The sequence below is a fragment of the Setaria viridis genome, chromosome 7 (genome assembly GCF_005286985.2).
Source record: "Setaria viridis chromosome 7, Setaria_viridis_v4.0, whole genome shotgun sequence".
NCBI classification, from domain to species: domain Eukaryota; kingdom Viridiplantae; phylum Streptophyta; class Magnoliopsida; order Poales; family Poaceae; genus Setaria; species Setaria viridis.
In genome coordinates this window covers 26,754,780-26,822,958 of record NC_048269.2, presented here as the reverse complement: position 1 = coordinate 26,822,958, position 68,179 = coordinate 26,754,780, and the positions used below count along the sequence as shown (strand labels likewise).

The 68,179-nt window shown below is 46.7% G+C and overlaps 7 protein-coding genes and 1 long non-coding RNA gene across 11 annotated transcripts in view; 4 read left to right on the top strand and 4 right to left on the bottom strand.

Moving 5' to 3' along the window:
* Positions 1-2,332, top strand: part of LOC117865518 (uncharacterized) — a 2,809-nt gene extending 477 nt beyond the window's left edge. The window contains exons 1-2 of the long non-coding RNA XR_004642547.2: positions 1-1,663; positions 1,810-2,332. The exon at positions 1-1,663 is cut by the window's left edge and continues 477 nt beyond it. This is a non-coding gene — a long non-coding RNA (uncharacterized lncRNA). The remainder of the gene's footprint in view (positions 1,664-1,809) is intronic.
* A 10,167-nt stretch (positions 2,333-12,499) lies between these two features.
* On the top strand, positions 12,500-18,356 carry LOC117862589 (homeobox-leucine zipper protein ROC4). Of its 2 annotated transcripts, XM_034746086.2 has the most exons (9): positions 12,500-13,052; positions 13,175-13,422; positions 13,512-13,629; positions 13,734-14,432; positions 14,516-14,617; positions 14,715-14,924; positions 16,440-16,617; positions 16,714-17,084; positions 17,519-18,356. In XM_034746086.2, exons 1-9 carry the CDS (start codon positions 12,951-12,953, stop codon positions 17,870-17,872), a joined length of 2,382 nt encoding a protein of 793 aa, XP_034601977.1. In that variant the 5' UTR covers positions 12,500-12,950; the 3' UTR covers positions 17,873-18,356. The 2 variants fall into 2 exon arrangements, with proteins under 2 accessions (XP_034601977.1, XP_072150928.1); XM_072294827.1 differs by lacking the exon at positions 12,500-13,052 and having other exon boundaries at positions 13,059-13,422.
* A 746-nt stretch (positions 18,357-19,102) lies between these two features.
* Positions 19,103-22,559, bottom strand: LOC117862588 (replication factor C subunit 4). Its single transcript, XM_034746084.2, has 7 exons — positions 22,309-22,559; positions 22,118-22,224; positions 21,921-22,022; positions 21,396-21,591; positions 19,823-19,951; positions 19,556-19,750; positions 19,103-19,413 (listed from the first exon to the last, which is right to left on the bottom strand). The coding sequence occupies exons 1-7, from the start codon at positions 22,477-22,479 to the stop codon at positions 19,303-19,305; spliced, it is 1,011 nt and encodes a 336-aa protein (XP_034601975.1). The 5' UTR covers positions 22,480-22,559; the 3' UTR covers positions 19,103-19,302.
* Positions 22,560-23,578: 1,019 nt separating this feature from the next.
* LOC117865777 (E3 ubiquitin-protein ligase At1g63170) lies at positions 23,579-27,311 on the top strand. The gene is made up of 5 exons (XM_034750016.2): positions 23,579-24,195; positions 25,768-25,887; positions 25,982-26,114; positions 26,223-26,387; positions 26,879-27,311. The coding sequence occupies exons 1-5, from the start codon at positions 23,651-23,653 to the stop codon at positions 27,053-27,055; spliced, it is 1,140 nt and encodes a 379-aa protein (XP_034605907.1). The 5' UTR covers positions 23,579-23,650; the 3' UTR covers positions 27,056-27,311.
* Positions 27,312-29,317: 2,006 nt separating this feature from the next.
* Positions 29,318-44,417, top strand: LOC117862612 (protein unc-13 homolog). 3 transcript variants are annotated; one of them, XM_034746113.2, is made up of 29 exons: positions 29,318-29,608; positions 29,734-29,798; positions 30,578-30,848; positions 31,054-31,117; positions 31,238-31,385; positions 32,012-32,179; positions 32,253-32,351; positions 32,499-32,705; positions 32,848-32,949; positions 33,374-33,601; positions 34,381-34,467; positions 35,130-35,216; positions 35,298-35,483; positions 35,573-35,722; positions 36,287-36,379; positions 37,359-37,430; positions 38,300-38,417; positions 38,931-39,103; positions 39,925-39,991; positions 40,973-41,131; positions 41,671-41,777; positions 41,876-41,953; positions 42,040-42,135; positions 42,296-42,391; positions 42,481-42,664; positions 42,914-43,130; positions 43,286-43,379; positions 43,483-43,851; positions 43,944-44,417. In XM_034746113.2, the coding sequence occupies exons 1-26, from the start codon at positions 29,449-29,451 to the stop codon at positions 43,063-43,065; spliced, it is 3,417 nt and encodes a 1,138-aa protein (XP_034602004.1). In that variant the 5' UTR covers positions 29,318-29,448; the 3' UTR covers positions 43,066-43,130; positions 43,286-43,379; positions 43,483-43,851; positions 43,944-44,417. The 3 variants fall into 3 exon arrangements, with proteins under 3 accessions (XP_034602004.1, XP_034602003.1, XP_034602005.1); XM_034746112.2 differs by having other exon boundaries at positions 43,470-43,851; XM_034746114.1 differs by lacking the exons at positions 29,318-29,608; positions 29,734-29,798 and adding an exon at positions 30,027-30,044 and having other exon boundaries at positions 43,470-43,851.
* Positions 44,418-44,497: 80 nt separating this feature from the next.
* Positions 44,498-46,071, bottom strand: LOC117862614 (heat stress transcription factor B-2a). The gene is made up of 2 exons (XM_034746115.2): positions 45,607-46,071; positions 44,498-45,511 (listed from the first exon to the last, which is right to left on the bottom strand). The coding sequence occupies exons 1-2, from the start codon at positions 45,811-45,813 to the stop codon at positions 44,798-44,800; spliced, it is 921 nt and encodes a 306-aa protein (XP_034602006.1). The 5' UTR covers positions 45,814-46,071; the 3' UTR covers positions 44,498-44,797.
* Positions 46,072-46,268: 197 nt separating this feature from the next.
* LOC117862615 (uncharacterized) lies at positions 46,269-47,408 on the bottom strand. The gene has a single exon (XM_034746116.2). The coding sequence runs from the start codon at positions 47,146-47,148 to the stop codon at positions 46,516-46,518; it is 633 nt and encodes a 210-aa protein (XP_034602007.1). The 5' UTR covers positions 47,149-47,408; the 3' UTR covers positions 46,269-46,515.
* A 15,469-nt stretch (positions 47,409-62,877) lies between these two features.
* On the bottom strand, positions 62,878-66,749 carry LOC117865003 (uncharacterized WD repeat-containing protein C3H5.08c). The gene is made up of 8 exons (XM_034749070.2): positions 66,523-66,749; positions 64,970-66,021; positions 64,779-64,869; positions 64,524-64,681; positions 64,376-64,427; positions 64,185-64,264; positions 63,977-64,070; positions 62,878-63,885 (listed from the first exon to the last, which is right to left on the bottom strand). Exons 2-8 carry the CDS (start codon positions 65,993-65,995, stop codon positions 63,299-63,301), a joined length of 2,088 nt encoding a protein of 695 aa, XP_034604961.1. The 5' UTR covers positions 65,996-66,021; positions 66,523-66,749; the 3' UTR covers positions 62,878-63,298.
* Positions 66,750-68,179: the final 1,430 nt, after the last annotated feature.

Sequence of the window (68,179 nt, the reverse complement as noted above, 5' to 3'; positions counted from 1 at the left end):
AATCGCCATGGATTAGAGGTGGAATTTTTGTCACTGTGGGGTCTTGTACAGATTGAGGGGATCGTGAAGCAGCTCCCAATGGCTAGCGAGCATGAGAAGATATCAGCGGTCAAATCGCTGCTACCAACGATTTCACCTACTCGCTGCGAACCATCGGAAGGTTTGCATAGACCACTGTGGTTCATGCTTCCGGTGTTGACGGGGTCAGATTTGTTGAGTTCTCTGTCGCTTTGATGTTAGCAGGGTGGGTTGATTGGCCTTGCAGCAGTTACTGTCGGACACGCGCAAAGAGATGGCCTGTCAAGAGGAGGAGGAAGGTATATTTACCAATGGATCATAATCATGCGGTGGATATCAGTCACCTGGAATTAATCATTTTCTCCAGGGTTCTGATATATAACACCTCCCAAATATAAGCAGGTGTGTTTGTTTCATGGAGCATCAGTATGTAGTAGAGAAGAGTTCTTCATCTAAAATTGCTATATTCTGTAAGTGGTAAGTGGTAATTGAGGGCTTGGATTGGATATAAGTGGTAGTTGTCAGAGTCTAGATACCAGAGCTTCTTGAGAGTGCATGGGTACAGATGTTGTGTATAGTGCTTGAGGACAGGTTTTACATGACATGTATTTTTCTAAATACCAGTTCACCTGCCGTTTCACTAACGCAAGGAAATCACACAAGCATTCCGGTTTTCTAAGTTTAAGCTGCCCAGTGACCATGAGTTTAAAAACAAAGGAGGGGACTTTCCTCTGTTTTAACTCCTTCATTAGCGAATGATAGATCTGCAGTTGAGATGCAAATCTGATTCTAAGGTAGAGGGGGCAAGTTATATTTGTTTATTATTTTTGTTATCTATGGTTGAGATGCAAACCTGATTCTAAGGTAAGGGGGTAAGATATATTTGTTTACTGTTTTTGTTTATATGATAGTAGAATGCATGTTTTTGTCCAATGTTTAGTTGGTCGGTGTGTATCTTGTATCAAAGTAATATCAATTTTTATGCCCGTAGCAACACACGGTCATGTACCAGTACTACTTAAAAAAAAGTAAAATTGGGATTTTTTTCCGTATGTCGCCCTCCGCTCCGCTTCGTGGCCCTCCGTCCCCTCCCGTGTCCTCTCCTCACTCACCCGTCCTTTCGCCTCGCGTGACCTGCTCTGCCTCCTTCCGCGCTCCGCTCCGTCCGATCCCGCAAATTCCTCCGAGCTGTCCCTAAGCCTCGCGTGCCCTGCGCCGCCGCCCTGCGCTCTTCTCTTCTCCATGCTCTCCCTGCGTCGCCGCCATCGCTCTCCTCTCCTCGCTCGCTCGGCGCCGCTGGCCTCCGAGCCGTCCTTCTGCCTCGCGCGTCCTGCGCCGCCACCCTACGCTCTCCTTCTCTCCCCACTCTCCTTGCGCCGCCGCTGCCGTGCGCTCTCCTCGCTTGCCCAGCGCCGCCGCCGCTCTCCTCCTCTCCTCGCTCGCCCGGCGCTGCCGCCCTCCGAGCCGTCCCTCCGCCTCGCACGCCCTGCTCCTCTCCCCGCGCCGCCGCCCTCCTCGTCCCCGTGGATTCGTTGCCCTTCTCTTTTCGTTCTTCCTGTGCCGTATCCTCACTGTTTCTTGGTTTCCTGAGCAGATCATCCGCAAGGGATTTTACCAGACCAAGAATGTGGAGCACAAGGGCCAGGTATCATATACTCCTCTTCCTCCCTTTCCCCCTCATCCATCTTTTGATTTGGTTTGCCATGTCGATGCTGATGCGCCATTGCGTCTCGTTGATTGGATGCGATTCGATCGGTACTCACAGTGCCGCACATTGCTCAACTGTGGCAGGTGGATTTGGTGACGGACAAGGCCTGCGAGGACCTCATCTTCAACCACCTCAACTGGCGGCGGCACACAGGCTCGGGGTCGACGTTGCGTGGGTGCGTGGTGACCGCGCCCGCAGCACGCGTTCCCCCGGCAGCGGTCGTGGCTCTAAGCCTCGTCTACGGCGTGGAATGACGAGGGCGGAAGGGTGGGTAGTGGGCAGCTCACCGGCGAATATAGACTCCATGAGAGATGGCACCGATGCGTCACTATAGGCACGGACGATGCCCAAGATGCACCGCCCAAGGTACTTAGCTGTGCACTCGCTTCGGTTGTGAAGAACGGCAAATATAAGGTTGCACAATCTTTGAAATCCTCCATTGTCCTATTCTAATTAGCCTCGACCATACACGTCACATGCATCGTTGCTTGCACATGACATTATACCTTAGGATCTTATCAGAGTAAACTACATTGAAAGGCCTATGTAACCTCACTGTGTAGTCAGCCACGAAAAATTTGAGCTCCTCAAGACTGTTGAACTTCATTCCCTTCCTAATCACTGGATTCTCACTATAAGGTATCCCTTCCGAATTCACCGTAGGAGTTTCACATACGTCTTTGTGGATCATGCTTATGTCCTTTCCATTGGGAACAGATGGGAGTTGGACATGACATTCCTTCAACAACTGCAACTCATTAGGGGTGTAATCAAAATATTCGTCCACATGACCTATGTCCTCTACATCATGCACGGTTGTATTGTTGACTTGGGGCCCGTCCTCCTGAGATTGTGTCTCCTCTCAGATTCAAGCCCATCCTCCTCGGATTGTGACTCCTCCTCCTCCTCACATTCAGGCCCATCTCCGACTACTACATTTTTATGTGCGTTGGCCTGAACATCTTCTACCCCATCCTCCTCCTCAAAGTCATCATCTTCGGAACCTAGAGATATGTCATCATCATCTATGTTTGCTTCTTCCCGCTCAAAAGTATCGTTGGGAAAATCATCATTCGCAATGGCCATGCCAAAATCAAATTGGCTTTCACCTAAACCGTGCTATGAAATTGTTGATTCTTGGGTACCATTCTCAACCACTAACCGTACTTCATCTCTCAAGGCAACATTTGCATTAGGTCTAGGACAAAAATCAACTACCACCTCCAAACATACAACATTTGCTTGCTCAACTACCTCCTTATATTACTTCCTGTTAGACTCGGATGCCAAGTTTATAAGAACATAATGAGATCTAGCTTTCCCACAATCAAAACGACCTTTCAATGTCATCTCATCCACTCGACATCCATAATTTCTCATTGCACGGTCAACTAAATCTTTAAAACTTGGATGAGCATCGAACAATTCCACTACCTCATTCATATTCTCAAACTCCCCATTCTCTTTCACAATCCCACCATGAAACATACGAACTAAACGACCCATCTACAAAATACAAAAACTTTACCATACTAAGTATAGCAAATATATTACGAACAATAACAAAATAAAATACATCAATTCGACATATTACACAAATAAACCTACCAATACCATGTAAACTACACAAATGCATCAATAACTACATAAATCGAAGCATGCAATAAGTTCTACATGTCAATATCGCGGGCAGAGAGTATACTGCGTATGAACTAAGCATCCATTAGTACGTAACAACATTGCATTTCATCAAAAATTTGAAACTACAACCTAAACCTAGGTCACCTAAACATCCTCCGATCTACCAAATGGAACAGTAAAACAAGAGAAAAAGTGGGGGGAATACCTTAGAGCAAAGAGGCAGCTCGGGTCAGGGTTGGAGGAGGAAGAGAGGAGGAGGAGGAAGGGTGACGCGCGCCTTTAACTTGGGCACTGCCCCGCCACGCGGTCTGGCGTAGCAAGGCTGCCACGCCAACTCATGTGGCGCGGCTTGCTTTGCCGTGTCAGCGTGGCAGCGCTGTCGCACCACTGCATGTGGCGCGGCAAAGGCTAACTGTCGTGCTACGGGGCACGGCGCGACCCTTTTGATCGCGCCGTGTAGTCGCGCCATGCAAATAAAGTTTGGGAGGGATTTTTTTTAAAAATATCTTTAAAAAGATTAAAAAAAATCACGTGTACGTAAACCACTCTAGCAGGCTCTAGTTGTCTTTGACAGTCCAAGTGCTTCTTTTTTTTTTCTGAAAGTGCTTGTGATCGTTCACGATCTCAGCCAACCGGGCCGTGCAGACTTTGTGCGCACAAACGACACCGGAAACCTTTATCCGGGCTTTTTGGGGTGGCAGCATCTCAGTCCAATCAAAGCGTTTCGCTGTCCATGCGTTTCTTTGTGTTTTCTTCCGCTCCGCTGCCTGTAGAATTTTTAGACCTGCGCTTTCCCACGGTTCGTCAATGCAAAGGTCGCCAGTGTTCTTGAAGAGGCTCCACCACCAGTTCTGGTGAAGCCATACCAAAAGACACAACCAAAACAGCTTTAGTGAAATCCGCTCTCCGAAGCGTTTCGATGGGGGAGAAGTAAAAAAAAAATGGCTCTCCATGGCTTCATCATCGACCGCATGGGCATGTGACCCTTTTGCCCACCGTGACCCATGGCGGAGGAGAGCAGAGAGTAGGCGCGGGGCAGAGCAATGACGTGGTGGAGCTCCATGGCTGGCGACGGAGGGAGGCGGCGTTGGGGCGCGCAGCTGAGGGAGGCGGCGCTAGGGCATGGGACAGAGAGAGGTAGCGCTGGGGGGCGGCGCGCTAGTGGCGCTGGGAGCGGATGGCGGCGTTGGGCCGGCAGGCTGGTGGCGCTAGGGGCGGGACCGCGGGAGGCGCTAGGGCTGGCGGGGGTGGAGAAGAGCGCTAGGAGATAACGCTGTGAGCGGGTAAGGATCGAGAGGATGGCAGCGCTAGAAAGAAAAATAAGAGACGAAGGAAAGAGAAAAAAAAAGAAGGGAGAAAAAAAGGAAAAATTAGAAGAAAAGGTAATGAAGGGCATTCTAGACATTTTATATTTTTTATCCATTTGAAACATTATAGAGAAGTTATTTTGCCAAATATTTTTCTCACTAGACAAGCTGGAGTAAAAAAAAATGCTCCACCAGAGAAACTACAACTAGAGTCATTTCAGCCGCAGCCACAACCTGTCAAACGAGAGCCTGAACCCTTTCTTGATCAAGGAGCACTTGTCCCTATCGCGTTGAACTGGCCACGTCGCATCCTTGGACTCGCTGAGCACACACCACAGTCCCGTGTACACATTGGATCTGGATCGACTATTGGGTCGTTGGACGGTCGCAGAGAGGGACTTTTTTGGACCTGAGAAAATCAACGCAACGCACATCCGAAGAGCTCATCTAGATCGCGCGCGCTCCTGTCGAAAGCAGCAAGCCAAGCAAGCACCTCGGCGTCGCAGCTTGCGAGCATCCGGAAACTGACGAGATGGGCTTGCTGTGCTGGCTCTTCGTACGTGGACTCATGTACATGACCGGACAATGACATGGGTCCAGCTTGATGTAGGTCCCAACTATAGCGCAAGTCAAACAAGAAATTCATCGGCTACCAGAAGCACCAGCGCTCATGTACTTCTAGTTCGTGGCTGTTGCCATTTTGGTGCTCTTTTTCTTGAGGAAAATGACATGAATTCAAGCATAGAATTGCATTTCTGTCAGTAACACTATTGAAATAGCTACGTCCATGTTTTTTTATAACCTCAGTCCAATTGATTTCTATGTCCATGTCAAGGAGGATTTACGTAGGATTCTGTTTTTATAGGGAAACAAATTAAAATCCCATGCCCATTTTGGAAGATAGAAATACTCCGTACATCCTACTCCGTATGCAATTGGCATGGACGTTCAAGAATTCTGAATCGAGGTCTAGAGGGAAGTAGGAAAGTTACGAACCTAACCCCGTAAAAAGTGGCTTGTCTACCCAGTTCTTCTAACCAGTCCGAAAAGCCAGATTGGATAAAGATATCGCCCCCAATGTTTCGCTAGAAAGGGAAAAAATAAGGAGGTGCAGAGCGACGTATATTCATTGGAAAAGAGATTAATGTGAAAACATACATTAGCAATCTCAAAGGAATAGATAATAACTATGCTGGATCTTGTGCCAGGATTCGTTGAAGTGTGGAGGAAAACTTTACTGCAAATTAAAACAACTTTTGACAAATCGCTATAATCCAACAGTTGGGAAGCAGGGGCTCGGTTGGTTAGCTCGTTTGGATTTACCGGTTGGAGACAGAACTGTCAGATTTCTAGCCCGGCAGTCCATCTAGGGGTACCAAATGGTTGATTTGTAGGTAGGGTGGATCGTAAGACCATGAACGTGATGGTAATATAAGGCACAAGATACGGAGATTTATATAGGTTCGGACCGCTAGTGTAGCGTAATACCATACGTCCTATTTGGAGGATTGTATTGCGCCCTGCACTCGGTGGTTGGTTGTTGTGTTGAGGGATGGATTGGTACGTCCTAGGAGTAACCCCACCTCCCCTTATATACTCCGAGGGGTGGGTTACATGGCAAGTTCCCTAGTCGGTTACTATAGATGAGATCTAGTCGGATTACAACACGTGGGGAGCTCTAGCTAGACTCTATCTTCTACCTTCTTCATCGAGTTGGACCGGTCCATTAGTGGTCGGTTGGACCCTCCATGAGGTAACTGTCAAGAACTTACTATTTCCCCAATCTTTTTTATTTCTACAGTGGCTAACAATCGTAATGTATTTAATCCGCTTGCTGAAAAACTATGGGAAATGAGTTTGTTAGGGATCATAGTTGGCAATTTTTGAAACAGTAGGAAAAGATGAAAAACCATACTACAAATCCTGTTGGTCACTTAGAAAAAATAGTAACGGTGCAAATGTAGGACTCGCTCAAATATAGGGCCCTTTGGTAAAAAACCAGGAAGAAGCTACAAAATGACTTACACTAAAGAGAAGGAGAAAAAAAAAGTGGCTTTCCCAACTTCTCCTCCCTCTCCAAGCATTACATGAACATAAAATTACTCATATTGCCACTAAGAAGCCGTTTTACCACACGCTTTTCAAAACGGTTTCAGTTCCACTAGAGAAGACACTTCATTGGAGTAGTTAAAGTCGGAAACGTTTTGGTAGGAGCCAAGCTCTACCCGTTTGGGCCAGCAGAAAAAGATGCAAATTCTTGTAGTGGTCGGAGCGAACATGCCCTATCAGGGGATTGATTGCTCATTTACTATCCCTCTTAAACTTATTTTTATTTTCCCAGTCAGGGCACGTACAAATGGTGTCTTTTTGCCGTCTCGAAGCCGGAATGCCCTTGTCTCAGCCGAGAGACGGGCGCACCATCGCCTCACGAAGGGACGACGGGGGCTCATGCTCCCAAGCCATATCGCCCGCTCCAGCACTGTTGTACGCCGCACAGTCAAAGACGAAGGCGAGGCTCGATCCCCTACGGCGCTTCCCCTCCGCGCGGGAACATGGTGCTTCCCTTTCCCTTCGCGCCAATTTCCCCCATAAAACCGCTTCCCCTCCGGCTCCCCAATTCGTTCCCAACTGAGTTCAATTGAAGATGAGTCGAGGTGTAGATGCGGTGGCGACCCGTGATTTGCTAGAGGCAGAGGCACGGCGGAAGCGGAAGGCCGCCGCGTTGCGGGAGTGGAAGGGGATGGCGTCGGCAAAGTAGCAAAAGGGGGTGGCGTCGGCGCCACTACAGAAGGGGGCGGTGGCGGCGCTGCGAAAGGAGAAGGGGGGCGGCGGTGGCTGTCGTGGTGGAGCAAGAAGGCGCCCCCAACCTCACCGTCGCCCCAACCTCACTGGCGACAGTAGCAGAAGGTACTGTCTTCTTTCAATCCCCATCGTCCTTAAGTGATCCCAACCTCACCGGCGCCCCAACCTCCATCGCCTTGCCAAATGGAGCTTCTGGAACCAAGGAATTGGTGGCAGTCCGATTACTCATCCATGGATGCGTCCTCAAGCTTTGGATCCATCAACATGGTAACAAATCAATCTCAATTCTCTTGTTTCTCCCACTTTTCCCCTTTGGTCATCTAGTAGTATTTTCCGGGTGATGATTTCCACCAATTAGCTAGAAGCTGCCCCTCTGTTTTGAAAGAGCTGATGTCCAAAGTCAAATGTTGCTGCTCGTGTGCCCATTGATTTCAAAGAAGCAAGATAAGGCGACATCAGGTTTCAGCGGCTAAGCTATCTACTAAGCAAGAATTAGGATTTAGAACAACTATGACAACGTTGTGGATGTCTAGTTACTTGCAAACCTCCTTGTCGACATGGAAAACTATGGAAACTGTCTTCTGTCATACGACATGTTTTTTTTTTCTGATTTTCAGTCCATGCAGCTGCATACTGTTTCAGATATGGCATGATTGGAGCTATTGTCATATCTTTTGACTATGACAGACCTTTATTACTTGCCATGGCTGATACATAATACAAAATAATTTATTATAATACAAAATATTTATAAATTATGGTGGCTGCACTTAGAAGTTATTATTAAGTAGATATTTGGGCTTTCACATTTTGATACATCTAAATGTGATATCAGTAATTTATTCCTTTATCCAATTGTACTATTTTCTGCAGGGATCATGATGTAACACCACCTGGTGGCTTCACAAACTTTATCAAGAATCATCCTTAGATGTCTCAAATGGGACCTTCTCATTTTGTCCCATTCAAGCCGCCACGGCCTTTGGACACTTCGTCATCACAAGAAGAAACAACAACCCCCTGTTAATCTCTGGTTAATGATAAGTGTATTAATGTCGATAGTAGGGATGAACTTGTTAGGACTGAGAAGCGAATTCTGTGAACACAAGAAGATGTTAGGCTGGTGAGTTGCTTAATTCAGTTGCTTTGTTTTTCAATTGCATTGTAATTCAATTACAATAATATAATACTTTCTATACGATTGTAAATGAGCTCTTGGTTGCTTAATTCGACGGACTCATCCCAAGGAGCTGATAGGAAGAATGAACAGTATTAGCTTGTTGTTATTGATATGTACAACCAGATTACTCCCAGCAATAGAAAAAGAAATCTTAAGCAAGCCAAGGATAGGTGGCACATGATTAATAGATAGACTGACCTTTTCCACAATGCTTGGATAAAGGCTCAAAGAGTTTTCACCAGTGGATACAATGATCAAATGTGGATTGATAAGGCACATCAATTCTATAATGGAAGACAATGAACCTGGGCCTTTTGTTTTAATGGACGTGTGGTATGCTATCAAAAATGAGATAAAGTGGGTAGCATACAACGATGGGCTAAAGGCAGCACGTAAAAGAAAGGGTTCAGACAAGAAAGTGGCAGGTAAAGATTCAGATGTTGAGGAGAATGTAGAATGCCCTAGGCTAATTGGGCAAAAATAAACTAAAAAGGCCGCCAAGGAAAATAAAACCAAGTCCAAACTTTGTGACAGTGATATTGAGGAACTCCATACACCGGGAAGAACCAATCTGAAGATTATGCAAACTGGGTTAAGGTATTGGAAATACAGCAAAAGTTATCATTTGACAAGCTTGAAGCAGCAAAGCTTGCTCATCTTACAGCAAAAGAGCAAAAGGAGGCAGCAAAAGACCAAAAGGAAGCAAAAAGGTATGAAGCTGAAGCTAGGATGTTTGAGACCTATAACCCTCTTCTCTCGCAAGATGTAGGACGACTAATGTTAGATGAAGAAAAGGCTGATCATGTAGCAATAGTGAAGTATTTGAAGAAGAAATTATTTGCTGAATTTAATTAAGGTTTGCTTTAATGTATCTGAAATTATTTTCTATAGCATCTAACAGCTTACTTTCTCAGTTGCTTGACAGTTTATGATGTATCTTACAGGTGTTGAGTCACGTTGAAGATGTTCTGATCAAGAAGGCTGTTGGATGTTTGAGACTCATCTGATCACAATTTTTCTTCCTATCTAGCATATATTATCCTATATAGAAACTATTATCCTTTCTTCAGTTAGAGTAAGCCTGTGTGCTCCTATTTTCTGAATGTGAACTTGATCCTATCTTCAGTTTGAGTAAGCTTGTGTGCTCCTATTTTCTGAATGTGAACTTGATCCTATCTTCAGTTTGAGTAAGCCTGTGTGCAGTGTGAATTTGATCCTATATTCAGCTACCTGTATGGACTACATAGCTACCTGTATGGAGTACTTTCAAGCTTACTGAATGTTCTGTTACGGTTCTGAAAATAGCTTACTGAATGTGCTATTTTTCTGAATCTGTTATCTTTGTGAAATGTGCTGCTATTTTTCAGGCCTGTCATTGTGCATCTCAGTCCTAACCGGTTATTTGTTGCTCTGTTAGGCCACAGTTTAATCTCTGAGATAGCTGGACTGAACCGGTTATTTCTGAAGCATCAAAGTATTTGTTTGTTGAGCAACGTGTGTATCTATTGATACAAATTCTATTGCCTGTGCTTATTTGGATTTACCTTGCATTCTCTCAAAAAAACCACAAAACAGCGTATAAAGATCATGTTTGTATTTGATCACCTTGATTTATAAGTCTATACAAGAATTAATTAGTATACAGATAGCCTAACAAACAATCTGTTATATAACTTGTCCGTATTGCTGTCTCTGACTGTCTCTGATGATGATACGGTCGCTAGTAGACGGCAACCGTAACTGTTGAACGACCCCTCAGCTCCCAAAAAAACCGTCGGAGCCGTAGACAAGGATGCACTGCAATGAGCACTTGGTGGACTGGACTCCTCATTTGGCCGTGTCACCGTGTGATGTGACTGGATGACCGATGAGAACATGCGCCTATGAGTAGGACACTGGAGGGCGATCCATCAGCAGCATGCAGCCCTCTGCGACAGGAATGTGTGATGATAGCGGGGCAGAAAATCTATTGAGCCTGCCTAGCGACGGGTGGTGGTGATCCACTGATCCGTTGCCCGTTGGTCCTGGGCCGTCGTAAGGCATTTAGTTCCTTTGCTTATTTTTAGCATATGTAATGTTTAGACACTAATTAGAAGTATTAAATGTAGACTATTTATAAAACCTATTACATAGATGGAAGTTAAACGGTGAGACGAATCTATTAAGCCTAATTACTCCATCATTAGCACATGATTACTGTAGCAGCACATTGTCAAATTATGGACTAATTAGGCTTAATCGATTCATCTCGCCGTTTAACTTCCATCTGTGTAATGTGTTTTGTAAATAGTCTATGTTTAATACTCCTAATTAGTATCTAAACATTCGATGTGACAGGTGCTAAAAATAAGCAAACTGGACCAAACACCCCCTTAGAGACTGTTTGGCTCCCACCCGCTGCTGATCAGTACCTGTTACATCGAATGTTTGGATACTAATTAGAAGTATTAAGCATATGTTAATTACAAAAATAATTACACAGATAGAGTCTAATTCGCTAATTCGCGAGACGAATCTATTAAACCTAATTATTCCATAATTTGATAATACGGTGCTACAGTAACCATTTGTTAATGATTCGTCTCGCGAATTAGCTCAAGAATTCTACAATTAGTTTTATAATTAGTTTATATTTAGTTCTTCTAATTAACATCCAATGCGACACTGCTAAAGTTTAGCACTGGTTCAAACACCCCTTAGCTTACTGTTACCGCTGTTCTCGACGTCGACGACCCCTTAGCTTACGGTTACCGCTGTTCTCGACGTCGACGACACGGCGAAAAGTAAAATATACGCAGAATGGGAAATGCCGAAATGGTGTGCAGAGGGGCGATTTTATCATTTTTATGGCGCCAACTGCACGTGAGGCCGTGATCGTGAGGCAGGCTGAAGAGTGAAGAGGGCGGGCAGGACCGCAGGAGACAGACAGCTGCTGCTTCCTGCCTCGCTTGTGCATGAACAAAAACTCTAGGCAACAGTAGCACCCACCACCCAGGCAAGCAGGACCAGCACGGCCATGCCGGCCTGTCCTCGCAGTTGGGCGCTCCCCATTCCGCACGCGTCACCACGGGATGTCACCAGCCCAGCCCCGTCACTCAGCTAGTCAGCTCATCGCCCCTCCCCACCGCTACGGCGCCACCGCACGCCGCACGCCTCGGCTACTACTACCCCCGCCCAGCACCGCATTTATGATGTGCAGGTCACGTCCCCGCTCTCCCGGTGCCTACACACCGAACCGAGTCCCATCCGTCGGATCTCATCCACACGGCCCACGCCGCTCTTCCTTCCCCGCAGGCACGTGACCCCACGCCCGCCCTCGCCTCGCTCGCACCGTCAGGCCGCCGCACAGGCACAGCAGCTAGCCAGCCACGGAGCCACCCATGCGGCCATGCCCAACCCAAACCAACCACACTGCCGCCCCCTTTCCGGTTTGACCCCGCCGTGTCCCCTCCGCGCAGAAACAAACAAGGAGCCGAGCCGCGCGGCGAGCGAGAAAGCACGGCAGAAAGCCTGGGGGGTCGGAGACGCGGCGGATACGCAACAGGCCGCCGCGCCCAGAGCACGGACCACGAAGCCGCAGCCCGCCAGGCCGGCCGGGACCGCCGGATCGGCGGGCCGATCGCGTCCGCCGCGCGTAACCCGTGCCGGGCCAGCCCCCAGCCGCCCCCGGCAGGACCCGTGCCAAACGCGAGTGCCATGCAAGCGCAAGCCAACAAAACCCCCCGCCCCTTTGACCGGCGCGTCCCCCGCCCGTGCGCGTCCACACCACACCCACCCCGCTACCCTACACATTCCTTCCCCAGGAATGGACAGTTCGCGTGCTTGGCTGTTTGCTTGCTTCGACAGTTTGACTCCCTTTGCACACCTGGCAGCTTAAGCTGCAGACCCGTCAGTCACATCGTCGCCGCTTGAACCCTTTTTCCACGCGGTGTTGCTCGGGGTTTTGAACTTTGATCCGTCATTAGTGTTCCCATACCAGGCGAGGTTTAGTGAGTGAGAGTGAGGGAGACAGGAGGAGAGGAGAGAGAAGGAACTGGAAGTCTTTTGCCGGCCCAGTGCTGCGACCTGTGCGCGATGTGTGTGCGGGGAGACTAGAGGGGCGGATCCAGGCACGGCAAGGTAGACCTTTTCGGGAGTAGAAAAGGGGAAGGCTGCCAGGGACCGAGGGAAGCACTGCTCCTGCTGCTGCTCCTCCTGACCTTCCTGCTTCTCGCCTGGCTCCCGCTTCTCCTCCCGTGCCCCGACGCCAGAGGGGAAGGAAGGAAAGGGCGACGACGAGGTGGAGCTGGAGGGCATGAGCTTCGGCGATCTCCTCGGCGGTGCCGGGGACGCGGCCGGCGCGCCGTACCCCCCGTACGGCGTCTTCGCGTCGTCGCCGGCCCTCCCCCTCGCCGTGGTACGTACTACTCCTACATGCGCGCCGGCCTGCGCGGCGTCCGCTTCGCGTTCTTTTTATGCTCGCGCGGTGTGGGATTCCGTCGAGTGATTCGGGAATGCGCGCGTGTTTCGTGGTTGCAGGCCGACGCCGGGCGCCGCCGCGGCGGGAGCGGCGAGCGGGCGGGTTCGGTGGCCCACGGCGGCGGGAACGCGAAGGACGCGCCGGAGGCGGACGACGGCAGCCGGTCGCCAATCGGCGACCACATCGACGTCGTCTTGGTTTGCGGCGGCGGCGAGGACGACGACGAGGACGGCGAGGCCGCGAACCCGCGCAAGCGCAAGAAGCGGTACCACCGCCACACGCCGCAGCAGATCCACCAACTCGAAGCGTGAGCGCCCCCGACCGCCCCGATTCGTCGCATTCTTTTCCGCTTGCGTTGCGTGCGCCTGTGCTAATGCGTGGATGGTTGTGCCGCAGGGTGTTCAAGGAGTGCCCCCACCCGGACGAGAAGCAGCGCGCCGAGCTGAGCAAGCGCCTGGGCCTGGAGCCACGGCAGGTCAAGTTCTGGTTCCAGAACCGCCGCACGCAGATGAAGGTAAGTGGCCGGCCAAACCCCAGCTCTCTTGTGGGCACGCGCGTTGCTTCGCGCCGTTTTGTGTTGACACGGCTTTCGCTTTTGCATGGCGCTGGACTTGGAAGAACCAAATGGAGAGGCACGAGAACGCGCTGCTGAAGCAGGAGAATGACAAGCTGCGCGCCGAGAACCTGTCCATCCGGGGGGCCATGAGGGACACGGTGTGCGGTGGCTGTGGCGGCCCAGCTTTGCTCGGGGACATGTCACTGGAGGAGCACCACCTGCGCCTCGAGAACGCGAGGCTCAGGGACGAGCTCACCCGAGTCTGCGCCCTCACGGCCAAGTTCATCGGCAAGCCCATTTCTACCATGGCGCTGGCGCCCGTGCAGCAGCTTCATCCCATGCCAGGCTCGTCACTGGACCTTGCAGTCACTTGTGTTGGGTCTGTGCCACCAAGCACAATGCCTGTCTCGACGATCTCCGAGCTTGCTGGCAGCGTGTCCAGCCAAATGGGCACGGTGATCACGCCCATGGTGACCGCACCATCAGCGATGACTAGTATTGACAAGTCCATGTTCGTTCAGCTTGCGATGAGGGCCATGGATGAGCTTGTCAAGATGGCGCAGATGAATGAGCCCCTGTGGGTTCCAAGTGTTTCCTCACCTGGCTCACCGACCATGGAGACGCTGAACTGGAAAGAGTACTCGAAGACATTCTCGCCATGCGTTGGGCTGAAGCCTATTGGGTTTGTGTCTGAGGCCTCAAGGGAGTCTGGCATTGTCGCCATTGACAGCGCTGCTCTTGTGGAGTTCTTCATGGATGAGGTTCTGTTCATGCCACAATGCTCCTTCGTTTTGTTATTGCGTGTATATTTGAACTCACATGGTTCCTTGAATTGTTGCCACAGGTACGGTGGTCCGACATGTTCTCTTGCATTGTTGCCAAGGCATCGACTATTGAGGAAATCTCAGCTGGGGCTGTGGGAAGCAGAGATGGTGCATTGCTGCTTGTGAGTGTTGAATGGTCTCTAGTTTGGATTGTTCATAACATCCTGTTCCTGTGGTTAAGCATAACATCTGCACGTTTTCTGTGCCATTTTTCTACAGATGCAGGCAGAGCTACAAGTGCTTTCACCTCTTGTCCCTAGAAGGGAGGTGACATTTCTTAGGTTCTGCAATCAGCTTGCTGAGGGTGTGTGGGCTGTAGTGGATGTTTCCATTGATGGACTGGAGAGGGATCAGTGCCTAGTTACAAACATGAATTGCCGCAGGCTGCCTTCAGGTTGTGTGGTGCAAGAGATCCCCAATGGCTGCAAGGTACATCATAGCAATTCTTTACCTCTTCTTGTTCTTTGAAGACTTCAGGCAGCTTTACGTTTAGTTATCTATCAAATCCTTGCAATGTCGTCATGCTTATCATCGATTCTGGAAGTTCCTAATTTCCAATGTCATGGCCCAGTATATCAATATGACTTTGGCACTTCTCCAAATAACCAGTAGTTGCTGAAATTTTCTACTCTGCTCATGATAATCATAAGGATCATCATTGAATCCAATTCTCCATGTCCACCACGACACTATTGAACAGAATACTTAGTGTTGTTTGGTAGTGTTCCAAGTGTTATTTGTTAGTTTATTGCGCGCTGATAGTCATGCGATATAGTGTTCGCAAGTCATGGGTAGGCTCATGTCCCCAATAAATTAATCGTTGTTAGGAGCGCACCACCCAATATTAATGGATTGGTCAGCGGGGAAGGGTTTAAAGAATTGATTTCAGATTAATTAACTGATTTTCTAGATCTAGCACTTCTACCCAAGCATGCTACCTTGCTTTTGTTTAGTCAGGAGCTCCATCCAAGGGGATCAGATACTTCTACTCCTGGGATTGGGGCCCTTGGGTAACTTATTGTCTGCAGTTTAATCCATGCTTCTCCTCGTAGAAATTTTGACCAGTTATTTTATTGTTTAACCCAATGAAGAAAAGTCATTTCCTCAGGTTTCACATCTGAGCTTTGTCTAATCTGGAATCTGAAATACACATCTTTCCGTAGATGAGTGGTTGTTTTTCAATTGTTTTAACTTGGAACGAGGAGAATTCCATCAAATTCATTACTGATAAAAATGCCATTTCATAGAAGCATTTTTGTTCCATCAAATTCTCGTGATCTCAAATCACATCATATCAACATGAACTGATAAGCTTATAACGGGTGGTAGTTGCATGTTTTCAGGGTTTCATGAAGAATATACTTTTGCATTACTTTTTTTTCGATAAAGGATATTCCCTGCTTTTATAAAGCATATAGAGGTACTTTTGCATTGCATTTGGCCATTATTTCAGCATATTGTTAGGAGTTGATAATTAAAATATCCTGATCAGAATGATGTCAGAGCTTGTGACCAGACCACATGCAGAAAGATCGGCTGTTCCTTATCAAATTTGAGATGCCTGTCACCCTATGCAAGATATCATGTTTCCTTATGTTCTTATTTCATTTGTGTTGTTTTGGATTCAGCTTTTCTTCTTTTCATAATTCTTCTCTTGTTGAAATGTGAGTAATGTGTTTCCTTTAGAACACCGTGTCAATGTATACTCCTGTGATTTATTACAATGTAAGCATCAGTAGAAGTTGGGGCCATGGGGCCCGAAAATAGTTTAGCATTTCAAGGTAGCCATTATAGTCAAACACATCCATGGGGTCCCTTTCATGTTGTAAACCCTGGCCAACATCATACTTGTAGCCTACTGTAAGTCAAAAGTCAAAACATGGTTTATTGGGCTCTGTCAAAACATGGTTTATTGTGCTAACAGAAGTTGCATTTATACTGTAGGTCACATGGGTTGAGCATACAGAATACCATGAGGCATCCGTGCACCAGCTCTACCAGCCTCTTCTGTGCTCTGGCCTCGCCTTTGGTGCAGGGCGGTGGCTTGCAACACTGCAACGCCAGTGCGAGTGCTTGGCTATCCTGATGTCATCAGTTGCAGTGCCAGAGCATGACTCATCAGGTCTAGAAAATTTCACAACACATAAGATCTGTATAGGATTCCTTGCTTGTGCTGCATCCTAGAAATGAAATGGTAAACCTTTCACTCTTTCCGCAGCGGTTCCGCTGGAAGGGAAACGGAGCTTGTTGAAGTTGGCACATAGGATGATGGAGAACTTCGGTGCAGGGGTGAGTGGATCATCTGCAGAATGGAGCAAACTGGATGGCTTAACAGGCAGCATGCGGAAAGATGTTCGTGTCATGGTACGAAATAGTGTGGATGAACCTGGTGTGCCACCAGGTGTGGTGCTCAGTGCCGCCACAGCAGTCTGGATGCCTGTGACACCTGAGCGGCTCTTCAACTTCCTTCGCAACGAGGGGCTGCGTGCTGAATGGGACATCCTCAGTAACGGCGGCCCTATGCAGCAGATTGTACGCATTGCCAAGGGGCAACTGGATGGCAACTCTGTAACTCTACTGAGAGCTGATGTGAGTATATCCTGTGGCACATACTTCCTGATCGCACTTTCAATGTTTGTCATGCTTGTTCGTTAGTTCTTCAATAACAGAATGTGTAGACATGTCCTTGAAAAAAGAAGAAGAAAAAGAACCGAGTGTGTAGATATGGCCATATGTAGTAGTGCTAAATGCTGAAGATGATGAAACTTAAACTTAGGCTCTGAAGCAATGATCTTAACTAGCCATCTCTAAGTAATATCACTAGGAGGATTAACATATATATACTTGTTTCCAAATAAATAGTGCAATTCACCTGCACTTATGCAAGATAATCTTCATTGATTTTATCAGTTTGTATGTGAGTTGTGGATAACCTCAAAGTACAGTAGAATTTTATCTGATCTTCCTGTTTCTATCAATGTTATAATTGTTTTTAACCATAATGGCTTGCATTATGTTTACAGCATACAAACGCGCACCTGAACAGCATCTTGATTCTTCAAGAGACGTGCACCGACAAATCTGGTGCGATGGTTGTCTATGCCCCAGTGGACTTCCCGGCAATGCAGCTTGTGATGGGTGGAGGGGACTCGACTAATGTGGCACTCTTGCCATCAGGTTTCGCCATTCTGCCTGGCAGGTCTTGCACTGGTGGAGTTGGGCACAAGACAAGCGGAGCGCTGCTCACCGTTGCATTCCAGATCCTTGTCAACAGCCAGCCGACCGCAAAGCTCACCATGGAGTCAGTAGACACTGTTTACAGCCTCATCTCCTGTACCATCGAGAAGATCAAGGCAGCGCTTCACTGCGAGGTCTGAACTTGGGAGCAGGAGACTTTTGGCCTGGAGGGAGCATCTGGTGACCAGCCTGAGTCAAGAACGAACCGCGCGAAACATCATTGACCTTTGCTAGGTGGTACGGATCGACGGGGCGATCCGCAGCACAGAGCAATGGTGGTGGTTCGGGTATTGACTCGGCCTCTCCCTGCCGCTGTTCTCAGTGGTGGCAGTGGAAGCATTTTGCGTTTTGGAAACTTCAGTAGGACAGTATCAGAGTTGGTTCTAGGGAGTCTGGAGTCATCTATGTTTTTTGTTGGCTGGCTCAGGGTTTTTGGTATCAAGTTGGTTTTTGTTACGGTAGATGTCAGAGCCCCCGCTTTATGTTTCTGCTAGTTATAGTCTGATAGTCGCGAGCTCAGTCAATGTCTGACAAATGCAGCATTGTATGGTTGAGACTCGGATCACTATTTATATGGAAATAGTAGTTAAAGAAACAGTGGTTTATGGACGTGTTTGAAACAAATTTCCTGTTTTGATGATGGAAATCGATACATTTTGGGACCGTGTCTCAGGTTCGATACATTTTGGAACCGTAGTGTCTCAGGTTTGCAAGTCTCGACGACTTTACGCCAAAGAGATCGTTATGGCCTTATGGGACAGCACACAGCAGTATAGCTCTCAAGGCGATGGGCATGAGAGAAATCTATGCCACCCTGACTTCGAAAAGAAGCCAACGTGATATGATATGGTTATAGCTCTAAGTAGATCTTGTAGAACCAAACACGAATAGAGATTGGAGATGCAGACTTGCAGAGCTTGGCCCATTCACCATACTCGTTGGCATTGAGCCCACGAGCTACTGCCTTGAGTATGATGGTCCTGTCAAGCGCACCGACTCCTAGCGACTGAACTTGCATATAGACTGTCATAGGACCTTCATCTGGACCACAAACAAAATCATCCTACATTGTGTAGGTCTTGAAGGACAGGAATGTTATGCGGTTTACTAGTATATAACATGTAATTCTGCACATTTGGTTTCGAAAAACCAGTTGGGGGAAAAAACAGGTTTGACAAACTATACGATCCGCTAGCAATTGTAGTTCCCTCCATAATGCTGCCTTTCATGGCCTGCCTACTTGAGTACTAGCATCACAGCAGAGCCCATGAGATCGTAAAAACACCCGAAAGGGGTTCCAAGACAGGGCAATGCAGTTTCAAACGCAGCTGGCGTTTGGAACAACATCAAACAATCTGTACGAATAAGGATGGTTACCACACCTCAGCTCGATGTGTCACACTGGATAGACACGATAGTTGTTTACTTCATAAGGTACTATCTTACAGACTGAGATACATGACGGCTGTAGTCACTAAGACATCCATGCCAGTAGTGTTAACTGAAATAACTAAGTTCCTGTGTCAGCACAGCTCGACATAAGCTATTATCATCTGGAAACATGACGAGTTCAGGGTGCTTTTGCAGTTTCCCTCACCAGAGCAAACTTGGCCAGAAGGCCAGAAAGCTGAAGGAATGACCCAACACCATCGCAGATTCTCATGTGTGCAAATCCTGTTTCCTGTTCAAATAAAAAGAATATGTTTTTTCAACAGAGGAGAAATCAACTGCATCTTTGTAAGACCCAATCCTGTAACACAGCAGGAGATAGATCCATTCTACCGGTTTCCTTTAAGAAAAAAGTTACAAGGTTGTGAATTCACCTTCAGCATTTCCAGCTTCAGATATTCAGCCATGTCATAGTTCTTGACAACACGGAAGAGAGTAGTAATAATGTCAGTAGGAGAGTATCCCAAATCATAAAGTTGCTTCAGTGCAGAGCAGGCCTCATCAAACTTTCCATCAAGCACATTTTTCACCATGTTCTTGACATGCAAGGGATGTGGTTGGTCGCATACCTGGGATCAGTACAGTGTTATATCAACCGAAGTTATATTGAACATGCAGAACAGGATAAGTTGAATACCAACCTTGAACACATTTTCTTGATTAACAAAGCGGAACCCACTAAATGTAGCTTGCAGGTTGTTCAGAGCTTGTCTCATGTCACCATCAGCAGTAAATATGATAGCTTCAAGCCCATCTGGCACATAAGGAACCTGATTGTACAATAAATAGAAGTAAATGAAATTAAGTCCGGAGCCTGGACCTGGACTGATGGTTCAGGATAATTCACAGAAAGAAACACGTGAACAGTAGGGACAAACCCCAGCTTCACTGTCTAAGTTATGAATTCAGGCAAAGAGAGCATCAACTAAACAACTCCAGTGTCTCCATGATCAACTGAGTTTGAACAAGAAATTACAAACTATTTAACTTGCATACATTAAGTAAACCTATATATTTGTCTATCAGTCATTCAATCTAGCAGGCCAATGTGTTGATTTTACTCTGATGGAATAGCTGAGCATATCCAGTCTTGTTTTGTTTTTGAGTTTTGACCATCCAGTTACAGGACCATTTGTTGGTTTGCAGTCTCATATGATCACAAACCACACTCTGTATGCTATGTTACAGACACTTTAACTGAAGGAGGTTGACATCTATGATCTTTATAGTGTGAAATCTAATAAAGGAGGGTAGTTGTGCTTATTTTGAAGCTTCGATACATCTGATGTCACAATATACATATCATGGATCAGATCTTTCCCCCCTTCTAATTATTGCAAAGAAAGCATGCATTTCTATCTGGCACAGGCACACACTCAAGTATCAAACAACATATGTCCTACATAATTTATTTGAAATGATATTAGGATTCAGCAAAATTTTCAGATCAAATATCATATCAGAAGCAATGCTTTACAAGATCAACAAAGACTGTTGAGTTACACATAGGCACTAAAGTTTGTTGGTACTGGAACCATCAATTCAGAATTTTCCAAGAACAAGAAGAAAACGATACACTGATGCAGTACCCTTTTAGCACACACATGGATAGCTTCATGTGATGTTGGAAATGAAATTCGAAAACTGCTGCTATTTACTATCAGTTCTGTAACTTGACACTGAACTGTGAAATGACTTCTTAAAGCATTTTTAACAATATCAACTACAATTCTTATTAATATAGGATAGGGCATGGGCATATCTTCACAGTTGCACAAATGAAGCATAAACATATGTAGGACAAAATCAAGTGGCTCTCTTAAGCTGCAACAAGTGATAAAGCTATATTAAAGTTCACATAAATACCACGACCAGGGACAGTAAAGTATCTCTCAAAAGTCAAAACTATAAGTATGATGGTCTAGCTAATGCAACTAAGGCCATAACATTCATTGGTAGGCCCTTACAGCTCAAGACTTACCGTATATGTTCTCTTTTACTTTCATTTAGAACACTAGGACCATCTACATTCCACATGTTCGATCAATACATTTTCTAATGGTTAGTACTTTCGATGATACATTTACTAATATCATCTTTGTGACAAACCAAAATACTTTGTGTATTAGTGGTGGTGGCCAATGTTTACAAGGTTGATCCCATGAGTTCTCAGTATGAAACCTATTTTGGACCGAAGTAGCACCCAAACATTACCTTCTCAGCTGCCACAACAATCATTAGGCGGCCAAGGATCTCCTGGTCAGAGAGCCTCGAGAACCTGACAATAGCACAGCGGCTTTGAATGGGTTCAATTATCTTAGATGAGGTGTTGCATGCAAGTGCAAATCTAGTGGTGTTGGAATAGATCTCCATTGTTCGCCGCAGAGCTTGCTGTGCTCCTGATGTCATGCTGCACACAGCAAGAGTGAGGTTAAATGCATACTAAAATACTCAAAGAAAGAGATGCGCATTCACATATTTGAGCAAATATAGCTTCAAAACTTTCAAACTTCTATTTGAACTCTACGTAATAATGAAGTGCAAATGAGTCGCCACAGGGTTTGCCCATTTCCTAACTGTAGCAACTAAGAAAAAAAATTCTAGCACAAGAATAGCCAAACAGCAACTGATGGTGAAATAAGACAAAAGCTTCCAACTAAACATTCTCTTTTTTCAGTGACTACCCCCATAAGGCCATAGCATGCGGAATGACTAGAACCACTCAATGGATGGCATTACCTGTCAGCCTCATCCAAGATCACGATCTTGTGCCGCCCAGGCTGCAGAGTGACCTTCTTCTGTGCAAACATCTTGATCTTGTTCCGAACCACATCCAGCCCCCTGCAAAAGCATGAATCGGCCATCAAGCATCCGATCCACACCACCCAAGGCGGCCCCGAATTGCAAAAACCAAATCACGTCACGGTGGCAGCAACCTGTCGTCTGAGGCGTTGAGCTCGAGCACGGCCTCGCGGTAGCTGGGCCCGAGCAGCTCGTGGGCCAAAGCCAGGATGCTCGTCGTCTTCCCAGTCCCCGGAGGCCCCTGCGCGAAAGGAAAGGGGAAAAGGGGTAAGCTACGCCGTTCACTGCTGCGCGCGGGCAAGGTGTTCGAGGAAATGTCGCTTACCGAGAGGATGAGGTTTGGCATGTTGCCGTCGCGGGCGATGACCTCTAGGCGGGCGACGGCGTCGGAGTTGCCGACGACGTCCGCCACGCGGGTGGGGCGGTACTTCTCCACCCATGGGATGTCGTAGGTGTCGGCGGGGGCGGGAGCGGCGGCGGAAGAGGAGGCGGCCATGGCGCGCGGGTCGGGTGGGCTGCGCTTGTGCGGCGGGAGGGGAAAACCGCGCGATTGTGGAGGGAAAATCGGGGAATTGGCGAGTGCCTGCGGCGCGAGGGTTTTGTTTCCCTTCCTGGGTCATCCGGTGACAGGTGGACGGCTGAGATGAAGCAAATACGGACGCGCGGTGTACACTGTACACCCAGGCACCCAGCGAAAATACACGGTCAAATTCAAGAACAAAGTCAACCCTGGTTGCGTGGACGAAACTATTTAGGAAAACTGTTTTTTTTCTTTTCGTATTTTCTCAAATACAAATTCATTTCACAATATATGAAAACAATCTTATAAAGCAAAAAAATGCTATACATAGAACAATTTCCTTTTGCCCCAAGATGACAATATTTTGTCAACTTTCCAACCCTTTGTTTCTTAAAAATTGGAATGGCTTAAATACTCCTCTACGGCTCTACCCACAAAGTATAGATATCTAAACTCATTTCATAAGGGATATATGGCATTGTTTCACTTCTAATCTTTTATAAGAACAATATACTCCACGCATGGTTGAGAAAAATCTTTGTCCTGGAAAAAAAATAGGGGGAGGGGGGTTGACGTGGTTACATGCACTTACTTCATCACAATTTTTTTAAAAACAAGCCTCCTAGATTGTTTACATTCCCTGAGCAATTAAAATAACAAATTGCATGATGATGAAGGTCAAGAAGGTAAGGTCACCAAAAAATGTGAGAATGGTGACGATCATGATAAATTGAATGCTAGAACAACAATCTTTCTGAAATAGAGGTAAAAGATCTTATTAAGTTATTTATACAATATGTACACAACATATTCTCACAATCTGCATTTGTAAATATTTTGTACTACACTGGTATCCCGATATAGCAAAATCAACGAATAAGACCACAAAATGATCTCACTTGGGTCTCCTCTCGCCGTCTCACTCAGTTACCAGCGGCTGACCTCACCAGTTTGCAGCTGGTCCAACCCACATCGGCCACGGGCCCACGATCACATTGGAAAAAACGAATAGAAAAAGGAAAAAGGGGGGGAAAAAAGAAAATAGAGAAAAGACTCCAGAGTCCCCAAATCCGTCCCCATTCCATTCCCCTGGAAGACGAGGCCACTTCCTTCCTCCTGAATCCTGATCTCCCACGGGTTCCCCTCGATGGCGACGCCCCGCTCTCCGAGCCCCCGCGCCGACGCGCCCCTCGACTCGGCGCCGCTGCTGGGCGGCGCCACCGGCGGCGGGAGCCGGCGCCGAGGCGGCGCGCTCCGGCGGCCTTCCCTCCGCGGCGCGGCGCGGCTGCTGCGCCGCGGCGGGCGGCGGGCGATGCGTGAGCCGTCGGTGCTGGTGCGGGAGGCCGCGGCGGAGCACCTCGAGGAGCGGCAGGCGGACTGGGCCTACTCCCGCCCCGTCGTGGCGCTCGACCTGCTCTGGAACCTCGCCTTCATCACCGTCGCCGCGGTCGTCCTCGTGCTCAGCCGCGACGAGGACTCGCCCATGCCGCTCCGGACCTGGGTCGCCGGCTACGCCCTGCAGTGCGTCGTCCACATGGTCTGCGTCGCCATCGAGTACCGGATGCGCCACGGCCAGCGCGGTGGGGGGCCAGCGCCCGCCGATGAGGAAAGGGGTAGCGATGGATCGTCCTCGTCCAGCGATGAGGATGACAGGGAGCTTGATCACCGTGGTCGCCGCACCGATTACGCCAGGTAATTCGATGGATCTGCTAGGAAGAGACTTATATTGCTGCTTATGCACAGTACGTGTACAGTAATCTCGATGTAGCGTGTTATTGTCGTTCCAAGTCCAACCTATCTATTAAGTGGACCAGCACTTGTGTGTGGTAGTGTAGTTTAGTGGAAATGTTCAGTGTGCTTATCTTATTTTTTGTTTGGTTTGTGGAATGGAATGAGTTGATCCCTCACCACCTCACCCCTCACGAACTAATAAATAGTATAACCATGAAGAATGGGGTCATCCCACTAAATTTTATAGGATCAACTCATGATGGACAATCTCATCTAGGATGAGGTGATTCCTCAAACCAAACACACCATTAGTTACAGATTAGTTTTGTTGAAGTTAGTATACTGGAGAATTGCGAGCGAGCTTGGTTGTCAGCCACTATGCGCAACACACAACCTGCGGCGGCGTCAAAAAACTGTGGCGCAGAAATCCTACACCATAGGTGTGGCAGAAAAACTGCAGCAGAACACTTATGGCCGCTTAACTTGTTGCGACGTGGCGACCAACCAAACATAGGCTTAAATTTGGTCTGGCGTGCCACGTGTTCAGAGTTGCGTGTGGTGGCCGGCAACGAAACATCCTCTACATTAAAGATCAGTCTTATGTGTCTAGAATTTTCACCCTGGTTCTCTCTTTTAGTTTGGGTTTTATCACAGTTTGAACCAGGTGTTTCTCATTGGTCTGATGCTATGATTAGAAGGCCTTTATACTGGTGCACTATATCTCGATAACATCAATACTATATCAAGTAGAGATTTTGAAATGGTAATGAGTAGCTAAAGAGTCAAGGCAAGGTTACTGGGTCCTAAAGAGGCCCAAAATCCATTTACAGTTTAAAAAATGGATATTTATATTTCTCTCCTGAATGGCTAAATTAAGTCTAAAAAAGCAAGCACTCAACAATGTTTCCTTGTTACATATCAATGCTGTGTTGCAGTGTTCCATAGACTTTTGAAGCCTAATCTATTTGGTAATGGCTTTTAAGTTTAATATGGTCAAGAAATCGTACTGAATGGACTAAGGAGCTGCGTTTTTGGATTTCTATTCTGAAATAAACCATAGAATTTGATATTCAGTTAAGAGATACATTGTTTCATATATGATTTCTGTTCTGAGAGACCAAGTAAACAGTGACAGTGGCCCCATATGCTTGATGTATGAATCACATTTTTTCAGTCATGTGGAGTTGATTGATCCTTTTTTATTTTGTTTTATGGCATGTAAAGTCAACATACTTTGGGATCACTCCTTTAACCCAGGCCATCAAAATAATAAAAGTTTCTCTAGTTATGATTTGTGAATATATTCAAGAAGGCATGCTTCTCATGCTTGCGTATATTAATATAAGCCATCTTCTCATGACTAAGGTCTTTTGTTGACATGCTATGAATTTTGCTTGTATTAACACACACCATCACGAGAAGCATGCTTTCTTGACCTCTTAGAACAGAAATCATAGCGGTTGTAGTTGCAGACATGTAATAATTCCAGTATTTCTTTAACCTGATGATATTATTATTGGTTTAATCTGGCAGTATTGCAAAGCACTTGGAGTCTGCTAATACGATGTTCTCCTTCATATGGTGGATAATTGGATTTTACTGGATATCTGCTGGAGGTGAAGAGGTTATCCGGGATGCACCTCAACTTTACTGGTATCTACGTTTCTTAATTTAACAACAACGTTTTGACAGCATTTTCATCTCATTTTTGTAAGTAAAACATGTTTCTGTATGACTTACTTTGCAGGCTTTGCATAGTCTTTCTGGCATTTGATGTGTTCTTTGTTGTATTCTGCGTTGCTCTGGCTTGTATCATTGGTATTGCTGTTTGTTGTTGCCTCCCTTGCATCATCGCAATTCTCTATGCAGTGTCTGATCAGGTATGGCTTTTCAATTGTCATGAAATATAAGATATAACATGTTAATCAGTTAATGTTGACATGGAATTCTTGCTTAGATGACCATTTACATCATCTCACTGAATATAGGAAGGGGCATCTGAAGATGATATTCGTCAAATCCCAAGATACAAATTTCGGCGGACTGATGAGCCTGAAAAGCAAGATGTTGACCCCATGGGGCCTTTTGGTGGAATAATGACAGAGTGCGGCACTAATCAACCTATTGAGAAAGTGCTTGCAGCTGAAGATGCAGTAAGTTCTAATGCTTGGATTTTTTTTGGATATCATTACATAACCTTAGCCCTTAATAATGCTTGAGTTGCTAATTGAACATCTTTTGAAGTTTGAACTATAGCTTTTACAAGCTCAAGTTATATTTTTCTTTCATAATGACTGATGTGTTGTCTATTGAGTAAGATGGTGCAGAATGACTATGTGCTTGCCTTTAATTAATTTACATGTCTTCATTGAACATTCATGCATCACAAAGATTCCAAGTATCTACCATTTATTTGTTGTGCTGATACATGTTTTCTAAAATGCCATCTTAACATATAGGACTGATGTTCCACCATATCTATTTATGCAATCCCATTAAATTGATTTTGTTTTGAATGAACTATGTATTGCTATAGTGCTGCCAACCAATGTTAGAGCCGAAAGAAGCACAAATCATTTTGTGTGTTATGTATTAGGCACATAATTGTTGTTTTATGAAACCTTTTCTCACTTGATCTGTGCAGGAGTGTTGTATCTGCCTTTCAGCATATGACGACGGTGCAGAGCTGCGCGAACTCCCTTGTGGGCACCATTTCCACTGCACCTGCATTGATAAGTGGCTGCACATCAATGCAACATGCCCCCTGTGCAAGTACAACATTCGGAAAAGCAGCAGCAGCAGTGGAAGTGAAGAAGTATGAATGCCCGCCTCTTGACAATGCCGATCCGTTTCGAGTTCGTGCCTGAGCCGTTGCTAATGTGACTCCAGGTTGTGACCGGTGTAAATTTTTGTATCCAAAATGTGCTGATAGAGTCAATTATGTATTAAAGTTACCCAAAGTGCTGTCCATATGTCGCATAAGTTAATAAATAGTTGGGTGTGCATCTGTATTTACAGTCGGGAATATATGATTAGTTGGACCGGAACTTGTATTATGAGTGATTGAGGCTTTTTCCTGCTTGCTTGTGTCAGGTAATGCTGGTAATATTTCTTGCATGGTTTGTGCTGATAAAGTCCCACCTTGGCCATTGTTTACAGGAAGAACATAGCTGATGAAAGAAACATGGCCGATGGGGGAGACGGAGGAATCAGTTGGAAATGTAGTTTTTTCTTTTCTTTTCATGATTGATGGTACCCACTTTTGACGTTAACCATTGTGCAAATGAAATTAGCTGAAGGCCACTGCTCATGGTCCCACCTATAATAACCGGTTGCCTGCTGCCGAACTGAAGCATTTAACCGAGCGAGGCGTCGTCGGTGGATCTCAGTATCTCACAGAAGGGTAACAAACTGCATTTTCACTACAGTGAAGATTTTACTTTCCCATCTTTCCGAGGACAGGCAGCAGTTTGATTGGTCGGTTTTTGAACAAAGGCCGTAAGGTTTTTGAAACTCGAGCCGGAATGTAGCCGTATTGGAATCTGACGTGCAAGGACCACGGTGGTCGGCGACCAACCCGCTTGCCAGAGACGATTCAAATCGCCCTCTCCGCAGTCGCTAGAGCACGTGGGTGTGTTTGATGGAGGGATGGAACTGGATAGGATCATTCCATATTTGGGTGTGTTTGGATGGAGGGACGGAACCGGATAGGATTGTCCCATTTTTACATATATTTGGTTGGAGGTTAGGTGAGACGAGTATGGTATCAAAGTGAAATATTCCTTAAAAAGGGATGGAACGGTCCCTCCAAATCGGTCGGACCGATCCGTCTCCACGGACGCTGTTTCTCTCCATCCCCCTCAAGTGCTCCTCCCACCGCTCGTCTTGCCGTCCCCCTCTGCCGCGGGTCTCTGCCACCCCTCACCGGCACCGGCGAGTGGGGCAGGGCGAGGCGGACGGTCGGGCAGCATGAGGCGGCCGACCGGGGTTGCCGAGGCGGGTGGCGCAGGGAGATCTAGCCGTCGCAACCGGGGGAGCATGGGAGCACGACAAGCGGCGGCGGCGGCCGGCCAAGGACGTGGGCGGCGGCATTGCTGCGCGGGCTAGGGGCACGGCGGCGGGCGTGCGAGGCGAGCGTAGGGGCAACGGGCAACGGCGCTAGGCGGCGGCGGTGGGGCGGCTTGGCGCGTAGAGGTCGGCTGTGGCGGGCACGGTACGACTCGGCCAAGAGGTGGTGGCCGACGGCGCAGACAGACGAGGGCGAGCAAGAGCTCGGGAGGAGGCCGGCCATGGTTGAAGGGATCACCTGAGGCTGATAATGGATCCGCGGCTAACGGAATACAAACACAGTTTATTTTACTTGTCCTCATCCCTCCAACCACACAACAAAATTGGGACGCCCACACCCTCCAACCAAACACCATCCTAAAAAAGGATGAACCTATCCCATCCGACTTGTCCCTCCATCCAAACACACCCTTGAAGTCGTGAACGCTGCTTCTGCTCAGTGCTCACACGCCAAATCTCGATGCGAATACTCCGGCCCCGTTTTCTTCTGCTGACTTATTTTTAGTACCCGTCACATCGAATGTTTAGATACTAATTAGGAGTATTAAACGTAGACTATTTACAAAACCCATTACATAAGTGGAATCTAAACAGCGAGACGAATCTATTAAGCCTAATTAGTTCATGATTTGACAATGTGTTGCTACAGTAAACATTTGCTAATGATGGATTAATTAGGCTTAATAGATTCATCTCGCCGTTTAGATTCCACTTATGTAATGGGTTTTCTAAATAATCTACGTTTAATACTCCTAATTAGTATCTAAACATTCGATATGACACGTGATAAAAATAAGTCAGCGGAAGAAAACGCCCCCTCCGTCAAAGGGACAGGAGAATTTGAGCGCTGCCGCAGGAAAGGAAAGAATATCGAGAGGAGAACATCGGATCGTGCCGGGTAGGCATCTAGCTAATCAGTGCCCAGTTTTACTGCGTCGCGGGCCCCCGGCGCGGCCGCGCTGCTGCTTCCCGTCTCTCCGTGCTCACGCGTGCGGCCTTGTTCAGCGCACCAAAACCCTGTCCCTCTGCTGATTTCCGCGCACCCCCGCACTCGCAGTCACAGTCGCAGGGCCAGTCTCCTCCCCGTCTCCGCCTCCCCGAGCCGATCCCTTCCTTCCCCCAAACCCTCGGCCTCGGCGGGCACCCATGGACGCGGCGTCGATGCTGGAGGTGTACCGCCGCGACCGGCGCAGGCTGCTCGGCTTCCTCCTCTCCGCCGGCGGCGGGGGCGGCCGCGCGCTCGACCTCTCCCGCGTCGACCTCGACGCCGTCAGCGCCGACTACGCACTCGAGTGCGTTGCCGCCGGTAAGGCTGGCAGAAACCCGTCCGGCCCTCCGTGCCCGCGGACGTGCCCTGGCCGCGATTGTTTTGATCGCTGGGGCGCTATGGGGTGTTGAGTCATCTGATGGTTCGAGTTTTGATCAATCCAGGCGCGCAGTTTGATGCTTCGGAGGCCACGAGGAGGTACTTCGACGAGAGGAGGTACCCGATCATGGTATGCGTGACCTGATCGCTCGAATTTTCCTGTCCATTTCAGCTCGAACTGATCTTCCTCGTTGCTTGTTGGATTATTGCTTTTGGGCCCGGAATGAGTAGTTTTCTATGAAGACAAGCGTTTGGGAGCGGTGGGGAGGACGGGGGCTAAACATTGTTGGATGTTTTGGGGTTTTCCCTAAAGTTCAAATTCTGAAATTTGGTAAAATTGCTGCAATAGGGACATAAGGCATCTTGACTGAGAATGGTATTTCACTTGCACAGAAGTTAAGAAATCATTACAATAAGAGCTGCACAGCGCTTGTCTTAATATGCCAAAATGCATGAGTCATTCCTCAACTGTAAGGAGCATGCTTCCCTAGCATTTTTTTTTAAATTCTGAGATTATTAGTCTGATCCTAAAAACTAACAAGATTATTGCCAGATTTCAGCATTGCAATGTACTAAGGTTGTCACACTGTCAGTCAATTTTTATGTATTCATATCTTATCTCTACCTACTCAATGCTTGACAGCTTGAGTCTCCTCAATCTTATTGTTTCTCAATTCCTTTTGTTCTTTTGACTTTAAAAATCTACTGTTACAGTGAAGACCATGAATTCGATTGAGTGTTCCGTCCCTCCTTCCTATTTACACGGGCATAATTTGGCATAAGGAGCTTTGTCAAGTGCTCTATTGTTACATGTATTTTATGCGGAGCATTATCATAAGTATAGGGATTTTATCCGAACACAATCAAAATTTTCCATTCTGTAATTGTTGTTAATTTTGCATTCAACAGATTGGGTCGCCATCAGGGAACTCTTATTTTCTTCTTTCAAGGCCAGAACCATCTGATTCCCCTCCAAAGGAAGCAGCACCTAGCATTGGCTCCCAGGCACCTCAACAGGAGAACTCAAGTCCAGTAGGGCAACCAAGAGATTTTTTCAGAGATGCTATTAATACCTCAGGAATAGGCTATGGCACGAGAGATGATAATTTGGCAGATATTTCTCCTCAGCAAGTAAAGGAAGTGGATATTCTTTCTCTAGGTTTGCCTAGGTTAAGCACAGGTAGAAAGTTGTACATGCTTCATTTGTACTGTTCTCTTATTCTTCTTTGGATATGGCTACCCAGAACTATAGATATATGAATATAGGATAACATATAGATTGCTTTCATGTTTTCTATTCTGTTTTAAGAAGACCAAGTGTGTAGGGATAACATAATTTGTTTTATAGACCTGATTCATCTTTTCCTTTTTTTTAACTCCTCAAGAACTGTCTGATGATGATATGAGAGAAACAGCTTATGAGGTGCTTCTCGCTTCTCTATTTGTCAGGTAATTTCAACAAAACATGTGTCTGCCTGGATGTTTGCATTTACTACATGGTGCGTCTTCGTATTTCTAATATACATTTACAATTCTAACTCGGCTTCCTTAATAATACATTACTAACAGCGGAAAAGTACACTTCTCTGAAGAGAAAAGGGAAAAGAAGAACAAATTCTTGAAGGGTCTAAGGACAAAGACAGAAGTATCAAATTCAACACCTCAGGTGGAAGATGGCTATGCCCACATTCTTGATTTGATCCGAGTACAAATGGAGGCAAGGTCTTATTCACAAACTGTTCACTTTCCTTAGTTTAGCAAAAAAAAAAGGGGCTATTCGCTCTCTGCTTGTCTAAAAATAGATGGCGATGGTAGCATAACTTAACAAGATACTGCCAAATTCTTTGCTGTAATATGCCATATTCCCTTTATTTAACAAAATATTACACCAACTGATTGGAAAAAAGTACATCCTCCTAGAAGCGCCTAGGCGCTAGGCGGAGCCTGACTGCCTGCATAGAGCATAGCAGCTAGCGTTTTTTGAAACATTTTGCTTGATGTTAGTGTTTTTAGTTCCCTTTCATTTCATTTTTGCCATTGCTGAGTACCAGTGTGCATTATGATCCTAGGAAGCAAAGTTCTTACAGAGAAGCTTTTCTACTTGAATTTTGGTCAGCCCTTTGAAAGATATCATTTTTTTTGCAGTCCTCGAGACTAAGTCTAGATTTTACATACTGTTCATAGGACAAATGATTCTCTATTATACAAGATTAGAAGTTTTTTTTTTGCCTCTGTTTTATTCGTTGATCATTTCGAATTTACTTGCTGAGTAATATATCTTCATTACAAGGCTCGGAAATAGTGTAGTGACTAGTGAGGACTCATTAGTCAAAATTGTTCCAGATTTCAGAATCTATGGATGCATTGACTAAACGAGCTTTAAGGCATATTAATTTGAAGATGCTGAAAGGACAGCTTGATGTGCCTCGTATATCATTACAGCTCTTAAGTTCTGTTGGCAAACTTGATTTTCCAACCGAAAGATTGCGTGTACAGTGGCAGAAAAGACAGGCAAGCACCTTTGATTGTTTCTATCTACAGTATGGGCATCTGTCTTACTATTGTCTCTGATTCTGCTATCCAGGCAACTGTTCTTGAAGAATTACTTCTGTCCTCAGCATCTCTTGAGTATGATATGAGTGAAACATTGCAGATAGTTCTCTCTAAGCTAAAAGATACAGAGGCAAGAACTAACACCCATATTTTATATCATTGTGTATTAAGTAATGATACTAGTATATCAAAAAACACAATAACTGCTTAATCTCTCTTCACAATGGACTGATTCCCAGTATTGGCTTCATTCTATATGCATTGTTAACTATTCCAGGACTGGGTTGTGAGTGTTCCTGAGGGCCGCGTCGAGGTCTTGACTATCATTGAAAGATATAACTCAAAACTTTCTGCACTGACCAAGAAGTTCAACCTTAAAGAGGAGACCTACCATTGGACCCATAACTATCATGTCAACTTTAGGTTATATGAGAAGTTGCTTTGCAGTGTATTTGATATTCTCGAAGATGGACAACTTGTAGAGGTTTGCTTTTCTTTATCCACTAGGTGTCAATATATCCTCTTTGGTCTGCTAAAAAATGATCACAGCTTGTGGACAGTAATGTGGCATTAGTTCAATGGTTGCATCCTGAGTTCCTGAATGTGCTATCTAATTTTGCTACCAGGAGGCTGATGAAATACTGGAAACAGCAAAGCTAACCTGGCCTATACTGGGCATTACTGAGAAGTTGCATGGCATCTTCTATGCTTGGGTCCTTTTCCAGAAGGTTTGTTTACTGCTATTGTTTGGCCCTTCTCCTTTCTGTATACCATCTGCTGTCCCTTTTCTTGATAGCATGAACCAATGAGTTATGAATTTGTTCCTCATCCATCATGTTCTCTGCATTTCTTTTGTTGCAAAAGCACCTAGAATGTCTGTAGGCAATAGGAGCTAGATTTTTGTTGACATTTAGAGTGGACAGATGTTATGGTACAATGATACTTCCATTTGAATAGAAAGAGTCTGGTGTTCAATCAATTGTCTTTTTGAGTCATGATTAAATCAATTGCCTTTGCTCCACTTAGGGGTTTGCAGGGAAAACTTCTTTTCTCCATTCATTAAAATAACCTTCTTGACACCTGAGTATTTTTATTACTGTTACCTTGTTTGTCCCAGTGACATGTTCGCATGATTGTTTTTCTTCCATTCAGTTCGCTCAAACTGGGGAAACTCTTCTACTGAAACATGCAAGCCTCCAGATACAGAAACTTCTATTGCATCACGACATTGAAGAACTAGAGGTGTATACAAACAGCTTTATTTGTTCTGCCGATGCCTGTGGTGGTGACAGGGCTCTAAGTTTGGCTGACAGTGCCCTTCTTAAAATAAATTCCTGGTGCCGCAGACAACTAGAGAATTATCATGCACACTTTAGTAAGGTTTGTTGACATCCCTTGTTTGGAACCGTATATCTTTCAGCTCATGTTTTTTGGTACATCAAAGCATCAATTAGTTTCTGGATGTGCCTTCCTGTTTAGCATGCTCATTAAGAAAAACTGTTAACAAATGCTACATATTTTACTCTGATAATCATGTGAGTAAACAAATGCTACCATGTGGTTTTGCCCATTACCTAATCAGCTGATCCAACGGTCTAAACTTTTAACCTTGATGTCATGATTTGACAAAATGTTCTCATATGCTCGTCCTGCACGTTTATTGTCGGAGGAAGCATGTAAAAGAATGATATTATTCCATGGATAATAGCCAGTCACCTAATTTCTTTTTACCATGGAAGCACAAGTTTAGAATCCACAAGGCTGTTGCTGATGTAAGTAGGCCATCCTTTTATTATTTGCGTGATGAACTTAATTTTTAAGAGGTCTGCATTGTCCATACAATTGACAAGTTAACGAAAAGGAAAAGTGTGATTGTGTAATGCTACCTGCATCATGTGAATATAACTAGTATCATAGTATGACAGTCCTGATAGTATGCAATTTGTAACAATTTGGAAAGAAGGGCTTGATGATTCTCCTTTATTGCTTGCATTGATGGTACATAACCTATTTAAATCATTATCATCTTGGGATCTTATCTTCTTAATATAATGATGTGTGGTTCTCATGCATGCTGGAGGAAGAAAAAATCTAATCAGTATTGTATGATTTGTTTTGTGACATTTCAAAGTTTATTTTTACTCGATCTCCTGTAACAGAAAAACTACTCGATCTTTGAGGCCACACTGAACTTGGCATTACTTTTGGTGAAAACCCCACCTGAGGATGATTGTGAAGAAGTCCTGGTTAGATCTCTAATGTTTTTGCTGTGTACTTGTATGATATGCAGCATGCATCCAAACATTAAAAGAATTTTGGGGTTAACTCCTCTCCAATCTCCATAAGTGTTATAACCCTGATTACCATTAAGGAGACACTTAGTGTTAGCTTAAATAGCATTATAGTTATAAACTATTCTATTCAATCAGAAATGATTGTGTGTCTAATAGATGCTAAGGAAACATTAGATTTATCTTTAATATTTCTCATGATATAACATAAATATGTTTCTTGAGTTCTGTATAACTTTTGATCAGACCATCAAAATCATGTAGCATGGAAGATCTGTGTGTTAATGAGATTGGAACTCCATGTTGCCTCCAAGTTAGGATTTTTACACAACCTAAAATTCTCTATGACAGCTCCAATTTCATCCTTCAGTTTCGTGGGAACTCTTTACTTGAACGTATCCATACTAGATCTTTCCTCAATTGTTTCAATGATAAAGTGTGGATACAACACACAGTGGATACTTTTTTTTATCAATGTTAGGATTTGATTCCTCGATCCTTCTGCAATCCATTTATTCTTCCTTTTATGTTTGATTTTGATCTCTTATTCTCCTGCTCAATTGTTTTATGAGATTACCTTTGAAGTTTTATGCTTGATCTGTTTTGGATCATTTCAGCTCATTGAGAGCCCAGTTGGGAGTACACCAGAATCAAAATTGGTTCATTTACTCATTGTCAGATCCATTCACGCTGCATATAAGCAAGTGAGTCGACAATCCACGTATCCTATTTTTAAAAGTTCAATTAAATAATAAACAGTACAGTGATATTTTATACTTCATTAGGCCCTAATTTCATCAGACGGACGATCAGAAACTGAAATTAAGCATCCATTGACAATCCTTGCAAATGAGCTAAAGTTGGTGGCAGAGAAAGAGTGCAGTGCGTTCAGTCCAATACTTCACAAGTACTATCCTGAAGCTCAGGGAGTAGCTCTAATTTTCTTACACATGCTGTATGGAAAACAATTGGTTAGTCCAACTCCTTTTCCAGCTGTGGTATGTTTATTCTTGGATTCTGGGGACTTGCATTTACGTATAGGATTGCTGTTGGCTACTAGGAACTATTCTTGGAAAGGACAGATCATTTGGAAAACTCAAAAGAGATACTGGCAGCATCGAATAATTTTGAGCTCTTTATAGCTGAGAAGCTTCGCTCAGTGTACGGGGAAGCAGGGTCTTCATTCTCCAACTATTTAAAGCCCTACATGGTAAGGCATCGCAATGTCCTTTATGTTCATGGCAAGTACTTTAATGTTTGAAAATGGGCGTAATGTATTAAATTGACTCTGCAGTGCTTCCTGTGTCTTGCCTTTTTTTGTGATTTGTCAAGGAATCTTGTCCTTTTCCCTGCAGTATGGTTTCCTACAGAATGAAACTTCTTCTGTAATCTGTTCCATGATTTGATATTGCACTAAGTACTATGTAGCCTTTAGTACTTAAGTTTGACAGAATTCTGGAATGAAGTGGTTTATCACTGTGGTCTCCTTTTCGGCTGCCAAATCTCCTTTTGGGCTGCCATTTGTGTCTGAAATACTTTGTGGTTTTAGTTGTCCAAAGATCTTGGCGTTTGTCTTTTTTTCTTAACATCTCATCAGTTTCTGTTCATTGCTAGGACAAACATCCATGAATAACATCAAGCATTTTTTTCGATAATATATGGCTTTGCTTGTTTTTTGGGTTTACAATAAGCTTTATTGTAATATCTTTCTGACATTTTACATTTCCATGGGCACATTTACATCTAACAAAATGACACCTCTGAAATTCAACAGATAGGTTGCTTATCATCACCTCTTATTCTCCAATGGCTGCATGCTCAACATGAAAATGTCTTGGAGTGGACAAAACGTACTATTGGGATAGAGGTTTGTTATTCCAAAGAAAGTTAACTTCTACTTTACTTTACTTGATGTGTAAAATGTTGAGTAGTTGTAGCATGCTATTTAGCAGGGGCATATGTTGTCATTTCCATCCACTTTTCATTGGACTTGGTGACTCTGCACATAATGGTTGTGGACTTATGTTGTGAAGTGGAGGGCGTTGTTAATTGTGCATATGTGCTTGCACTTCATGAAAATTATGTGACATCCGTTTTTGTATAGAAGATAAGGGGACTTCTATGTATTTTTGGTAAAATAAAATTGTACTGTTGTTACTCTGTATCTGGTACCATTAAAATTGGTTGTATCTAACACACCACAATATTCATGTAGTATATGCAATGATTAGTACAATACAGTTTTAGGTGTCAAATCGATAATTGCTGTCAGGTCGAACCTTGCTCCCCCTCCCCCCAGCATGCACACAAAGAATGAAAAAAAAAATGAGCTCTGAATTTCATTCAACAATATAATTTAGTAGCTAAAGTAGATTTTGATCAATTTAGGTGGGTCAAGCGTTGCATGTATGTGATAGCAACTGCCAGTCTGTCCAATGTTTTATGTGGCCTGCTGACTACTGTTACTTGCCTCCTTGTATAACCCGACTGTAGAGCATCCTTTAGTTGGCAACATTCGTTTGTGTCTGTTGCTTGAGCGCATTTTGCAAAGGGTGCCGTTGTTTATTGCAGTCCGCTTCAGGCTTAGCAACTGAGAGGTCACGTTGTTCAATTCCAGAAAATCCACAATAAAACACCTACATGAACTTCATGGGTGCCATACTGTCTGACTAGCAACCAGTTGCCGACTGATACCTGATTACCCCAGTTAATGAATTTAAACTTCACTATGTTGGATGTATCTAGCTAACTTTAGAAACTTTGATCAGAAGTGCTGGCTCTCCTAACTGTCTGATTGGCCATTGCAACTGATCACAAGTCTGTTTTTTGTTCATATGTGGGCATAGGACTGGACGCCTTTATCAGTTCATGAGAAACAAGCAACATCAGTGGTAGAAGTATTCCGGATTGTGGAAGAGGTCAGTTTTTTTGTTGATTTTCTGCATAATATGCCCCTTTACTATGTAGTGAAGTTTAGAACATTGATATGGTGCAAACTTCATCTGTAAACATTTGATTTCTTAGGAAAAACTCCAAATAACTCCCTTCAAGTGTAACCAAAGTACAGATAACCCCCTAAACTATTTCTTGTTTCAGTTTACCCCTAAACTATGTTATTTGGTTTGATTTACTCCCTAATACAATTTGTCTTTTTTGTTTCTCCATGTGCAATTGGAGTATCAAGTTAAAATTCCGCGAGATGATAGCAGACATCATGACACATATTAGAGAAATACATCATAATTTTTTATCATTATTTTGATAGGGTAGGACACTTAATAACAAATTAATCATTACGATATAAAATTATATGAAATTATGATGAAAAATTCATAATAGATTTTCTGGACATACATTGTGATGTCCACTACCACCCTGCGAAATTTTAGTAAAATCAACTTGTGTTTGGAGAAACAAAAAAGACAAATTGTATTAGGGGGTAAATTGAACCAAATGTCATAGTTTAGGGGGGTAACTTGAACCAAAAAAATACTTTAGGGGGTTATCTGGACTTTGGTTATACTTGAGGGGAGTAACTTGGACTTTTTCCGATTTCTTATTTGTAGCCTTATTTGATCCTAAGTGCAAGCAGAACATCTGAACTTCCATCTTGAAGATAGAAGCTTTCTGTTACATATTTTCTCCAGTTACTTTTTAACCCAGTGCTTTGATTATAAAACTGAAATTATGCTTTGCGTCATTGTTCGTTCGTAGCTTAATGCATGCATATTCTGACTATCACCGTGATATTTGTTTTGGGGTGCTTATTTTATCATTTTATGCGCAGAGTGTTGATCAGTTCTTTAATACGAGCCTACCTCTCGATATTGTCCACTTGCGAAGTCTACTTATCGGAATCACTAGCAGTCTTGAAGTCTATTTGCTTCACATGGAAAATCAACAAGGTATGTGCCAGGTTTTGGATAGACATTGATGCACAATATTGGGTCATTGTTTTTGTTACGATATATTAACTGCTGTATTGCAAACTTTTCAGTTAACTTGCATTCCGCTATTTCTTCCTTAGTATAGTTCAGAACATCTCGTTGTACAAATAATTCTGTTTTGTGTTTTCATGACAAACACATGTCGGTTTTACAACTTGCAAATATTTGAGTGCTTCGTGCACTATCTTTTTCAATCATAAAATCTGATAGCAGTGGATCTTAAAATTAGCATAATTTCTTGATTGTTATTCATTGTCAGCATCAGAAACCTCGATATTGGCAGTGGTGGTGGTCTCTGCAATGCTATATTTGCATATTTCGAATTGTTTGTTCAATGCTGTGGGCATATCTCATAAGTAGCATAGGTGTTTTTAATATTACATTATTTTCCCAAAAAGTGTGACCCCATGAAGAATGGCTTTCCAGAAGAACCAGGAAATAACTGTATCCATTGTTGTCTTCCTGCTGCAGTTTCTGGATCTACCCTGCTTCCTAGGGCTCCAGTCTTGACACGTTATGCAGAATCAATGAATCCATTTGCAAAAAGAAAACTTATTGAACCTACAGTTCCTGAAGAAAAGGTGGCTACTAAATTGAACAATTTGACGGTGCCTAAATTATGTGTGAAGCTCAACACCCTTCAAGTGAGTTTTTGATTGACTATCCTTTTTCTATTCATTTCCGCTTGCCGTAGAATGAATATTATTTTATTAGACTTTGAATCAACAAAACACATGCTAAGATTTCAGGACGTGGCCCTAGAAACTTTTCATAGAAGTCTGTTATGCTGAGGCACTGTTTTGTCTAACTTTTCATAGAAATCTATTATCCGAGATGCTACTCCTCTCCTTATATTTCCCCTCTTTGCTAATGCACAGGCATGGATCTCATCCACCCATGCATTCTAATTCTATTCCTAATTAAGAGCCTATGACTCCTTCAGAACCAAGAATGTTTTTTTAAAGGATAGGATTTATATCCTATATGAATTATTCCTGTATTTTCCTTTGAAATGAAAGGATTGGGCCTATGAATTTACTATGGAATATCTCAGTTCACAATAAGTTAGACAAAACCTTACATGAGACCCATCTCATAGAAAGTTTCTTTTGTCAGAGCATGTTTTTTGTTTAGCCCTTAAATGTCATGTGTGGCAGTCTAGGGTTGTTCTTGAATAAGTTCCGCATCAATAAATCTATTTGAAGTGTAGTTATGCATACTCATTTAACATTTCAAGATTGGTTATCAAACGTACTTGGCATCACAAGATGAATATGCACTAAATTAAAATCGAAAATATATTTTGATTATTTTTCTAGTCGTAGGGCCTTATTTTAAATCTTGTACATGGCCCTCCGAAATTCAAGTAGGGTCCTTCATGAAAGTTGCTTCCATTATTCTTGTTGAATTATTACCATTTAAGTCTTATTTTCAACCTGATTCTTCTGTTCCCCAAATGCCACAGTTCATCAGGGACCAACTTGATGCTATAGAAGAAGGCATCAAACGATCCTGGATCTCTGTCTTGTCAGGTAATCCTCCTTGAGTATATTCCTGATTCCTTTTATGTTGACGTAGCTTGTTATTCAACAATATATTGGTTGACTAGCTGGAACAAGTTCTCTTGATACCCCTTTTGACCTTTTTGCAACTTGGTCTACCTGCTTCTTGTCAAGCTGGTTCTTATATAACTTTTATCACACTCAACTAGTACTTGGTAGGCCTGTTCCAAAAACAAAGAGCAAAAGATGCCTTACGGCTCAGATTTTACCGTTTCCAAGGTTTATCCGATAAATATCTGAGATGGATCGCCTGGATCTGTATATATGTCAGTGACTCAATGGATTGGGTTCGTTTGGTACAGTTTGACCTCTTTAGGCTGTCTGGTTTACCAAATGCCACCTCCATTTGTGGGATTCCTTTCCCTTTTTTATCAGTGTTGTTGCATTTTGATTTTGTAATTGTATGGTTGCGAGATTAATGAACAAATTGGCACAAGTGTATGCTTGGCTAAACAACTGTTTTCGAGGGACTTCATATAGGTTATCACTTTTGAAAAACATGAACCCAGTTTATGTCCTGGACCTTTTAAAAAAAACTTGACCTTCGGGGGTAAGACAACCCTTGCTAAGAGAAGACCTTACACAGGTCGAGAAAACCCCCTTACACATGGTCCATAACCCCTGTGAGACTACTGCTGGGCTGGCGACCACTGCAACTACCACCAAGTAGGAGGGCCCAAACCAACCACAGCCGCGAGCCGACCTGGGCTAGGCCTTGACCTGATTTTTTAACCCTAGCCTAAAATTCGGGGAGTTGAACCCAGGACTCTAGGAGTGCTACTGAGACCATCTAACCAATTCAGCTAGAGACCCGTAACGGACCTTATAGACTTGTAACAGACTGCACACAAGAGTTGCGAGTTAATCTTGCATGTGAAGTTTGGCAAGCTGAATGTTGTGGATAGTAAGACACAAATACCTATTCTATTTGTTCCTGTACTTCTTCTGCAGCTACCAGATTGTTGGACTATTTGTCTTGCATTGCTAGTGGAAGACCTATTTCAGAAAACTCATCATCCTCTGATGAATCGATCGATGAGTTGTTCACAATTTTTGATGATGTGCGAATGACTGCTGTGAACATAACTGACACGATCTTGAACTTCATTGGTAAGCTACTAAGACTCTAATTAGTTTCCGCTTCACAATCTTCAGTTTTATTTGCCCTTTGCAATCAGGGAAATAGTTTTTAGACTTAGATTTCTTTGTACTGGTTCCTTAAATTTCTTATGTTTATGTTTAGCTCTACTGAATCCGCTAGAGTTTACTGTTAGATTCATCATCAGTTCGCTGTAAATGAATCTGTAATTTCATGTGCCTTATGCATGGATCATCATTGAGAAAAAGAGTATCAAACAATTCAAAGTTTCTATATGGCATGCTCTTGTAATTATCAGGCTATCAGCTGAACCGCAGTTTCTCGAACTGCTGCAGTGAGATCAACCTCTGTTTTTGATAAGGTCCATTGTTAGATACATGATGTACTATCGCTGTAACTTTGTAGTCTTATTGTGTTAAATGCTTCTTGGTAAATAACTACCAAAATAATTTTCATATTCATGTAGAAGGAAAAAAAACTCTTATATTTCTGTTGTGTTTCCTGATATAGATTAGATGAGTAACAAGTTGCTGAAAAAACAACTTTGCAGGAACAAGGGCTGTATTCTATGATATGCGGGACTCGCTTCTTTTCTCCTTGTACCGAGACAGCGTTGAAGGAGCACGCATGCAGATATTTATCCCTACAATTGATCAAGTAGGGAGACCAAACTTGAGATACCCAGGCACCTACACTTTGTTCAGTTTAGGTCCTTGCTTTGCTTCAGTAATTGTTGAACTGGACATATGCTGCAGGTTCTTGATCAAGTATGTGATTTGATTGTCGATGTTTTAAGAGACCAAGTTGTGCTCAGAATATTTCAAGCTTGCATGGTATAAATATCTTGCTAATGTCCTGTTTGTCATTGCAATTGTTAGATAGCTAAAGTAAAAGGTTTTCTTTATCTAATCTTAATTAGGAAGGACTCATTTGGGTCCTTCTGGATGGAGGCCCATCCCGTGCATTTTTGGAGACAGATGTGGACTTGATGCAACAAGATCTTGCTATGCTCAAGGTATGAACAGGGTTAAAGAATATATTATACTTACCATGAGTGAAAGAAGCAAGAATCTCGCAATAAATACAGCTTATCATTTCAAAAATTTGTCATCTTGCTGAAACCTATCACTTATTGACATGATTTCTTTGTCCTTGTCATTCAAATTTTCTCCTAGGATCTCTTTATAGCAGAAGGCCAAGGTTTACCACTAGATGTAGTTGAAAGGGAGGCTAAACAAGCTCAGCAGATATTGGACCTATATATGCTGAAGGTCTTGTATTATTATTTTTTACTTTATTTTTACTGCATAAAACTTTCTGCAGTAACCAACTTGCTTAGATCACACTTACTGGTCTTCAGGCTGATATAATTATTGAAATGCTGATAAATGCAAGTGACCAAATGTCTCACCATCTTGAAGTTTCAAGTGCTCGAAGAAGACATGTACATGATGCACATACCCTTCTTCGAGTTTTGTGTCATAAGAAGGATAAAATTGCCTCTACGTTCTTGAGAATTCAATACCACCTTCCAAGGTCGTCAGGTGAGATAATGATCATGATTTGTTGTGGCTTATAATGTTTCTCGCTGGTAGGAAAATAGATTCTGTGTCATGCATTCCATTGACATTGAAGGACTTAGGCAATGCTACCTTGCAAAAACTTATATGTTTATGGAAAATACATGCTAGAAAGTCACACTTGCAGTTCACCTTCAATATTATGCGGTTGTGCAGAATTAAAGTTCCCTCGAGTCCGGTTCATGAAATGACGGGCGTTCCTTTATTTTGCAGATTATGATGACCTTCCTGTGAAGGACGTGTCATCTAAAGTACCTATGTTTTCAGACATGCTTAAGAGAGGTACCTCATTCAATTGGTCAGAGACAGGGCAGCAAAGCTTTCGGGTTATGAAGAAGAAACTGCAAGAAGCTACTTGGCAGTAAGATATGTCTTGCTGAGAAAACTCTGCTTGGTTTGCAGATTGCCCCTTCCATAAACGCAACAGAAGGTATTAAAAAAAATCCATAACACCTGGATATGCAGTAACATTATTTTTTTAGTGTTTGTAGTTCATATGCAGTGAGTGTTCTTTTGTCATTTATTGTCACTTCACACTTATCTTTACATTTACATATTGCAACTGAATGGGCCTTCTCTTTTCAGTGAGCTTTACTACCAAAGTAACTCTTCTCTTTCGAGATAAGGCGTGGGTTTAAAAGATATGTACTGTACCTCTGCTATGCTAATTGCAATACAAGTAAGACCAATTGTTCTTTTTTATTTGTGTATTGGAATATCAGTTGTTCCTTTTAATGCTATTGATGAGTGCTCTCCTAAAATATTGAAGGTTGCATATTCAGTATGATTTTCAGAAGGGTCAACACGGTGCTCACTCTATGGTCCTAAAAGCATATATACTTCACAAACATCCTGAGCCTCAGAATTCATGGAAGTGTGCCTGCAGAGCTGCATATGGAGTCAGTATATGCTACGAAGAAAGAAACATCCCCTTTGCTGTCCAAGCATCACACAGCCCTTACCTCATTTGATGACATTTGACATTGACAGCAGATGGGTAATTAGCAACAGGCTTCAATTGGCCACTTCAAGGGTTTACAGCAATGGAGTTGTACCACAGACTGTCATTCTACTGCTTAAAGAGCTTTATTTTTTGGAAAGATAAGAGCTAAATTTTTGCCCCAGGCAAAAATAAATGAAGCACCGCGAGGGTCAGCTACTCGTACTAGCACCACCAAATGTCCATGAAATTTGCCAAAGCAAAGAAATAGCAATAATCAGGTGCTTTTGTTTTATCTTGCAGGGTTTTTGTTTCGAGGAGAAGTTGACTGTTCCACCTGCAGCCTGCAGGTACCAAGCTGGTGGCCTATTTATACCAGGTACTTGCCCCCAGCATGATCGGCATCATTTGTTCAGAAAAGATTAGGTTGGCAAAGTTCATGCCGAATAAAAACTTGCAGGACCTGGGAACCCTGGGTGTGCTTTTCGTAGTCTGTCTAGCTATAAGCACGTTAGATGTTTAGTTCTTTTATCTTCCTGCCTACATTCTGTATCGAAAATTTGCTACTTCCGTTTGATGAAATTTTACTAGGACATTAACCCACATAGTTGCCAAAATATCAGTTGACTTTAGCCTCAGTGGTTGAGCTGTGTTTTTACCTTCTGGTCTTTTTTGTATGCGTGCTATATGTGTCCAGTCAAATAGTCATGACAAAACAGATGTATGTTTTCTGCGTCTCAGCAATCATGTACCAACTTGATCGGGCATTTTATTTCATTATTGGTTGTAGGAAAATTATTTTGGAGGTAGGTATAATCTGTTCGCTTGGATTAGAAGAAGATTAGTACTCTGTTGCATTATTATCAACTGGAACATGAAAATGAAATTATAAATTAGAATACTTCATTACACGATTACAGAGCCACAACAAACATTTGTCAGCTTGGCTTTTGGCTAAACAAGTCCATTTTTGAACTAAACAAGCCCTAGTTAGAATCGGCAGGACTGCAGGACGGTGCAAAGCACAATAAAGCAAGGCCATTGATGTAGTACAAACATGTTTCAGTTTACGCAATTACGCCTACACCATCTCCCAATACAAACGAGACTACTCTACACGAGTGCCACACTAATTTCAGTCCTCGCGGCGCGGGCTGTCACGAGACCGAGCTCTTGCTGTCACGCGACCCTCCGCCCGGCCTCGCCGCCGCCGCCGCCCGCACGGACAGCGCCAGCACGTCCAGATCCGATACCTCTTTCCTCCTCGCCGCCTTACTCCCCCGCGCCGCGTGCCTCTCGTCGTCGTATTGCTCTTCGTCCTCCTCGCCGTCTTCCTCGGCAGTCCCGTCCTCGCCGTCCTCCACCTCGTCCCCGTCCTCCGCGCCGCGCGGCCGTTTGGCCCCGATCGCGACACCGAACAGCATCGGCTTCGCTCCGCGGCCGCTGGGGCCTCCACCACCGCCGCCGCCGCCGTGCCCATCGTCGCCCTCCGCCGGATCCTCATCGCCGTGGTCGTACCGCGCCACGAGCTGGCGCACGCCGTCGCAGAGGCGCCGCTCGCGGGCCAGCTCCCGCGCCAGCCTCGCGTTCTCGCGCCGCAGCCGCGCGTTCTCCTCCTCCAGCTCAGCCACCGCGCCGCTCACCCCCGCCGCCGAGCCGCGCGGCGGCGACGAGGAGACCGCCGGTTCCCCTCCGGAGCTCGTGGGCGGGGACGAGATGATCGGTATCCCCGCCGGTATGGCCACCCCGCCGCCAACCCCCGTGGTGCCGGTCCCCTTCCGCCTCTGTATCCCTCCCAGCAGGTGCTTCTCCCCTCGCCGGAAGCCGTCGTTGGCGAACTCCCACCTGTCCGCCACCACCTTCTTGAATCCCTGCACGGAGAGAACGCACAACCCCGTCATGATCTCGATCTAACTGTGCGGTGCGGACCGTTGGGTACGGAGAAGAGGGGTGGTTGGGTACGCACGTAGGTGTTGAGCTGGCGCACGAAGGAGGAGAAGTTGCTGTGCTTGAAGTGCTTGGGGAGGAGGTCGCGGGCGAACTCGGCGGGGCGCCACACCACGAAGGCCGTGCCGGTGTCGTTCCACGAGATGGTATCGTCGGTGCTGGGGTCCTCCACCATCGCGTACGTCTTCGTCAGGAACGGCGGCGTCCCCGCCGCCGGCGACGCCATTGGGCAGGCAGGTGGCCGGAGCGGCGGTGTTCCGCGTGCAGGGGAGAGGAGAGGGGAGGAGGATGCGGGAAGGAAGGCAATTGTTTCCACGGGAAGGAGGAGGCGTCTAGAAACGTGGATTTGGGGACGGGATTAGGTTGGACATTGGTGAGAGAAGCATCCAGCGGATTCTAGAAGGTTCCCGGCCTTTCCTTGCGCTAGCAGACACGTGGCGCAGCTTCTACAAAGTGCCCGTTTGGATTGAGGAGCTTGATGGGCTGGACGAGTAGGGAGGAGGGTTTGCTTGAGCTACACTTGTACAAGCCCAAATGTGCTCTTTTATTCCTTTAATGATATTCTTTTCGAATTTCTCGCGCACAACATTTCACAGAAATTGTTCAATTGTTGTAAACATATTTTTGAAGAAGAGGGAAGAAAAATGTATGGACCAGCTTGTCAAATAGTCGGAGGGCATATTGAAGTAACCAACACGAGACTCCATTATTACGAACTCAAAACCAGCGCTCCAATAATGCATTACAGAATGATCTGCGCCCTTTGTGGATGCTAACAAACGTCTAAACCACTGTGCCAGTATTGTACACTATCATTCGGTAATCACGCGTAAAGTGTTGTTGTTCAACCACCAACACGGTGATGAACATCAGTCAGTTCATCGCTGCACAGTAGAGGCTGTAGAGCTCGACAAAGGGGGCCATCAGTCTACTCCAGGTTTGTGTGGCGGGCCCTCATCTGGGGCGGGCTCTGGCCCAATACGCGCGCGAGCTCCAGCACCACCATCTCGAACAGCACGAACATGGCTCCCTCGTACAGGCTCCCCATCGGCAGCTTCGCCCGCGACGACGCCCTCTCCAACTCCGTCGCCTCCGCCTCCTCCTCGTCGTCCGCCATGGTCTGCGCGGGGAGGTGCGCCACGACGTCGGCCTGGCGCCGCGAGAAGTCCCCTTCGGGGCGGGCCGTGAGCAGCAGGACGCGCGCCCCGGCGCCGCGCGCCACGCCGCAGATGGCGTCGACGGTGGAGAACGAACCCGGCCCCGCGGAGGCCACGAGGAGGTCTCCCGCGCCGGCGGGCGGCGCCGTGACGTCGCCGACGCAGTGCGCGGGGAGGCCGAGGTGCGCCAGGCGCATGCAGAGGGCGCGCATCATGAGGCCCTCCCGCCCGACGCCGTGCACGAACACGCGCCCGCCCCGGGCCGCCGCAGCCGCGAGCTCGGAGACCAGGACGGAGCGCGCGGGCGGGTGCGACGAGGGCGCGGAGAAGACGGCGGCGATCTGGGCGCAGATGGCGCCGGCGTCGTCCGCCTGCGCCGAGGCCGCGGCGTCGCTGCCGCTCATTGCGGTCACCGTGCCTTATCCGATGCTACCGTGGACGGAGGTGGGACTGGGACGGGCTCTGGTCAAACTCAACAATCTTTGGTAGTAGCAAGCGGGCGTACGCTGGCTTCTGGTTTTGGATGCGGTGAGCTGCACTCGGCGCTCGGCAGGCCTCTGACAATGTCACAGTATTTTAGGAGATTCTCTGACATTAGTCTTACGTTTATGTTCTGCCAAGGCACCCGTGACGGTAATAGAGAGCAACTCTACCTTGGTACAAGTCATCTGAGAGACGAGGGATTGGGATCAGCTTTCACACGTACTTTTCCAAAATTTTGTGAACCTCACTGTTCAAGATTTTTTAATCACATATCTCTTCCTGCGCTCTAAGTCTGTGGCCGCACGGACGGCCGCCGCCACTGGCCGCAGCTCCCGGCCGGTGAGGCCTGGACGCCCGCCAGCCGCAGCACTGCAACCACACACCATCTCCGCGCCACCCCCTCCATGCTGGCCCCTCTGCCAGGCGCCCAGGCCCAATCGCGGCCTGCCTCCTCAGCCACGTGTTGTCCTCACCGGCCATGGCTGCCTCCCCGCGTCGCCGTGCAGGCTCGCTTCCCGTAGCGGCGGCTGTGGCCACGGCCGCGTCGGGACTCGCGACAACGCCCTGGAGCCCCACCTCCGCACGCACCAAGGCTCGTCCGCAATGCCGTCCCGCGGAGTCTGTCCGCCGTGAGCTCGCCCCGCCCCTCCGCCACGTCCGCTGCCTGCGACCCCCATTCGACCGCACCGGCAGCCCTTCCCACCCCTTCGGCCGCGTCCGCACCCCGCCCGCCGGCCGCTGCCTTCGACGTCACCTGCGCCGGCGTCCCCTCCCGCGCCTGTGCCCACGCCCCGCCCGTGCCCACGACGCCGCGGCCAAGATGCCTCCCACCGGATCCCGTGGCGGCCGTGCCCCTCCCTGGTCCCTACGGCAAGCCAAGCGAGCTACGCTTGCCAACCGCTACAACCCCGTGCTCTCCGACGGCGCCAGCCTCGTCTTGCGCTCGTCGGCCGCTCTATCACAGAGTTTTCCGTAATCCTACAAGGACTCATACCATGTAATCTTATTAAGACTCCTCCTTGTAACCGATTAGTAATCCCGCCCCTGGAGTATATAAAGGAGGGTAGGGGTTCCTAGATCGGTAGGCGAAAACCTCATAGAACCATAACAGAGGATCAAATGCTCAACACCAAACAACACCCAAGCGCAGGCGCAATATACAATACCCCAAACAGGACGTAAGGTATTACGCTACTTTAGCGGCCCAAACTTTTATAAATCCGTGTTTTGTGTCCTCGCTTTTACCATCTGACGATCCCCCACTAATCAATCTACTACCTCGGGATACCCCTCAGTAGGTTGCCGGGTATAAAATACCGACATCTGGCGTGCTAGGTAGGGTGATCGTTGAGATCATCAGGCGAGCTTGAAGGACCTCATCATCAAGATCAATCTACTCGACAAGAAGCAAGTCGCCGAGTCAAAGTTCCGAGCAGACAAATCTACGTCGAGATAGAATCGATGCGCTCCACGTTCGAGTCGAAGACTGAGTCGGTTTTCGCTGCATGCTGCTGCATATGGCTTGTCGATTAAGGCAGAGGCAAATCTGATTCAAGTTGGGAGATCAGGCAGACCAAGGGACCCACGCCATAATTCCCAAGATGACAAAGATCTGTTATGGTCACGCACGGATTGAGACAAATAATCAGCTTCGACTACTCTACGTGAAAAGCAATTTTAAGGGATTTGTGCTACACGCACATGGAAGGCTACCACAAGACCTCAAAATCATATCTTAACATACATAGAAGATGTACGCGAGCACTGCTACCCTGTCGTCCAGCTGCATCAAGTTGCCGACGACTATTTCGACTATTCGTCTCGACTAGAAAACTAGTCGTCGAGGATAGTATACTTCGACTACTCGTCTCGACTAGAAAACTAGTCGAGGGCGGGTTCCACGTGATCAACAACTAGTCGGAATCGACTCCTACTAGTTGGCTTCATCAACAATCGACGCGGCTTCGTCGACAATCGTCCACGAATCAAGCTAAGTCATTTTTTAAGTATTTTATATAATTTTTCTAGCTTATTTTTCACATGCAGCGCAACGTGCCGAGTACTTATTTGTGTACGTGAAGCGTCCCCACATAAGTAGAGACTAAATGTGATACAAATATCAGTCCCAACAGGCTGATAACACATTTATTCAACAGATGGTTCAAAAACCGTACAACTCCCGAAGGAGCGGGCGGGCAAGCCACACCCAAAGAAGAACTAAACCAACAACGATACAAATCCAAGTTGCAGTCCAGTCGGACTCCAGGCTGCAATCGGAACTAAGCGTCAGCGGAAGCATTCTGCAAAGACCAACACCACAGGCAGCGTTGGGTGCGGAAACGACCTCCTACTCGAAATCCTTGGCGACGTAGTCCGGGTCTTCCTCTGAAGCAACAAAACAAGGGTGAGTACGAAAGTACTCAACAAGTCCAACCCCATCCATGGAGGGGGATACAAGCAAGAGTATGCACAGGATATAACAAGGATGAGGTTAAGGTTCATTTGCAATAAAGCTAGATTTTCAACACATGCAAGGGTTCATTTTCAAAAGAGTTTTCGCAAAGCATTTCCTTTAGTAACCGAAACATTGAGTGGGGTTGATCCTACACAAAGGATCCAAATTTTATTGCTATCGGACTCCCCATCCACCATAGCTCACGGTACAACTGCTGGACACTTTCAAAATCCAACACACGTCGTAAAAACCATCCATCTCCATGTGCTAGTTATGTGACCAAGCCGTAACTCATCCAATGCCTTGGACATGGCTACCCGGATAGGTTTTAACTCTGCAGAGGTTGTACACTTTCCCCACAAGTAGGGTACCGCAGCACGATCACCTTAGTGCCGGTGCAAATCCTAGCAAAGCCATTACCCACCTTAGCTAAGGCTGACTAGTCAACACGGAAGCAACCAAGGGGTTAATGACCGATCAACGAGGTCTTAATCGGGATCTGAGTCACAAAGAGCTTACACCTTTTCCATGGCCTCCCGTTGCTCACCAGCTCTCCTGATGACTAACAGACTAGCTAGTGGGATTTATGCTAAGTCGTTGCTGCATACAACGGTCGAGTGGTTGTACAACAGTTGGGTTAGGCAAGATGACACATCAACTCGGTCCTTAACCATGATAAGATGGATATCTCCCAACCTTGCTCAACCACCAAGATACGAGCACAACATATTGGCATTTCACACATGAAACAACCATCCATCTCATCTAAGCATTTCTTTCTTTTACTTCCGAAAACCTAATTTTTCTCTTTTTAAAACACTAACACATTTATTCTTTAATAAAACATATTGTAGTCATGGTTGAATTGAGTAATAAGGTCCTAAGCATTCTAGCAGTAATTATCATCCAAATAGAGCAAGTCATATTTAGTGATAATTATAGGACAACAAGGAATAATCATAACAATCAAGGGGTGGCTATCCAACCATGTCTCAGCAGTAAAACAATATGCAATTTGTAAAATAGGCCAATAGGTGGTGTTTGGAAATTCAAGATAAATATGCATCAAAGGGTGAGATTGGAATTGCCATTCTCAAAGCCTTCCGGGAGTTCCTACTTGCAGTACTGGTCCTCGAGCTCGGGCTCGCGGTCAAACTCTTCCTCGTGCTCCTCCTCGGGTACTCCATGATCTATGGCACACACAATCGAGCACAGAGAATTAAAATTTTTCCCGTTGAGCTACGAACATAGAATGCGAACGAAAAATTGAAGGAGTGAGTATTTTCATGAAATTTGGATATGCCTCAGCGGGAGTATATGGGAGGAGGCCGTGGTCGAATTTGGGATCAATTGGAGGAAGTGTGGCACATGAAATGACGAGTTAAATGAGTGTTAGGGGCTTAAAATAAGGTTTAGGACTACACTGCGAGAACCAAGGACCTATTTATAATTATTTCTGAAAGGTGGAAGGGTGTATCCGTGAGATTTCTTTGAGAGTGGTGGGAGGGCTAGTTTGCGAATATGGCAAAATAGGGGGATAGATCGAAATTGGAGGGGATTTTTCCCATTCTTCCTCCATGGCTCGGTACAGGAGGTGGGGAGGGAGGAAACCGGTGTGGGGAGGGGGGAGGGGGGAGGGACGGCATGTCGGGCCACGCCGGCGGTGCCCGAGTGGTGGAGGAGGTAGAGGAGGTCGAGGGGACTCCATTTTGACCCTCACCTTGGTGAATCGACGACGGGAGCGAGGGAGCCGGCGTGGGAAAAGAGGTGGCCTGAGCTCCGGCGAGGCGGGGGGCGCACTGGAGGGGGGCGGTGCTAGGCGGCGATGGCGGGTGTGGAGGAGGGCGGCAGGGGCTCGGCCCCCTTTTATAGGTGGCGGGAAGGGCAACAGCGCACAGGGGTGGCGGGGCCGGCGAGCTTAATGGCGGCCGGAGTTTCCGGCCGGTGGCGTGCCGGAGCGGAGCTCCTCGTGGATGGCGTGGTGGGGGCTGGCTCGGTCGACGAGGAGTACAAGGATGACGACCGGCGTGGGGAGGTGCGCCGGCGAGCGGAGGGTGGCGCTCGATCGGGGGTCGGCGGGCGTGGCACCGGGGGTGGCGTGCGGCAGGAGGGCGCGGGGCCGACACGGCTTGCGGGACAGCCTAGTGGGCTGGCGTTGGCGCTAGGCGGCCAGGCGCTAGTGGGGCTGGGCGCGGGCCAGGTGCGAGCGGCGCCAGGCGCCAGGCGCTAGAGCCGCGGGTGGGTGTGCCAGGAAGAAAGGAAAGAGAGAAGGAAGGAAGAAGGAGGAGGAGGAGAAAGAGAAAGGAGAAAAGAAAAGAGGAAAAAGGCGAAGGGAAAAGGGGAAAGAAAGGAGAGGGAGAGTCGGTGAAAAATGCGGAATTGGTCGGGTATGCGCGACGGATTTGACGGGCACGCGGTGAAATTTGCGGAGGACGGAAAAAGATGACTGACAACGTTGGGTGCCGGGACGGTGGGGTCGCCGGGAAGGAAGAGATTTTTGGGAGCTCAACGGTTGAAAGATTTTGAAACAATTTTTTAGCGGGTGATTTGAGTCAGTAAATTTTACGGGCGTTACAGTACGCCTCTCGATGGTAATTACCCTTCAGAGCTACACTTCGCCGACTATTATTGGGGCATGTTGACCGACAGCCATGGGCTTGGTACACCGAATTACGGAGGCTATCGCCACGGGTTTGGTGCACTGAGTTCCGGAAGCTCTACCAGTGGCTTAGTACACCGAATTAGGAGACTTGTCACGAAGTTTGGTGCACTGAGTGCTGGAGGTTCACAACGGCTATATCCTAGTGAGGCACAAATCCTATACGCAGCAACACGCGCTCTCCTCACCAAAAGGCAGAAAAGTCTCAATGACTACTTTATGCACAATCGCGCTCTCTTTTTATCGCAATGTCAACTACTTATTTTTGTTCTCTCCTCTTAGCAGTCACTAATCGCCTCGAGCACAACACGCCTCAATCCGTGAAAGTCTCGGATCTTCTGTCATACCTAAATGCTAGCTCCTCTTAGCGGTCACTAATCGCCTCGAGCACAACACGCCTCAATCGGTGAAAGTCTCGGATCTTCTGTCATGCCTAAACGCTAGGATGCATACACGAGATAAAGATCTCACATGCAGTGGCAATAACTAAATAGGGACTAAGAGCCTAAACATAATAGGCTAACTACTCGGGAGAAATATGGCCGAAATAAGAGCATGACACGCAACATTTACATTCATTACTGAATAAATTTTGCTAGTATCTTGAAAATTCTACAAATATGCTACATAATGTATGCATCTCTTTTTGCACGTCAACCTTCGGCGACGACTCTCCGGGACGCTCAGCGTACCTTCAATGGCACCGCTAGCTCCCAGGCTCGGGGACTAAGCACCAATTACTACTCGAAATATCTCCAATGGCTATAAGCTAGCTTCCAAGCTCGGGGGCTAAGCGTCAAATAACTATTCAACGTGGATTCTATGGCTCACCTGGCGCATAGGCTCGGGGATGGACACTGCAAAACTACACAAAAGACGACTAGCATGAAAACTAAAGGCCCTCAAATTGATTTTTTAATCATTCCAAGGCTCAGGGGCTGATAAGTTAAACTCAACAGTTGATGTTTCCAAGATGAAAGAAGAAGATTCAAGATTTTATTGACCCTCAGTCTGATTCTTCGATTCAACCTAAGTCTCGGGAGCTACTCCATATGGAGTGCAACTTCCACCGTCCCCCATATCACATTCTAAAGATGAAGAGTAAAAAATTAAGATGATCAATCCAAAGATGAAGAATAAAAAATTAAGACGATCAAGGGCTTGAGCACACCATAGCCTCATGGCAGGTTTGAGGACTTTGAAGATTCAGCTAGATAAAGTACTCGAAAAGCACCAAAACTAATCGGTGAGGATCTGAAAAGTACTCAAAGGCTGCTACACTCGACTATGAAACGCTTGGGGCTTTTCGGGGGATAGATCCCCAGTACCTGCAAAGGAAGGAAGAAGTCGGACTCCTACTAGAATTCCCCTGTAATCCTACTAGGACTCATACCATGTAATTCTACTAGGACTCCTCCTTATAACCAACTAATAATCCCGCCCCCTGGAGTATATAAAGGAGGGTAGGGGTACCTAGATTGGCAGCTTAGACCAACAGAGGCCAAGACCTCCTAGAAACACAACAGAGGACCAATACCAAACAACACCCAAGCACAGGGCACAATATACAACACCCCAAATAGGACGTAGGGTATTACGCAATCTAGCGGCTCGAACCTATCTAAATCGTGTGTCTGCGTTTACCTTCAAGTTCCTGATCTCGGCGAGCCCCACTAACCAAAACACTACCTCGAGCACTCCCGTCGGTAGGTTGCCGAGTTTAAACACCGACAACTGGCTCGGGATACCCCTCGGTAGGTTGCAGGGTATAAAATACCGACACCAGGCTTGGTTCTTAAGTGCCAATTACTACTCAGAATATCTCCAATGGCTAAGCTAGCTTCCAAGCTTGGGGGCTAAGCGCCAAAAAACTACTCGATGTGGCTCCTACGGTTCACTTGGCGCATAAGCTCGGGGGTTGGACGCCAAATGACTACTCAAAAGATAACTGGCATGAAGATGAAAGACCCTTGGATTGATTATTTACTCATCCAAGGCTCGAGGGCTGATAAGCTACACCCAACAATTGATTTTTTTTTAAGATGAAAGAAAAGGATTCAAAATTTTATTAACCCTCAGCCTGATTCTTCGATTCAACCTAAGGCTTGGAGGCTACTCCATATGGAATGTGACTTTCGCCGCCTTCCATATCACATTCCAAAGATGAAGATTAAAAAATTAAGATGATCAAGGGCTTGAGCACACCATAGCCTCATGGCAGTTTTGAGTAACTTTGAAGATTCAGCTAGACAGAGTACTCGAGGAGCACAAAAACTACTCGGTGAGGATCTGAAAAGTACTCGAAGACTGCTACATTCGACTATGAAGCGCTCGGGGGCTTATCGGGGATAGATCCCATGTACCCACAAGGAAGGAAGAAGACGGACTCCTGCTAGGATTCCTTTGTAATCCTACTAGGACTCCTCCTTGTAACCAACTAGTAATCCCATCCCCTAGAGTATATAAAGGAGGACAAGAGTCCATAGATCGGTAGGTGAAGACCTCATAGAACCACAATAGAGGACCAAATCCTCAACACCAAACAACACCCAAGCGCAAGGCGCAATATACAACACCCCAAACAGGACGTAGGGTATTACGCTACTCTGGTGGTCCAAACCTGTATAAACCCGTGTCTTGTGTCCTCGTATAAACCGGTGTCTTATGTCCTCGCTTTTTCGAGTTTCAGGTCCGACGATCCCCACCAACCAATCTACTACCTCGGGATACCCCTCGGTAGGTTGTTGGGTATAAAACACCGACACTCTCCGACCGCGAGGCAGAGGATGCGAAGAAAGAAGAAAGGATAAGCACGTGGTGGGGGCTGCTCAACACGGGGGTACGTGCTAGCGGCTCTCGCCATATCTAGCAACACTTTCTTCTTTCTCCTCGTTTCTCTCTCCTATGTGGAGGCTTATAGAGAGCCTATCGACACCCATTGCAGGTGCCCTAAGAGTATCACAGCAATCGCTAGCACTTTGTTCAGACCGGATCAAGTTGCTGGGGGCAATGGATCTATCCTAACAAATTTTATTCGAGTATCAACTGGATTTGGATGTAGGGCTAGTTTGGTGGAGCTCCTCCTGACTTCGACTCCTTCTGATCGTCTACTATTCATTTACTGTAACGTAGAGCTTCTTTTCTCTCTCCTCCTCTCCTCACAAACCGGCAAGGAGCCTCCGGCTCCGGCTCCTTGAGGCTACTGATGTGCTACAGTAGCTGGTGTCGGTTGAAGCCAGAAGCCTATGGAGTCCGGCCAAACTGGCCCCTGGTAGCACCAGACACACTGCTGCTACTAGTTACTACTAGCACTAGCGGCAGCCGAGTACCTGAAGTCATGGTAGCAGCAGCGGTAAGCCAGTAACCGTTACGAGGCCAATCGGATCGACCAGATGAATCCAGTAATCCCACATTTCATCCTGAAAATGCCAGTTAGGAGTACTTACGAGCCAAAAAGAATACCGATGATGACAATGATTATTCTTCAGTTCTGAGTTCATCAAATACAGACAGCTACGAGAACAGATACTGGCCCAACGCACCAACCGACCCAAATACGACGGCCCCGCGCGCGCACCCCGCACTAATTTTGGCCCAAATACTGGACGACCCGAAGTCCCGAAGCCGCGCAGGGCACGCACTATTTGGGTCAAGAGAAGCCTGGCCGGCACGCGCCCAACGGCCCGACATGCTTGGTTCGGAGTTTCGGATACTTCGGTAGCAGGCGCGGCGAGGAGTGACGCCGGGTGAAGGACGTGGCTCGGTCGCGGACGCGGCTTGGTAGTTCCAGCGCCCAAGCAGGGTAGATCTATTCCCACAAAGGCCAGAGGAAGATCTGTTACTGTTACTGCCGACCGGATCGTACTCCGTTCCATAACCTCAACGCCCCTATTCATCGTACCAGTACTACCAGCAGCAGTGAATCACAGAGCAGAGCGGGTCTGGCTGAAACTCTGATCGCGCCAGCGCGCGTCAGGGCCCATGAGCGTTTCATTTCATCGTACCGCGCAATTTCACGCGCGCACCACGGCGCACACACGTCTCCGCACGACCCGCGCGCACAGCACAATTCGCCCAAATGAGCTGTCCGCCTGTCCCGCCGGCCCACCATCGCATCTCTCTCTGTCTCTCATGGTCCCCGTACGCGGGCGGAGCCCGGAGGCCCACGGGCAGCAAATGCACCAGGGACTAGAAACTGGGCGCCCAGATCCGGCCGACCCGCCAGGGGCCACCACACACCACCACGCCCAAATTGGCAGATCCAACGTTTCGCGGCCACGGTGGAGCGCGTCCAGCTCCGGCTCCGGGTGGAATCTGGCCGCGCCACCCACCCCATGTCTCCCCTCGCCGCTACAGCGTGCGGCCGCTCCCCCCGGACCAACTCGTGCGCGCTGCCCCAGATCATGCTCGTTCTAACCACGCCATCCGTGACGGGATTTATGCGGAGATCACGCCCGATTAAACCACGGGATCCTGATCCTGCTTGGTTGCAGAGACAGAGGAATATTTATAATCGAAACGCACGGCCAAAGCTGGAGCCGTGCAGTGAATCTGGAACGCCGCGGTCGCGGCTTTCGAAGCCATGGCCATGCAGCAAAAGGAAGCAGTGCATTTGGCTGTCGCAGACTTTGCCATGGCGAGGACGAAGACGAAGATTACTATAACGATCCATAATAATGCTTAATGCATGCACTCCGTTTAGTGTGGACAGTCTCTACTGTAATCGCACATGGAGGCATTCTGAATAACAATGCCTGTGAGCGATGAGGTCATGGAGTACGTAGCGATTATATTGTTTACTAGGTTCAAAAGCCATATTATAAGGTCGTTACAGATCGCGATCTTGCTGCTGCTAATCGAGTTGTTAAAAGCAAGCGGCACGTCCAATTATGCGCGACGCTAACAGAATGATTCGGCCGCTGCCGGAAGGGACAGGGCTCGAACAAAAGGCACTACGGCAGAGCTCTGGATGCTCGTGCTGTCATGCACGCACGGTGTCAGAATGATGATTTCGGAAAAGGTCGTTAGTTCATCGAGTTCTTCAGATTCCTGTCTCTGACAGGTTGCTGAATTTTACAAGCCTAGGGGAAAGACAACCAGACCCGGACGCAACAGAAACAAATAAAGAGTACAGGATCCGGTTACGTTTGGCAACCACCTAAAGTTCTCATGATCAATTCGGGAGGTGAAGCCTGAAGGAACCTAGTAGGCTAGTAACACTTGACTGCTTCTTACTTAAGCCTTGTTTAGTTGCCCGATTTTGGACAACCAAAATTACTGCGACAGCACTGTAGCATACGGTAGCGTTTCGTTTGTATTTGTGAATTATTATTCAAATATTGACTAATTAGGCTTAAAAGATTCGTCTCGCAAAGTACAACCAAACTATGCAATTAGTTTTTGATTTCGTCTACATTCAGTACTCCATGCATGTAGTGTAAGTTTGATGTGATGGGGAATCTTCTTTTTGCATAGTGCCAAAGTTAGAATTTCAGGTAATTAAACGAGGCCTTAGCTTCTGTCGATGACCACCACTAGTTAGTCAGTTCAGTTCCAAACTCCAATGGTCGGAGAGGCCTGTGTGGATCAATAGAATACTTGACGCGAGATGCCTTCTCCAAGGCATTGCCACTTAATCAAGGTCAGAACGGCAGGCAATTCTTGATTGGCCTAAGCTGCCTGTACACATACACCTTGGCTTGTGGAGGGAAAAATATCCTACGCTCCCCTGCACCGAATACGGAATCGCTTGTGCCAAGCAGCCTTCTAGAAGACGAGGATGCACTGCGCATTTGCGGTTGCGTCCGCTGTTACTCGCTGAGAACTTGTTACTCTTTCGGCCATCCACGTGTCAACAGCCATGATACTGTAATGAAACAAATGCAGCACACTGTCTCCATATTCTTTTCTTTGGGTTGCAATTTGCAAAAGGCAGAGCTGCCGGCCTGCCGCATATGCAGATCTATCACCTTCGCGGCTCTGCCTCATCACTGTTTGCGTCCTAGGACACAAAGGGATAGGCCCTACCGGCCCACAAAAATTAACCAAATCATCACGCGTCGTGCGAAAATGAGCTGTCTCTTTGTTCAAAGTTCGCAAATCGCCCACCAACCGGAGCCTGTCAGTGTCCTTGCACCGCGCGCTCCTGCTGCATCCTAGCCGTCCGCTCAGCAACAACACGAATAGCAAAGCGTCCAACGCGAAGCCACTCCAGGGCCCATGAGCTTCATCGTACGTACGAGGTCCACGACCCACGCACCTCCGCACATTCCGCCCAAAATGAGCTGTAAACTAATAGTGGTCCCGGCCCATGGGCAGAAACTAGAAGCCGTACGCCCCGACGAGACCGACCGAGAGACGCAGGGACCCGGCAGATCCAAGGCTCCAGCCAGCTACGAGCGGAGCCGCGGCTGGATCATCCTGTCTCCCCCCGCCGCTACAGCACACCATCGCCGGGGGGTCAGGCCATCGGCCATTATGGTCTCAAAGTCACAGGATCCCCCGGGCGAGCGAGATTTATCCAAAGATTTTGCTGAAGATTGCGCTGGGTAAACTAATGGGCGCTGCTGCTGCTGCTGCTTCGGAGATAAAACAAAGGGAACAGCACGCAGCTGCAAGGATCGCAGCCATGGACAGCAATGAGTGAACGAATCTAGAAGGTCATGGTCGCCACTCTCGATGCCACACAAGGAAGGAGTCTTCACCAAGGGAGCAGTGCATCCGGCCGCTGCTGCGGCATCAGCGATGAGCGATGCACAGAGACATATGCTAATGGCGGCCATTTGCAGTATCTCTAATCCCACATGGAGATGGAGGCCATCCGATTTCGAATACGTGTGGTGAACTGGTGATCGTATCGGCAAGCAACGAACTGACGAGGTCAATGAGCGTGTACAGAGAGACAGCCGACAGGTTTCCCGTCCAGCCTCAAAGGCGACGGGGGGCGGCAGTATAATAATGGATTTGGCAATCCTGCGTGTGTCCAATTATGCATGAGGGGAGGGCTAGCGGAATGATTGATTCCCATCCGGCCGTGGGGCACAAGGGACAGGCTTGCACGAGAAAGCACCGGCACCGGCAGAGCCGGACGCCCGTGCACGCTTGCATGCATATGCAGAGTGTTTCTCCTCTGCAGACGCTACTCGTCTCTGAAAGCCTGTCCTGTCGACAGTTTCGTGGTTCCAGGACAAAGCGAAGCTCGCCGGCATCCTGCTGCTCTGACATGCTGCCTGTCCAGTTTTACCCGCCGCGGGCAAGAGATGACCGGAGTACAGATTGCAGTTGAAAACAACCGAACGTTTGCTGAAAGGTACAGTTTGACTCGATCTGTTCGTTAATCAAGGACGCTGGCTTGAAGGTAATCAGGTATCTGCTGTTAGTTCCTGTTTTGTTGACCACAACTTGCTGGTGAGTTTCCAATGATAGGAGAATCCTGTGTGCATGCAACAGAAGAGAAGATGTCTGACACGACGTGCGATCTGCAACCAACTAACTGTTCGGTCGGTCAATCAGTCTTGCACCTACTGAAGATCGGTTGATTCCACTGTCCAGCATGTTCGGACTTCGGAGTGCTTCCGGTTCTCGCTCAATAGGTCTGCAGATGCGTATCCTCCACGGGCAGAACTTGAATTATATTCTCTCGGCGCCGTTCGAATGCTACCATCCCTTGCGCATTTGCCGTCGTGCTCGTGCAGTGCAGTGAGCCAACAACAACAAACTGCCCAGCCCAGCCCAGCCCTCGCCACGTGAAACCATGATCTCTGACGAGACAACGAACTCTGCAAAAACAAAAACACACAAGATATTCCATTCTTTTCGTTTCCTTCTCCTTTGAATGTGGAAGCGCAGAGATGCTGCCTGCGCTGCACAATATCCACCTCTGCCTAGGCACTGCTCCCTTCTCCGGGTACAGGACGAACCCTACTAGGGACCCACGATGAAAAACCCAACGCGAATCATTCCCCGTCGTGCGCGCCCGAGTGAGCTGTCTCTGCAGTACTAGCTCGATCGCCTGATAATTCCATATCCACCAGAACCACCATCCCCACCCCATCCGAGATCGCATCGCGCGTGAGCGGGGGAGCGGCGAGTGGAGGCCGCGAGGAGGCAACGCAGCTGCGCGAGCGAGCGGGATGGCAGTGGCAGTGGCTCGTCGCCCCCCCGACACCCCCGTGTCCACCACTCTGAGGCCGCCGTGGTGGATCCTGTACCCGCATGTCTCCCACTGCCGCTACAGCACAAGACACTTGGCATATGACAACATATGCCGATGCCCCTCCCGCGTCCGTCCCCACGGACAAATCTAGACGCCGTTTCACTGCAGCTCCCAACAGTGCTCGGATCCGGAGCACTGCTCCGAGGACGGGATGGCACTGTGCCCGCCAGCCACCGCAGGGGGGTAGTAGGTCTTTGTTTACCATGCTCGCCGGCGCCGGCGCTCCTGTGCGCCTGTGCGGCGCTGCACTGCACGCCTCGGATTTGGCCACACAGGGGGCGGCGATCTGGCTGCTCTACTGGTGCTGGACTGCTGGTGGTGGCCACTTGGAAACTGAGGCGGCGGCGGCGAGATCACGGAGGACGTAACGGGAATATGGTGCCTGGTTGCAACTGCAAACCGCACGGAATTTCTGTCGCATCGAATGTTTAGATACTAATTAGAAGTATTAAATATAGATTAATTATAAAACCAATTGCACAGATGGAGACTAATTTGCGAAACGAATCTATTAAACCTAATTAGTCTATGATTTGACAATATGATGCTACAGTAAATATGTGCTAATGATGGATTAATTAGGCTTAATAGATTTGTCTCGTGAATTAGCCTCTAATTAGTTTTATAATTAGCTCATGTTTAATTTTTCTAATTAATATCGAATATTCGTTGTGATATGAATTTTAATTCGGACTTATTTTATCCTTGGCACGGATCGGTGTGCTGCAGAGTCTGCGAATGCACGTTGTGCAGGCGCAGCGGATGAGATTAGCTGCAAACCGATGCAATTATGCCTTCGCCTTGGGAGTTGGTAGGAACCTCAACCAGCGCAATGATTCGAGCCTGGCCAGAATGTTCAGAGTACTCTGCCGCAGGTCTGCACTGCGGCGCTGCGCATCGCAATGAATTCAATGGGCGCGGTGAATTCTCTTCTACTGTTCTTGGCGTTTACTACTGGCGGGCGGCTTCAGACCTTCAGTACAGGTTTCTGAATCTCTGCAGCGAGGCTTTCCCGGCTTTTCCAACGTGTTCTGACTTGCAGGACCGGATTTCCTTTTTAACCTTTTCTCTCTCTGTGTTTTTTTAGAAGTGATCGCAGGCAGGACCGGTGAATTGGAGGTCTAGCGGCAGCCCTGACCGGTGAATTGGGTATGACCTAAGCTGAGGGTCAGTGAAGGAGATCAGCGATGACCTAATGACTCTAGGCATGTAAAGCTTGAAGCAGCAAGGCTGCAGCTTTGACTGATTCTCTATTACTCAGCTCTAAGCTAGCCGATGCTGACTATAATTGCTCATTCCGGGATGGCCTAGTGATCTGGTCCAGCTAAGGCAGGAAATTATAGTTTCATAACTGAAATCTTTTTATCAATATGTTTTGTTTTCTGTAATGGTCAGAGTGTCCATGCCTTACCATAATGAACTGTATAAATCAATCTTAGTATGTGATGAAATTGCTGACCCTGTTCCTAGCACAACTGACGTTTTATACAGACCGAATGAATTGCATGCGCTGAAAATCAATCAAAAAAATCGCTGCAGCATTATGTCAGTAATGGCATCACTATGACGCCATCAGGACCAGAAGCTGGAAAGAATGAAAAAAAAACGATATGTAACTTGCATTGGACTTACATTAGTCAATCATGCGGACTGAGTAACCTAATGTTTGACAATGAGGATCGCCAGTCCTGGCTCCAAGTTGCTAAAATTTAGAGGCGATCGATGGTCGCCTTGCCTCGATTTAAGTGAGTTGAATCAGGAGTCTGATGTTTTTAGTGAGTTGAATCTGGAGACGTCCTGACGAATGGCATGACGACCACATGCATTGGGAGCCTTGCCAGCCCCAGAATAGCAGGGAACTCAACCTCCTGACAAATCATGTAATGTGCTAACAGAAAATGGAGTGTCAGGCTGTTAGCCCAATGCTCCAACCAAAATATTTTGGATACCATATCCACACTGAAGCCTGATAGACAAAAGAATTCGATGGATAAGATCTCAGCTATCAGATTGGCAAAGATAACAAAGATCAGATCAAAGGCAGGAGCGAAAATATCTTCGAAACATATTGGTAGGCACTAAAGGGAAAACAAAACAAATAGCTCACACTCATCACATAGCACTAGGTCTGGGCTCAAATCATCAGCAGATTCAGGATTGGTAGATTATGGAGATGCACAACTAGCATGGCAAACCAATCAAAGATCAACCACCTAGGGTCCCATAAGAGGTACAATAATTAACCCTTGAGCAGCCTCACTGGGTCCACATAAACCAAAGTTATGATGCGAAACAGGTTAACAAGTCACCCACTTCAGGAATGAACAGAAGACCAGGGCACACAGTTTTTAAAAAATGAAAGAATTTTGTATATTTGGACATGTATCTGACAGTTCCCAGTCGAGCTCCCGCAATACCAGCTGAAACTAACATTTTTGTGGTATATCAATGAGCAATTGATAAGGGGGGAAGAACAAATCTGATCTACACTAAAATTTTTCTACAAAAGGTACAATCTACGGTTCCTGCCATGAACAACCGCTGATGCAGAGATCTCGAAGGACCACCGGGTTGATTATGTACAACATTTGTCCATGTACAATTCAGCAGGAGCACTGAGCATGTGATGTCTTGTACCAAGAAACCACACGCTGGACCAGCATAGCTGGGGAGCGGGCACTTCTCTTCAGGCCATGTGAGGTGCCAAAACTGCCGTATACTTTCACCAAATGCTCAAGCTGATCACTGATGAGCTGGTAAGCCATAATTCTGGAATGACCTAATCTTGCCATCCCATCCTGCAGTAACTATCACTTGACCCCAAGAGTTTGATGTGCTCTGGAAACAGTTCCTTAGGAACTTGTACTGTGACTCATCCAAAATTGCACGAATTGAGTGAGAAGGCAGAATCTCCTCTGGCCAGGTAGCTGAACTCCTGCAAGTGGACTCAGTGGAGAACTCCTGATTCAAATTGAAAATGCCAGGAGCAAATCTTGACACAAAATTGTTAATGGCAGAATCTTCACTGCGGCTTGAATTGCACTTGACAGCCTTACTCATGCACCAGAAATTATCACCTTGTGGTGGCAAAATTTGAGAGGCCAAAGAAACTGGGTTGCTTGGTTTCTGGCCATTCCATGGTATTGCAATGGCTGCATTGTTGGAGTGGAAGCGCTCCGAGGACCATATGGTTTTTGCATGTTTCAATGAAGCCTCATGTTGGTTTTCATGGCTCCAGACATAAATATTGGAGTCTTCGCTAGCAGAAACTATGTGTTGCCCATCTGGAGTGAATGTTGCCAATGACTGGCAGGAGCCGCTTCGAAGTCCTGATTGAATGAATAAAATTATGAGTTCATAATACATCAAAGTAATGATTGCTTAGACAAGAGTAACAAGGTCCAAACATATGAACCGTACCACTATAATTCTGAGTCACAATGGTTCCATCAAGAATTTTGATCTTCGAGTCGGCAGATGTAACCATTAATTTACTTGGGTTGCTTGGGCAGAACTGCAATAAAAAAGAAGGAAAAAAAAAAGAGTCAGACTCAGAAGCATCAAAAATGAAAAATGAGTGATGAAGTAATCATGCAACAGACGCCTTCCTTCCCATTAAGATATTTACCTCAAAAGCAATGATTCTTTTAAAAGAAGATTTCTTCTTGCCATTAAGCGCAATTTGTGTATCAAACCGCAGTAGATTATCTGAATCAACAAGATGTCATTTCAGTTAGCATATATGGAAATATCATTCGAGTTAAGGGAGAAAAAAAATACTATAAAGTTAGGAGATATTTCATGTTTTTTTCTATTTACCTGATGCATCATAAAACCGACAATTCCCGGTAATGGTTCCAACCACTGCTCCCTGGAAGACACAAAAGACAGAAAAGAAGATTAATCTCACAAACTATTGAGATAATAAGTTAGCCAAAACCACTTCAGAAGAAGCTGGTAATCGTACCTTTCCATCAGGTTGATAACAAATCGCTGTTACTATGTCCCTAATATCCACCCAATCCACAACGCTGCATTTAAGAATATCCCATACACGGATTTTGCCATCTATTGATCCACTGATGAATCGACTCTCATTGGCTGGATTGAACTGTACACAAGTCACTGCAAAAGCAAATTTCGAGAAGAAAATTTTGAGCTCAAATTCAGAAGTAAAGTCGATAACTTCAGAGGCAGCAATTTAAAGAGATTATAGGCCTACCAAAGTTGCTGTGATGAAAAACAGTGACACAGTTTGCAGATCCAAGTTCCCACAAGCGAACAGTTTTGTCTGTTGATGCTGACAATAGATGCTGCAAGGTAGCAAATTTCAGTCATCAGAAAGAAAATGACAAAAAAAATTGCAATCAAACCTAACAAATGAGGGGGAGAAGCACATTTCTTTTAACTGACCTTATTGTTAGACCATGACAGATCCAGTACATCACCAGAGTGACCACGGAACTCATGCAATGGTTCCTCTGAGATCTGGAACACCATGGCGGGAATCACAACGCAAGCAGAATCAGCAGATTGCTTGACACCCTTGACTTTGCATTTCTTCCCATTCTCAGCATCGGCAGGAGCCAATCCACTCTTGCGATGAGCTTTGAGGTAAACACAGGAAGGATCATCCATGGGAATTTTGCAGTCCTCAGACTGTGTCACACCCCAGATCCTGACAACTCCATCTTCGCCTCCACTTGCAAGAAACTGCCCATCAGGACTAAACTTCATAGTCAGGATGGCACCATCGTGGGCCTTGATCACTTGGCCTTGATAAACTGCTGACAATTCCTTTGACCGCTTCCGGTAGCACCGGACCTTGACCCTTTCATACCTTCCACCCCTGTTTTGCTCACTCTCCGAGGAGCTGGTGCTAGCTTCATCGCCTCCGTGATCGAGGACACTAGCCCTCAAGCCCAGCCTCCGAAGCCATCCATTTCTCCTCCTCTCAACCGCCTTGGGAACACCAGAAAGCTTACCACTGCGGCTCACGAGCCTCTGGATGAACGACAATGAACTGAAACTCCTGCCGACCTTGCTACTAGCATCATCCCTGCTGGATCCACTCATGGAATTGTCATCAGAGGCACCATCCTCATAGCTCCCCGTATCCTCCGTGGACCAACTCGACATGGAGCAGTCGTTCTCATCGGACTGCGACCACAATCTCCCAAACTCCGGCACCACCTCCTCCTTCTCAACATCGCCCACGGTGGCCGCAGCATCGGCTTTCCAGGGGCTCGGGCTGCACTCCAGGCCCATGCTTCTCATGAACCGCTCCCTCCTCTGCCACACGCTGTCGAGGCTGCCCGACCACGGCAATGCCTGGCCCGGGCTGTGCGCCGGCGACGCCGTGAGCTCCTCTCGCGAGTCAAAGAACGTCTCCTCCTCCATCTCCATCCTACAGCCTACTAGCAATTGGCACCCCTCCATGGATCTTTAGCACAAGAGCAACGGCGCTGCAAAGGAGAGAAGATAAACACATCTTAGAGCCCTGGTCCGGGGAGGCGCTTATATAACAGTAAAGCGGCGCTGAATTGGCTCGGCGGCAACGGGGGATGAGAAAGGGAGAGCGGACGCGGGGGGGGGGGGGGGGGGGGGGGGGGGGGGGGGGGGGGGGGGGAGCACGGGTCGGGAGGAGAGGGCGATTAGCATAAAGAAATCGCGGCAAATCCCACGCATTCAACTGCACGCGTCTCCCAAATCGCGGAGCTCGCATGGCCCAAGTGCCCCGAGCAATGCATCTGGCCTGGCAATCCAACCAACCGCGCGGCCATTATTAAAGCGGGCAGCCAGGCCAAGAAACGCTGACAAAATTTCGGATTTTTTTCTCCCTCCCTTTCCCCTCTCAAGAACCGCCGAATTCACCAACACATATCTCGAAACAGTAGATTGATGATAGCAGAGGGAATAACAGGAGATTAAAAAAAGGGAACAAATTGTTGGCAGGGGAAGCTCACCTGGGCGAGGCGAGAGGAGAGAATTCGCGCGCACGCTTGGGGAAAGCTGGGATCCGAGAGAGAAAGGAATCGTTTTTGCTGTCCTGGTGGCTCAGGGACGCCGCGCGTGTTCTTGGCTCGTGGTCGCCGGCCGCGGCGGCAGCATGGCGCAAATGGGTGCCGGTGCGTATTATTTGAGGGATTGGATTCGAGCCGAGCCGACGCGGGCAAAGAGAAGGGAGGGGGAATTGGAGACGACGGGCGATTTATTGCGACGGACGTGGAGGCGGAGGAGGAGGAGCTGGCCGGGCTGGGGTCCCCCGTCCGGCCCCATCAGCATCGCCAGATTTGGAAGACGCACAAATAAATCGGATTATTCTGGTAAAAAGCATACACAGAGCCAAGAACGAGGAAAATACTGCATAATCGCCACTCCTTTTTTTTAATGGATCTCATTCTCATCAGAAATTAAAAATCGCTTGTGATGTTGCAGATTTGCCCCCTTTCTTTGGCTGATTTATTTGCCCCCGATGACACCTCTCCCCCTCTCTCTAGACGTTTCCGCCACTGGTCCAACGCTGACGCACGCCTTTTCTTTTTCTTTTTCTTTTCCTTTTCCTATTTTTTACCTTTTATTTCTCTTTCTTTTTTCTCTGTTTGGTTGGTCGAGCTGTGAAGAAGTAATAGGTGAGCTGCTGCAATAGCAACAATAAATCGTGCAGCTCTAGGCCTGGGTCTATGCAGCCTTAGGCCTACTGCAACCGGGTGCCTCGCCGCTGCAGCGCACCGATCTGCTCGTGTAATCCTTGCCCGGGATGCCACCGGCTGCAGAGATCTTTTCCTTGCTTTGCTGCGGTGGAAAATTGATGTGCTGAGGTCGCACAGCAGCTGATGCATGGCCTGCCACGAGTCACTTCACTTGTGGCTGAGCAACAGTACTGTACTTGTCCTGCATTTGGCAGAGCTTAGCCAACAGGCACGATTAGAGGTTGGAATGTTGGATTAGTCGTCGCCGTTTGATTTTGAACAGAAAAGGGGAATATTTGTGGCACAATTCTGACTCATTTTCCTGTGCTTCGTAAAGGTTTACTTGGAATGGCAATTACTGGGTGCTTGTGCCAAATAAAGATGGTTCATCAAAGTGGGGGAACAGTTTGATGCACCTAACATGCTATGTCTGCCTGGTCCCCGTAGCGCGTACAGTGCGATTTCTTTTACCTAGTCACGCAAAACAGGAACGAAACACACTATTTCGCAGAGCTCTCTTTGGCGACTTGGTCCGCGTCAAGCCGTCAGCTGGGGCTGCTCTGCTTCTTCTTTTGTTCCGGTCAGTAGTGCCGAGCACATACCACTGCCAGTGCATTCTGTTGGTGTAAACAATTTCAGTCCTCATATACTCTATCATTTCAAGAGAGCAAATACAATGGTAAATCTGCAAAGAATACATCAGCAGTGATGTAAAAATGCATGAGACCTGCTTGTGTCTTCTGCTACACAAGCAGGGAGAGAGGGGGAAAAAAGGATGTTGATGGCAAGTAGATGGAGGTGCCTGCTAGTTTACTGAACCCAGCTGGATATGCATGAGAGTAGATGCCTGGACGCATCCATCTCTAGCTAACCCCAACAACCCCTGCAGCTCCAAAGTTGATTCGTGGTTGGGCAAAGATCGATGGCAACG

What these genes read in the sequence shown, in the direction of transcription:
- LOC117862588 (XM_034746084.2), bottom strand. Translation starts at nt 22,479, where the DNA reads ATGGCCGCCTCCTCTTCCGCCGCCGCTCCCGCCCCCGCCGACACCTAC. An exon ending in CTCAACGCCTCAGACGACAG is followed by an intron (nt 22,023 to 22,117) that starts GTTGCTGCCACC and finishes ATGCTTTTGCAG; the next exon opens with GGGGCTGGATGTGGTTCGGA. An exon ending in TTGTTGTGGCAGCTGAGAAG is followed by an intron (nt 19,952 to 21,395) that starts GTAATGTTTGGG and finishes TTGTACAATCAG; the next exon opens with GTTCCTTATGTGCCAGATGG.
- LOC117862614 (XM_034746115.2), bottom strand. Translation starts at nt 45,813, where the DNA reads ATGGCGTCGCCGGCGGCGGGGACGCCGCCGTTCCTGACGAAGACGTAC. An exon ending in TGCGCCAGCTCAACACCTAC is followed by an intron (nt 45,512 to 45,606) that starts GTGCGTACCCAA and finishes CTCTCCGTGCAG; the next exon opens with GGATTCAAGAAGGTGGTGGC.
- LOC117862612 (XM_034746113.2), top strand. Translation starts at nt 29,449, where the DNA reads ATGGACGCGGCGTCGATGCTGGAGGTGTACCGCCGCGACCGGCGCAGG. An exon ending in TTTGCCTAGGTTAAGCACAG is followed by an intron (nt 30,849 to 31,053) that starts GTAGAAAGTTGT and finishes TAACTCCTCAAG; the next exon opens with AACTGTCTGATGATGATATG. An exon ending in CTTGGGTCCTTTTCCAGAAG is followed by an intron (nt 32,950 to 33,373) that starts GTTTGTTTACTG and finishes TCTTCCATTCAG; the next exon opens with TTCGCTCAAACTGGGGAAAC.
- LOC117865777 (XM_034750016.2), top strand. Translation starts at nt 23,651, where the DNA reads ATGGCGACGCCCCGCTCTCCGAGCCCCCGCGCCGACGCGCCCCTCGAC. An exon ending in TCTATGCAGTGTCTGATCAG is followed by an intron (nt 26,115 to 26,222) that starts GTATGGCTTTTC and finishes CACTGAATATAG; the next exon opens with GAAGGGGCATCTGAAGATGA. An exon ending in TGCTTGCAGCTGAAGATGCA is followed by an intron (nt 26,388 to 26,878) that starts GTAAGTTCTAAT and finishes TGATCTGTGCAG; the next exon opens with GAGTGTTGTATCTGCCTTTC.
- LOC117862589 (XM_072294827.1), top strand. Translation starts at nt 13,070, where the DNA reads ATGCGCGCCGGCCTGCGCGGCGTCCGCTTCGCGTTCTTTTTATGCTCG. An exon ending in CAGATCCACCAACTCGAAGC is followed by an intron (nt 13,423 to 13,511) that starts GTGAGCGCCCCC and finishes GTTGTGCCGCAG; the next exon opens with GGTGTTCAAGGAGTGCCCCC. An exon ending in TAACTCTACTGAGAGCTGAT is followed by an intron (nt 17,085 to 17,518) that starts GTGAGTATATCC and finishes TTATGTTTACAG; the next exon opens with CATACAAACGCGCACCTGAA.
- LOC117865003 (XM_034749070.2), bottom strand. Translation starts at nt 65,995, where the DNA reads ATGGAGGGGTGCCAATTGCTAGTAGGCTGTAGGATGGAGATGGAGGAG. An exon ending in TGTCATGGTCTAACAATAAG is followed by an intron (nt 64,870 to 64,969) that starts GTCAGTTAAAAG and finishes GCTACCTTGCAG; the next exon opens with CATCTATTGTCAGCATCAAC. An exon ending in TGTGACTCAGAATTATAGTG is followed by an intron (nt 63,886 to 63,976) that starts GTACGGTTCATA and finishes TCATTCAATCAG; the next exon opens with GACTTCGAAGCGGCTCCTGC.
- LOC117862615 (XM_034746116.2), bottom strand. Translation starts at nt 47,148, where the DNA reads ATGAGCGGCAGCGACGCCGCGGCCTCGGCGCAGGCGGACGACGCCGGC.